At 36.4% G+C, this 72089-nt stretch overlaps 3 protein-coding genes across 3 annotated transcripts in view; 2 read left to right on the top strand and 1 right to left on the bottom strand.

Annotated features, from left to right (window-relative positions):
* The first annotated feature begins 14177 nt into the window (after positions 1 to 14177).
* tp53inp1 (tumor protein p53 inducible nuclear protein 1) lies at positions 14178 to 36317 on the top strand. Its single transcript, XM_059339405.1, is given in 5 exon segments — positions 14178 to 14722; positions 21438 to 21663; positions 21666 to 21849; positions 28378 to 28921; positions 29896 to 36317. Coding segments are annotated over 4 exon segments (1026 nt in total). The 5' UTR covers positions 14178 to 14722; positions 21438 to 21594; the 3' UTR covers positions 30125 to 36317.
* A 2769-nt stretch (positions 36318 to 39086) lies between these two features.
* ccne2 (cyclin E2) lies at positions 39087 to 52041 on the top strand. The gene is made up of 12 exons (XM_059338267.1): positions 39087 to 39532; positions 41042 to 41077; positions 42113 to 42194; positions 43153 to 43206; positions 44503 to 44648; positions 46041 to 46176; positions 46747 to 46893; positions 47139 to 47234; positions 47740 to 47874; positions 47971 to 48082; positions 48972 to 49129; positions 50781 to 52041. Exons 2-12 carry the CDS (start codon positions 41064 to 41066, stop codon positions 50889 to 50891), a joined length of 1191 nt encoding a protein of 396 aa, XP_059194250.1. The 5' UTR covers positions 39087 to 39532; positions 41042 to 41063; the 3' UTR covers positions 50892 to 52041.
* Positions 52042 to 61682: 9641 nt separating this feature from the next.
* The window catches only part of si:dkey-22o22.2 (neural-cadherin), a 96172-nt gene continuing 85765 nt past the window's right edge, over positions 61683 to 72089 (bottom strand). Inside the window, 9 exon segments of the mRNA XM_059339069.1 lie at positions 61683 to 62345; positions 64498 to 64646; positions 66530 to 66777; positions 67647 to 67827; positions 68730 to 68994; positions 69720 to 69886; positions 70028 to 70208; positions 71292 to 71403; positions 71999 to 72089. The exon segment at positions 71999 to 72089 is cut by the window's right edge and continues 37 nt beyond it. Coding sequence (XP_059195052.1) covers positions 61683 to 62345; positions 64498 to 64646; positions 66530 to 66777; positions 67647 to 67827; positions 68730 to 68994; positions 69720 to 69886; positions 70028 to 70208; positions 71292 to 71403; positions 71999 to 72089 — 2057 coding nt within the window.

Below are 72089 nucleotides of genomic sequence, written 5' to 3'. Positions count from 1 at the left end.
TAAAAATGTACAAAAAAGTCATATGTTTCAATCTCTTTATTAAAATTGAAAAAAGGCCCTAAAATACAAATGTGGATTTATAAAATAAAAGCCCCTGAAAAACATAAATACATTTGAAATATTTTTTTTTTCTAAAAATCATGAATTAAAAAAGTAAAAGTGAAATAATGAAATTAAATAAATAAATAAAAATGAGTCCTTTTGAAAGTCATTTTTTATTTATTTATTGAATTAATTATATTAATTGATTGATTTATTTATATATTTATTGCCTCATTTATTAATTTCAGGATTTTTTTCAGGATTCTTTACCTTTTTTCCATAGGAATATTTATAAATATATATATATATATATATATATATATATATATATATATATGTATATATATATGTATATATATAATATTAATAGTGACTTGAATAGAATTCCATTGTTGTGTGCCGCTGATTTATTTGTTAAATATCTTGTCTCATATTATTATTATTATTATTTTTATTATGATGATAAGCAGCTGGATGATGCTGTATCAGAGTTGAACTCTGCCTGACGACGACTTGTTGCCACGTCAACAGACGACCTTTGACCTCTCAAACCAACAGTTACTGATCCTGTTTCTGTCTGATCACTAGAGGATTTTATTTCCACTGAACTCGTCTGAATGTAAAATAATTTCTTAATGAGCTTCATGTGAAAACATTCATATCACATTTTTAAAGAAATGAAAGAAGCACAATTTTCTTCACGATGCCACAAATATTTTTTCTGTTTTTCTTCTCTGATGTTTAAAGTTTCTTACTGCTTATTGAAAAACAAAACAAATCTTTATAAAGTCAACAAGCTGCATTTCAATAAACGTGAATATAATATTCACTTTTCACCACTGAAACATGAAAATATCTCTGATTTGTCTCCGTTCACTGACTCCACTCGTACAAACTGATTTTATTTTATATTTATTTTATATTTTATATTATTTTATTTATTATTTTATATTTATATATATATATATATATATATCTTTATGAAATATGAGAAATTGTTACAATTGAAATAAAATCTATATATATACTTTTTTAAATAATAAAGAAATATATATTTAAATTACTTAAAACCATTAAAATAAGTAAATAAATCAAAACAATCAAAAAATATTTTAAGAAATATATTAATATAATGAAGACAAATAACAAAATTAAGTAATATATAATGTATAATGTAAAAAACTTTATTATTGATTTAATTAAAGAACCTAATATAAAATAAAAATATAGACAATTTAGGATATAGCAAATATATGTAAATTAATTAAATATTTTTTTAATTGAATTTTAATAAAAGGTTTTCATCATCGCAAAACAGAAAACAGGTTGGGGTTTTTTTTAATGACTTTTTAGAGATGTTTGGTTTCTCAGGACAGATTATTTATTTATATATTTTTAAAAGTTTTTGACATTTTGAGTTTAATATATTTGAAGAGTTATAGGTCAGCCTTTAAAACTTTTTGAATAATTTAAAGCTTTATTTATATATATATAATTCTGTGTCCTGTGAGAACCACACAGAGTTTATTTAAAGAGTTTTTTCAGCGTCAGTTTTCTTTTCTTCTCTCCGTCAGCAGCTTCACCTTTTAGTTTGGTGTCTGTTTTTGTGCCGAGTCATCTCGTCTCTCTGACCTGCAGGTCGCTGAAACCTTTCTAGTCCTTCAGGTCACTGGAGCGACCTGGTGACCTTTGACCTCCAGCCGGGCGCCGTGCTCCAACGAAAAACACACAAATGTTCTAGTTTCACCTTTCGGTTAAACCACTCAGTAAATGTTTTTGTTGTTTTAAACACTTCCTTTATTAGATATTCAAAAAATTAATAATGATATAAATATGCAAACATAAACAAGACACTTAAAATACTTTAATGAAATAATTTATATATAAAGAAATGACAGGAACAGTGACAGCAGCCAGAGGTGGACAGACTGGAATTTCTGGCCTCCAACAGAAAGCATTTTTGGCAAAACCATAATACCTATCATTGATCCGACTTCACTTTGAGCGTCCTGAGTTCTTCCTGAACGTCTACATAAAAAAACAGCTTTGTTAGAGCGATCTAAAAGAACTTTTACATCTACCTTTTTCAGAAATCTTCCTGCGTTTTTAATATGGGAGCCAATGAGGCTGTTGGTGGTGTTGGTGGATCATCTGTGCGTCCTACGCCCAAACTATAACTCTGACAGCTTTACCAGAGGATTGTGAGGGAGAAGACTAATTTTCCTACGTTTCTATGTATAAATTATTTCTGTAGAGTGGAATTTGCGGCCTGGAGCGCAGTTTTCAAATGTATTTTTTGACAGTTTTTTCTCTCCCTCTACACTCTGGTGATGACGTCACACACTGTGACACGAACATTCCGTGCAATACACACCCATTATAATCTCAGAATTTCTCCAAAAATGATCATGGTCATTGAACAGGGATTGATAAAAAACTGTATGACCTATCGAAACGTGGATTAATACACCGATACACAAGACTTGTGTCTACTGTTTAAAGTTTAAATGGAGTCTCTAGGTGAAATTATGCCGGAGAAGTAGACGTTTAAAAATCTACAAATATTGTTCTTTTTCGCTCATTTTTTTTCGGCCGTCCCATTCACTTCAATGCAAAATTTTTGTATTCTGTAGAGAAAAGTAATAGCACACCGATCCCGATCAAACCGCACGTTTTGATATATAATTTGTCCTGCAACTCTTCAAGTTGTAGGACTAGTAGAGGGACGAAATTGCGTCCGGAAGAGGAAGAAGAAGAAATCCACAGTATAACAGTAATGCAGCACTGGTCCCTACAGATATTGCTGTAGAGACCAGTGCTCGGTGAGATGGCCCCGAGGCCCTAATGACAAACATTAACAAGGCAACAAAAAAAAAAAATAGAAATAGAAAATGTTGCAGCAGGAAGTCTTTCTAGTAGTTTTGTTCAGTTTGTTTTACTTCCTGAGAGCTGCTGTTATTTTATTTTAATTATCAGGAAGGAAAAGAAGCAGAAGTTTGTTTCATCAGTTGGTGAATCGAGTTCCAGAGATCGGAAGAACTCACTCTGCAGGAACCAGACAGTTAATGAGACAGGCATGTGTGTGGGTGTGTGTGTGGGTGTGTGTGTGTGTGTCTGCAGGTGACACACTGCCTCTCTGTTAGCGTTAGCGTTAGCCCGCGGCGCTGCAGAATGTCTCCCGACAGGTTTTCTAACTCGTCTGCCTCTGTTTGACCTGCAGGACGATCCAGACCCTGAACGCCTCGCTGTGTGTGTTTACATGCTGCTGTCAGCCAGACGTGTCTGTGTGTGTGTGTGTGTGTGTGTGTGTGTTATCTATTACAGAACACACACAGACACACGTTTGGCGCCTGGAGGTTCGGTCGCCAACGCCTTTGTTAGTTTCTGTTCCTGTCACCTCAAACATCCTCCTCTGAACTCACAGAGCTTCATGTTCTACCTCCGATGGTTCACGTTCTACCTGCAGGGAGATACTTTAACCCTTTATCAGGCAAAGAACTATGTTTGGTAACTTCAAGTAATATTTCGAGAAAAAAGTAGCAAATTTACTAGATTAAAGTGGCAAATCTACAAGAAAAAAAGTCGCAGATTTAAGAGATTTAAAGTGGCAAATCTGCGTGAAAAAAGTCGCAGATTTACGAGAAAAAAGTGGGAAAAAAGCAACTTTTTTCTCCCAGATTCACCACTTTAACCCTTAATAGGACACTCATTGAAATACTTGCAAATTCAAAATTTCAACCCTAGAGAATATTGGAAGATATTACATACAGCCAGAATGTGTAAAAAAATAATATTTTGAGAAAAAAGTTTACGAAATTAAAGTGGCAAATCTACGAGAAAATATGTGCAGATTTATGAGATTTAAAGTGGTGAATCTGGGAGAAAAAAGTTTTTTTTTTTCCCACTTTTTTCTCGTAAATCTGCGACTTTTTTCGTGCAGATTTGCCACTTTAAATCTCTTAAATCTGCAACTTTTTTTCTCGTAGGTTTGCCACTTTAATCTAGTAAATTTGCAACTTTTTTCTCAAAATATTACCTGACTAACTACCTTTGCCTGATAAAGGGTTAAAGTATCTTGGCAGGGAGAAGAGTCCAAACTACAAAAACTTCCCACTGGGGTGCCTCAGGGATCAGTGCTAGGCCCCCCTTTTTTTCAATTTAAAGTTTGAAGTTATGAGACCAAACCGGTAAACGTCCTTTTTTATATCTATATAACGTTATATATAACTTTATCGACACGTTGCCGTGGATACGCATTGTTCTTCTTCTCTCCTGATGACGGCTCGCCTTGTTAGTGACCTGTCAATCAAAGGTAGCCCCGCCCCAAATCATACGATTCTTTATCTTCTATTTTCTTCTAAATGGGGCCATTATTAGAACTATTAACATCAGATTGTCTTGAAGAAGATGTTTTACTAGTGATTGAGACCATAGTGTTGTCCTAAAAAACATTTCTGAGCTAATAAATCAAGTGAGAAGTTTTCTCATTTCGTTTTGAAATGAATGGACCAAAATGCTTCTGCAGCCGTTAGCGCCCTGGAGCGGCTCGTTCATTTCATAGATGTTAGAGATTATATTACAGATTATGTGTCAGAGGAACGTGAGAGCTCGCAGCGACATTTCAAACATTTAACTCAGAGGGAATCTGACCTGAATGTGTCAATCACAAGAAACAAAACAAAGACAGAAGGAAACGTGACAAAAGTTTATTTATTCAGCTGATTTACATTAAAACAATAAAAGCACAAAAGCAGAGAAAATGCAAAAACAGCACATTATAAAGAGCCAGAAGGATAAGTATAAGTAAATACAATTAAAATACAAGTAAAAAATAGTATAGGAAAAATTATACACATTGTTTTATATTTAAAAATGTAAAACAATTGAATACAAAAAATGTAAAAAAAAAAAATGAATAAATAAATAGAAAAGTTTAAAAAAACTTTTAAAAATAAATGGGAATTTTTTATAATTATTATTAATAATAATAATAATAATATTAATTATTATTAATAATGATAATAATATCTATAATAATCACAACTATTTATTTGTATTCATTTTTTAAATAAATATATTTAAGTAACATTAATAATTATATAATTATACAAACTAGTTATAAAAAACACAAATCAAATTGAAATAAAAATATGTTAGAACAGAAATGGGAAAAATGTAGTAAATTAAATAAATGAATAAAGAATATTAATTTTAATAATAATAATATTTTTTTAACAAAAATATGTTATTTCTATTTTTATTTTTTTCCTATTTTGTTCATTACGCCTTTATTGAATCCTCAAGAATTAATTTTCAGTGGGTCAAGGGTCCAGTTACAACACACTAACCAGGAAACAAACAAATAAACAAAGGAACAAAAACAAAACAGTCAACAGCAGAGAAAAGTTAAAAACAGTTTCAGAGCCGAGAAATCTGTAATTATGGTTTTAAATTGAGCTGAAGGCAAAAATGTGTTGACTTTGAATTCTTTGTTTGGAAAAACTCAACAAAAAAAAACATTTCTTAGCAGCTGAACTTCTGCTGAAGAGTCACATATTAATAAATAAATGTAAATAAAGAGTGAAAATGCACCGTTAGATATAATATTTAATCATTATATTAAATGAAATATAATAATGAATCTCTTCTCTTTCAGTCAGCTGTGACTCACTTTGTTCCTCAACTTATTTTGACAGAAAAAAAAGAGAACAGGCTGTTTTATGACTTCACCGCTATTATTAACTGACTTTATGAGCTGCAGGCTGAGGGGGCGGGGCCAGATGACTGACAGCTCAGTGACAGCCAATCACAGGCTTGGTCCCGCCTCCCGGCCCAGCTGATGCAACTCAGCAGGAAAATGTCATAGCTGCAGGAAAAATGATCTGTTATATAAAATCTATAAATCTATAAATCTGCAGCTCAACCAGAACAACTCAAACATCTTAGAGAAGAATAACAGCACGACAGAAACCAGAAAAAAAAGATGAATTTCTTTGATAAATTATTACTTTTTGGGGATAAAATGGAATTTATATATAAACACTTTTCCCACAAGTGTCAATGAATGTTGTAAAAAAATAAAAGCACACAAAATGAACAAAAAAAGACACAAAATTCCCAAAAAATGATATAAAATGAACAAAAATGACAGTAAATGACCAAAAAACCCTCACACAATTTCCAAATAATGACAAAAAATGATCAAAAAGAGATGTAGAATGACAATGAAAACCCACTAAAGCAGCAAAAAAGTTACAAAAACGACATAATATGACACAAAAAAGACACAAATGACAAAAGAAACGACCAAAACAACCTCTCCTTCTGCTGCGTCTTTACATAATCTGACAAGTGTTTACTGTGTGTGTGTGTGTGTGTGTGTGTGTGTGTGTGTGTGACCTCACACCACAGAGGTCAGTGTGTTACTCGCCCACATTCCTCTCTGCATGTTTTCGTCCTGAGCGAAATTCTGACTGCAGCAACGACAGAAAACATGAAGCAGACAAAAACCTTCTGACGTTTAGTAGATTTGTGTGTTTTGTGCGATTGTGTGGCAGCACAAAATGACACAAAAGAGACACAAAATGACACAAAAAGATGTAAAAATGACAGAAAAGACATAAATATTACCCCAAAAGATGTAAAAATGTCCAGAAAAAAATACCAGAAAGAGACACAAAATTTACGAAGAGAGACTCAAAATGACAAAAAGAAGAATAAATTAACAAAAAAAGGCACAAAATGACAAAAAAGAAACAAATTGACATTAAAGACACAAAATTAATAAAAAAACAACACAATATTACCACAAGACACAAATTCCCAAAAGAGACACAATATTAACACAAAAAAGCCCACACAAAATTAACAAAAAAGACACAAAATGACACCGAGCTCAAGTTTCTCTCACTAACATCATCAACATGAAGAACTTTGGCTCACACACAAGAGGACACAATGACAAAAAAAGACACAAAATTAACAAAAATAAAGACACAAAATTAACAAAAAAAGACACAAAATTAACAAAAAAAGACACAAAATTAACAAAAATAAAGACACAAAATTAACAAAAAAAGACACAAAATTAACAAAAAAAGACACAAAATTAACAAAAAAAGACACAAAATTAACAAAAATAAAGACACAAAATTAACAAAAAAAGACACAAAATTAACAAAAATAAAGACACAAAATTAACAAAAAAAGACACAAAATTAACAAAAAAAGACACAAAATTAACAAAAATAAAGACACAAAATTAACAAAAATAAAGACACAAAATTAACAAAAAAATACAAAAAAATTAACAAAAAAAAGACACAAAATTAACAAAAAAAAGACACAAAATTAACAAAAATAAAGACACAAAATTAACAAAAGACACACAGTGAGGGAACTCGTGTGTGATCATAATCTATTCCTTAAATCTTCTAGTTTCTTGCGATATCAACATTCTCTGTTCTCTCGGGGAGGCTGTGGATCAGCTGGTAGAGCGGGTCGTCTTCTGATCGGAGGGTCGGTGGTTCGATCCCCGACCATGGCAGCTACATGTTGAAGTTTCCTTGAGCAACATACTGAACCCCAGATTGCTCCTGATGCTGCGTTCATCAGTGTGTGAATGAATTCCCAATGGTGGCAGGTGGCAGCGTTTAGCCTCTGCCACCAGGATGAATGTGTGTGTGAACGGGTGAATGAGTCAGTCTGTAGTGTAAAGAGCTTTGAGTGGTCGCAAAGTGAGTAGAAAAGCGCTATATAAGTGCAGGAACATTTACTGTTTTAGATCAGAATCTGCTACGAACCTCCGACAGAAAAACTAAACGACCAAATATGGAGTTGAACCTGAACCTGAGAAGTGACGACTCAGAGAAAATGACTCAATAAGTGTTCAGTGTCAACAACACGAGGTCGTTGACCGCCGTGGAGCTCAGAGGACACTGTTGTGTAACACACACACACACACACACACACACACGGTAAACATGAGTAGATTATGTAAAGACGCAGCAGAAGGAGCGGCAGATCGTTGTTGTGACGGAAGAATGTTACTGATCAGTTAGTGTGTTGGCAAACAGGACAATATGTTCATCACACACACACACACACACAGTACTGAACACTTTGTGTGCTTCATTAATGCTGTTATGATTGTTGAGTCAGATATGACTCATTTTATGTTAAAGAACATAAAAACTTTCTGCCAAAAATATATACTACTGTTAAGAAATTATAATAATAATAATAATGATTTTTGTTATTATTATTATTATTATAAATATTATTTTATTTATTCAATATTTTTTCTTAATGTATTATTATTTTTATTATTAATAATAATAGTATTTTTTTCCCCCTACATTTTAGAGAGCCAGAAGAACAAAAATAAAATCAAATACAAGTTAAAATAGAATAAAACGTGTGTGTGTGTGTGTGTGTGTGTGTGTGTGTGTGCGCGTGTGCACATTTGTAATACAAATTTGTTAAAAAATTTAATAGAAAAAGAAAAAAATACACTGGGAAATGTATTGGGAAAACATTGTAAATTAATTTGAACATATTTTATTTAACAAAAAGGTTTTATTTCTATGTTTTTGTTTTTTTCTTATTTTGTTCATTAAACTTTTATTTATTTTGGTTTAATTGACTGATTGATGGTTAATATTTTTATTCACCACGGTTTTCCTAAAAAGCAAAGAAAAAACTACAAAACTCCAAAAACTCCAACAGTCGACAGATAAAAGAACATATTGATGGTTTTAGATGCACGTTAGTGTCTGAAGATGTGACCTTTGACCCAGATTATGGATTAAATGGGGGGCAGGGCGGGGGTCCTGGTGGTCCTGGTGGTCCTGGAGGGTCCTGGAGGGTCCTGGTTCTCTAACCTCTCTGAGTGTTTTTGTGTTTCGGGTCTGTTAGTCCGTCTCTGACCCAGATATCTGCTTTTAGCTTCATAAACAGGCTGTTTGGAGCAGAAACCTGATGACATCATCCTCAACGTTCACCTGCAGCAGCTACAGAGAAACAGACAGAAAACAGGTTTTGAGGAGAGAAACACAGAAAGTTGTGTAATGTTACAACAGAGAGTCATAAAGTGTTTTAGTTAATAAAGTTAATTAGTAACAACTTGTTATAACATTACAACTTTATAGAATTGGGTTTGTAGGTAATATTAATCCATAAACATACATTAAAATGTACATTTAAAAGTACAGGATGCCCAGTTTCATCAAAATAAAATAAAAAATATATATATATTTTAAAGTGCATAAAGAGGGATTTTTAAGTTTATTGATGATGATAATGATAATAATAATAATAATAATAATAATAATAATTATTATTATTATTATTATTATTATAAATAAATAAAATAAAAATAATAATAATATTTGTTGTGCATAAATGCATGAAGACAGGGATTTATTAATTTGATTATTATTATTATTATTAATAATAATCATCATGATCATCATCATCATTTAGAAAAAATTAAAACTAAAAAAATATATATATATTTTTCAAAGGGCATAAAGAGAGGGCTTTTTAAATTAATAATAATAATAATAATAATAATAATAATAATAATAATAATAGTAATCAATATAAAATAAAAAATTAAATTAAATTAAATCAAAAATATTATTTCTTTGTAAAGTACATAAAGAGGGATTTTTCCGTTGGTTGAGTTATTCCAGGAAGCGTCCTGGTTATTTCTGTCACCTGTTGAGTTTCAGGACAAACTGAACCTTTGAATGTTTCCACATAACTGAACAGAAAAACTTCCATGTGTGAAACAAACAGAGAGAGAGAGAGAGAGAACGAGGACAGTGGGACAACATGTTGCTGGAGTTTTTCCATTCCCACAAAAACAAGGTCACACCTGTCCGCTGTGACATCACAACCCTGATAACGAGGCTCCGCCCCTCACTTCCTGTTTTCATCCAGAGTTACTTCACCAGCGCTGACCTTTGACCTGCTGCTGGAACTCTACAACTAAGACTGTTTTCTGCTCAACTAGAGAACCGCTGAACTGTAACGTTTATTATCTTCAGCAGGACAAAATGTTTCTGTATCAGCACTTTGAATGGATGAAACAATGATTTTTAATGCTGAACACATTAAACTGAAGGACGGAGCTGCTGGATAAGAAGCCGACTTTAAAAGTAAAAACAAAGTGTTAAAGTACGACAGAGTATCAGGGTCATATTTAGAATAAATAAATAAATTAATGACAAGATTACAGTCGTAAATATTGAATTAATTTTGAGAATAAAGTCATAGATATTACTCAAATATTTTCGTAATTAATTAATATAAAATAGTCAAGTAATATTTATGACTTTATTCTTGTAATTAATTAAATATTTTTGACTTAATTCTCGTAATGAGTTAATACAAAATATTTTAGTTATATTTACGACTTTATTCTCGTAATTATTTCAATATTTTCGACTTTTTTCTTGTAATAAATTAAATACTTTTGTATAATAATTGAAAAAATATTGAAATTAATTCATTAATATTTTTTTACTTTATTCTCGTAATAAATTTAATATTTTAGACTTTATTCTCATAATTAATTCAATATTTTTGACTTTATTCTTGTAAGTAATTAAATATATTTGAGTTTGTTCTTGTAAGTAATTAATACAAAATATTTCACTAATATTTTCAACTTTATTCTCATAATTAATGAAATATTTTCGACTTTATTGTCGTAATTAACTGATATTTCGACTCTATTCTTGTAATTAATTTAATATTTTTTACTTTATTCTCATAATTAATTCAATATTTTTTACTTGTAATAAATTAAATGTTTTCAACTTTATTCTCGTAATTAATTAATACAAAGTATTTAAGTAATATGAAGGACTTTATTCTTGTAATTACTTAAATATTTTTGCGTTTATTCTCGTAATAAATTAAATATTTTTGACTTCATTCTCGTAATTTATTAAATATTTTTGTACTTTTAACTCATATTTATTGTTTTATTTTTTTCTAAATGTGGCCCTAATACTCGGCCATACTAAAGTGCATTAAAAAAAGCATCAAAATAAAGTTTTTTTTATTTAAAAAGATTCTAATACTGAAACACATCAGGACAACTAACAGAATATCACGTGACAGGACATTAAATAAACCTAAAATAATTTGTTTTCTTCCATTCAAACTGTGTGATTGTGGAGTTTATGTGATTTATTGAACATGTGCATGTTGTGGTCTCACGGCAGAGAATGAGGACAGGAAATGTCGATAAAACAGGTGAGTTTATTAACTGACCCCAGGCAGCTTCTGTCTGCTCTTACATTCAACTGTTTCATAAGCATCTGAAGCAGCTGATTCACAGCGTTTTCCTCTCTGTGTGCTTTTATTTCACCTCAACAGATAAAATCTATAAATCTCTATAATCTCTATAAAGTCCTGCAGCTCAGTCAGAACAACTCAAACAGTCTTTGTGCAGAATAACACAGTTTGAATGACAGAAATCAGAAAAAAAGAACAAACAAAATATGAAGTTCTCTGATAAATATTTCTTTAAATTGTAATAAATCAGAATTTAAACATAAAAACTTTTCCAAGTGCCCATAAGTGTCCGAATGTTGTAAAAATAATAATAATAATTTTTTACCAGGACGTAACATTGTCAAAAAAGACACAAAATTTCCCAAAACGGTATAAAATAACCAAAAAATATGTAAAATGTCCATAAAAGCTACAAAAATAATCAAAGGAAGACACAAAAGTATAAAAAAGACACAAAATTACCAAAAAACTCTGTAATATGACACAAAAAAGACACAAAATGACAAAAGAAACGACCAAAACAGTTTTCTCTTCATATTCTCCATATTTAAGCCTCTCCTGTCCTCTCCTCTCTGCTCTGTGTAAACAGCCTCTCACCAAAAAAACACATGAAATTACCCAAAAAATGACATAAAATGACCAGAGAAAGACACAAAATTACCAAACAACAATGTAAAATAACCAAGAAACACTAAACTACCAGAAAAAACAACATAAAAGGACCCAAAATATATATTTAAAAAATCCAGTTTTCTCCACATATTGTAGTATTGTCATGTTTCCAGCCTCTCCTGTCCTCTCCTCTCAGCTCTGTGTAAACAGATTTTCAGTGAATAAACCATCAGGATGTTCTTCTAACTTCTTATCTAAAAGTGTAAAGATGCAGAATTAAACTTTATTCTTCATCCAAACACTTAAAACTTTTATTTGTTGTTTATGGTTTCACACTGTAAAACGAGTTTCAGATTAAAAGTTTCTTCCTGTAGCTGAACCTGCATCACCGTGGTGACGACAGACAGACAGACAGACAGACAGACAGGCATACAGGCATACAGGTCGTGTCTGCACGTTTCTGTCTCAGCTTGTTTTTAATGACGCAGACATTAAAACGTGACGCCTGAACGTTAAACTGTAACTCAGCAGGAATGTTTCATCATCACAGACACACAACAGTCTCAGTGGGAAGAAGAATCAGATATTTACTGCAGTAAAAGTATTAAAATCACAGTTTGAAAACACTTCACGACAATAAACGCCATGCAGTTAAAACCTGACTTATATAAAATGAATAAAGTCAAAGTCAAAATAATAATGTTAAAGTAGTCAAAGTGCATTAAAATGTCTGGGTTCGACTGTTTAAATAAAATAAAATAAATAAATAATTAAAAAAATAAAAAAATAATTAAAAACATCCTTTATAATAATCGTAAAAATAGCATGAAATAAATAATAAGATAAAAATAAAATACACAGAATGTATAACATAAGATGAAAATAAAACCCATTGAACATTATATATATATATATATAAATATATATATTATATATGTGTATATGTATATATGTGTGTGTATATATATGTATATATATATATATATATATATGGTGTATTATAAGGAAGTTACATGATATAAACATGTATAAAATGTACATAATAACATAAAAAGGTACATAGAATGCATCATAACATAAGATGAAAATTAAATCCACAGAATAATAATACAAACTCTCTGCTCAAATGTGTTTTTGTTGTTGTTTTTTTGCCTATGTTGTAACTATTTTTTGACTGTATGATGCAAACTTTCTAAAAGCGTTGACCTCATTTCAACACTTTTAGAAAGTTTGGGTGTGGGGATACTTATAAAAAACAGGAAACACTGCAGGAAATTATTATTATATATATATTTTTAGCACCTATTATAGGAGAAATTCAGCACAAAGGGGGTTATTATAAGGAAGTTGCATGGTATAAATATGCATGAAATGATACATAAATACATTAAAAAGCTATAGAAATTAGTCAAATAAATAAATAAATTTAAAAGACACGCTTATAGATAATAATAGTAAAAATAACTTAAATAATAAGATAAAAATAAAATACATAGAATGCATAACATAAAATAGCAAATAAGATCCAAAGAATAATTATACCAACTCTCTGGTCAAATGTGGGGGTTTTTTTTTTAAAGCTCCACTTGTTTTTTCTTATGTTGTAACTATTTTTTGACTGTATGATGCAAACTTTATAAAAGTGTTGACATCAGTCGGGTGTCAAGATACTTAAAAAAACAGGAAACACTGCAGCACATAATTATATATATATATATATATATATATATATATATATATATATGTATATATATATATATAGCACCTTTTCTATGAAAAATTCAGCACAAAGGGAGTTATTATAAGGAAGTTGATTGAAATAAATATGCATAAAATGATACATAAATAAATTAAAAAGCATAGTAGTAAAAATAAATGAATAAAACATATATACATAGTTATATATACACACACACATATAAACCCACATAATTATGTATGTATGTGTATGTATATATGTATGTGTATGTATGTGTGTATATATATATATATAGTTATATAGTTATATAGTCATATATAGTTATTTAGTTATACATATTTATGTGGGGGTTTTTCCACAAAAACCCCATAAAACCCACAGAATAAAAATAATACAATCTCTCTGGTCAAATGTGTTTTTTGGGTGTTTTTTTTTTTTAAAACTCTACTTATTTTTCTTATGTTTTCTTATGATGCAAACCTTATGAAAGCGTTGACTGAGCCGGTGTGGGGGGGATACTTAGAAAACAGGAAACGCTGCAGCAGCAGCAGCAGCAGCTACATGGAGATATTATGTAATGAGCTGTTTTTTTTTCCTTTTTTCCCGGTGAAGGCGGAGGAAGGCCCCTCGTGTTGTTCTGGGGCTACTCTGGCCTCAGCTCTGGCCTCAGCTCTATGCCCAGTCATGTCCGCTCTCTCTCTCTCTCTGGGGTCACGTGTGTTGGTGACAGCCCGAGCGGCCTCCTCTGATTGGCCGAGCCGAACAACAGGCCCGGCCCCTCCGATAGGCTGCCCTCGGTGACGTCACGCCGATCAGCTGTTGAGGCTCCACAACAACAACAAAAGAAGGAGCAGCCAGTCGGGAGGAAACGGAGTGAAAAAGCTGCACAGTGGACCCTTCTCCCGACCCGCAGGGCTACAAGTAACACTTTTATCTTTTATTTCTTCCGAGAAGAAACCCTCACTTTTTATATTGTCCTGAAAAAGCAACGTTTCTACCTCATTTTTCAAGGATTTAAAAAAAAAACCAACCGTTTACATCTCTTCTTGTCCGCCGCAGGTGAGTTTCTTTGTTTTCTTCTCGGGCTCTGGTGTCTCTTATTCTACCGCTAACAGCCATTTTTAACCACATAACACTAGATAAACTTCCCACTATAATAAAAAGACACATATTAAGAAGATACGACGCGTTATTGAACCTTTTTATGATGCTTTTTAATGCGGCTGCAGCGGTAGTTTAATCTAAGCTGCTGCTGTCGCTCTGCAGAACTCCGTGTTCTTTCTCGACTGATTTAAAGAAAATGCTTTGTGTGTTATGGAAAATATGCTCGCAGTATATTTAAGGAGATAAAAGTTTGAACAGACAGGCGGCGGTCCTGGCCAGCTGGTGTTCAGTTACAGCCTCCTCCCTCCTCTCCTGGAGCCAGACAACCGGCCAACACACAGGCTGCTGCCCCGGGTTGTTATGGGGCCAAATCGGCTTTTTTTGTCCCACAGATTAGTCGGTGAATTATATTAATACTGGAAAAGTTAGCCGAATAGTCTATTAATACCTGGAGTTAATAGAGATGTGATAATCATGTTGATAATTGGTCATTTATGGAGTAAAAATGTCGAACATTCACTAAATTCGGCATTTTTCTAATGAGGTTTCGCTACTTTTCTCGTGTCGCTTTTAAATTCAAAGTTTTTCAAGGGTTTTTTTTTTGGGTGTAAGTGGAATAAAACAATACATCTGAAATTTAATAAACCAAACTATCGATTAATTAACAAAACGAGACACAAGTTGCTGTCTTACATCTGGTTTTTTGTAACCAGCAAACAGGCTGCTGCCCCGGGTTGTTATGGGACCAGTTCGGCTTTATTGTCCCACAAATTAGTCGGTGAATCATATTAACAGTGGAAAAGTTAGCCGAATAGTCTATTAGTACCTGGAGTTTGTAGAGAGGTGATAATCATGTTGGTAATTGGTCATTTATGGGGTAAAAATGTCGAACATTCACTAAATTAGGCTTTTTTCTAATGAGGTTTCGCTGCTTTTCTCGTGTAGTTTTTCAAGGTTTTGGGGATTTTAGTGAATAAAAACAAGACATTTAGAGATGTAACATTATATTAGCACTGGAAAACTTAGCCGAGTAGTCTATTAGTACCTGGAGTTCATAGAGAAGTGATAATCATGTTGATAATTGGTCATTTATGGAGTAAAAATGTCGAACATTCACTAATTTCGGCTTTTTTTGAGTGAGGTTTTGCTGCTTTTCTCGGTTTTCAAGGTTTTTTTTATGTTAGAGGAACAAAACCAGAAATCTGAAGGTGTAACCGTGTTGTATTTGTCACTTGTCACAATAAATGTATTTCTAATAAACCAAACTATCGATTAGTTAACAAAACGAGACACAAGTTAGACAAACAAATGTCACTGTAGGTTAATTATTATCAGATTTTGGACTCTTGACAACAACATGACATTATATAAATGCATTCCGGACATTTTTATAGACTTTATAGACAATAAAATGTCAACAATGGAAATAATCGCTACCTTTACAGCCCAAAAAAGCCTGTAAAGTGAAGTTTTTTGTAACCAGCAAACCGGCCAACACACAGGCTGCTGACCCAGATTATTATGGGACCAGTTCGGCTTTATTGTCCCACAGATTAGTCGGTGAATTATATTAACACTGGAAAAGTTAGCCGAATAGTCTATTAGTACCTGGAGTTAATAGAGAATTGATAATCATGTTGATAATTGGGCATTTATGGAGTAAAAATGTCGAACATTCACTAATTTCAGCTTTTTTTGAGTGAGGTTTTGCAGCTTTTCTCGGTTTTCTGGATGTTAGAAAATTGTCAATTTTCGGCTTTTTAAACATTTTTTTAATAAACAAAAGTATTGATTAATTAACAAAGTAAGAGACACATATGATAATGCGATTAAAAGTTATTTCAAGTTAGCCAAACTAATGTTGTGAGATAGATAGATAGATAGATAGATAGATAGATAGATAGATAGATAGATAGATAGATAGATAGATAGATAGATAGATGTATTAATTAAAATTGCACTTGCAGCAGCACAACCCCAATACATTAAAAAAGAATAGAAAAAAGTTTAAAACTAGTATGAATGTGCAAAATTAGAGAATGCAATACAAATAATATAAAAGAAGAAATATTGTAATATATTGACATGAGAGTGTGCATAAACAGTGCAAAATTAGTGTTTTTTTATGCCATTGTTAGTTAATTATTATCAGATTTTGGACTCTTGACAACAACATGACATTATATAAATATATTCCTGACATTTTAATAGACTTTATAGACAATACAAATGTTGACAATGAAATAATCAGCCAGAAATAACCTGTAAATTGATATTAAATACGTTTTTTTTACTGTCTTGCACCTGTTTCTGCTTTAACACAGTTATAACTTCTTGTTTGCCGACTGGATTGCGTGTAAATGAGGTTTGGTGTAATCTCACAGTGTACTTACATCAGATTTTAAGAGTCTCTTTTTAATTGGTGGTGAATAAATAATGATGTAATTGGTGTATTAATGGCGGTGTGGTTCAGCCGTGACTCACTGACCTCGTTCACCACATTAATCTCCTGTTAAACACACCCAGAGGAGCTTTTCTCTTTGTGCTCGGCTTTTATTATCATCTGAGAATGTTTAGAGTTTATCCCAGAGAGGAGGAGCAGGAGGAGCAGGAGGAGCAGGAGGAGGAGGAGGAACAACAGGTGCAGGCAGCAGATTATCAGCCTGCTGTTGTTGTTGCTGTTAAACCTCCTCTGTGTTTCGGTGTTTACAGAGGAGGAGTTTCAGCTTTTGTTCCGCAGAAGAAGAAGAAAAAAACGCTTTTACATTTTTTTTCACCGCACACTTTGCATGTAATGAATACGACAACAGAGAAATACGAGCCGGCACGCGAGCATTTAAACGCATCACAGACGAGGATCGTGCGAACCGTGCGAACGCTTGGGATCTAGGGTGCGTTCAGGGGCTGGTGGAGAAAATCAGACATACGGGTTCAAGTTGTTAGGAACCCAAAACAAAGCAGAAAGACGCCGCCTAGTGATTGTTTTTTTTTTTTTTTTTTTTAAACAAACATCTTTCCGAAATATTAAAGGCACAATCTGTGTTGAAACGGTAACCATTAACATGAAAGTCACTCTCCAATTATATTTTTTATGTTTATTTTATGTCTATTTTTGTCATGTAATTTCCTTATTGTAAAGCCATTTAGTGCAGAATTTTTTCCACATAAAAACGGGCTAAACCAGAGAGTTTTTATTATAATTCTGTGGATTTTATTTTTCATCTTATGTAATGTATTCTATGTGGTTTTAAAAAAAATAGTATTATTTATTTTATGCTATTTTTGCTATTATAATCAAAGGTGTTTTTTTATTTATTAATATATTATCTTTATTATTATATTATGCTAAACAAAATAAGGATGTTTTATTTTTATAGAGAGTCATAAATTTGTTACAGCATTATTAAACACCAAGTGGAGCTTGGGTGAAGTACAAGTACTTTACTTGCATATTTTTTTTCTCTTATTATTTATTTTGAGTTATCTTCTTCTTCTTCTTCTTCTTCTTCTTCTTCTTCTTCTTCTTATTATTATTATTATTATTATTATTTTTAAACTAATTTTTACTATTTTTTTTATGTATTTATGTTCATTTTATGCATATTTATATCATGCAATTTCCTTATTGTAAAGCCCTTTGTGCTGAATTTCTCACATAAAAAGGTGCTAAAAATACACAATAAATAATATCATTATAATGTCTGCTTTTTTAGTACAACTATTATTATGAAAAGCTGTCTATTTATGTTTATAATATAAATAGACATTAAATAAACATAAAAAACACCCATGATAATAACCGTGAAAGCCTCATAAAAATAAATAATAAGATAGAAATATACTACAGAATGCATAAAAAATGAGGAAAAAATATACAAATTCAATTAAAATAATAATTAATAAAACAAAAAATAAAACTGTGTTTCACTTTGAGTGCACTCTTTTACAATCTGAATTATCAGTGCATTACAAATATGTAGATTTGATAATTAATTTCACAATAAAGGCGTTACAGTAGTTTTTTCAGCCCTGAATGCTGTCTGCAGACATTATTGTCTCCAGCCTGAGAGGCAAAACTCAGGACAAAAAGGCGACACAGACTCTGTTCTCTTGGCTGTGATCCAGTGATTTTGTGCCAAAAGGAGCCTCGTCCCTCACAGCAGCTGCAGCAGCGACTCCTTTTCTTTCTTTCTCTCCCTGAAAGACTGAACTGAGGGCAGCAGCGCGGCTGCCAGCCAGCTGTGTCCGAACACAGCAGATCTCTTTATTTACTGCTGAATGAAACGCAGCAGCAGCTCCTCTCTGCTGCTCCACCACGCCTCAATAACCAGGAAGCTGCAGCTGCTGCAGGAAATGAATCCTGCAGCCTGAGTGACAGAGACGATTCAGAGAGCTCGTACGGTTCATGAATGCAGCACGGACATGTGTTTGTGTTTGTCTGCAGGGCTAAAGTCCATTTTACACCATTTTACTCCTCTTTATCTGCTCTCACTGTCCGTTTAATAGATGCAACAGGTTTGTTTACAATCAGTCTTGATGTAAACAAACCATATAACAGTTATTTTTCATCATTAATCCTCATTTCTCAATGAATCCATCAATTGTTTGCTCTATAAAACGTCAAAAAATAGTGAAAAATCCCAATTTTAGTTTCTCAAAATCTGCAAATGTCTCGTTTTTTAAATGCAAAACTCAAAGATATTCAGTATAAAATGTGGAAAAGCAGGAAATCTCAACTCTCAAAAGGCATAAAACGGCATTGTTTTGCATGGAAATGTAATTTAATTTAATTATCTTTTGTGTTTGTCTGACATCAGTCTGCAGGGTTAAAGTCCATTTTACACCATTTTACACCTCCTTATCTGCTCTCACTGTCCATTTAAAAGATGTTTCAGGTTTGTTTACAATCAGTTGTGTTGTAAACAAACTATTAACTGTCATTTTTCATCAATAATTCTTCTGACGCCTCATTTCTCAATGAATCCATCTATTGTTTGCTCTATAAAACTCCCAAAAAATTTAATATTATATATAAGGGAGAAAAGCAGGAAATCTCAATTCTTGAAAGCCATAAAATTGCATTTTTTTGCATGGAAATGTAATTTACTTAACTGAAAATCATTATCCAGAAATTCAGCACAAAGGGCTCTACAATAAGGAACTTTCATGATATAAATAGACATAAAATAAACATAAAAAAATTATATAAAACTGTAAAACATAAAAAAGAAACACCCACAATAATAATAACAGTAAAATCAACATAAACATAAATAACAAGATAGAAATAAAATGCAGAACAGAAAAGGGGAAATAAACTTTTCAGACCACCGTTTGTGTCGAGGGGTCCAGAATATACAATATTTATATTTATTATGGGCGGATTGGGAAAAAGATCATGTAGAAATAATTGTTTTTAATTGTTTTCTGGAGAGCAAGTTTCATATGTTTTCACTTTGGGGCGAAGCATTTATATGGATATGTATCTGAAGAGACTTTATCCCGACAAACATGACACAAAAAAGGAGAAAAACATAAAAAACAAGACACATATTGCTGAGTTTAATGACCTGACACTCACCCAGAGTGTATTTACATTATGGAACTTGATAAGGTGACAGGAACCTAATAATTAGTTGGCAGCTGGTTTCCTGTCTGACCCATATTCTATTCTAAATCTGTATACGCTGCACATTCACTCCTCACTGTAAACAACACTGTAAACAACACTGTAAACATGGCGTGCCTGTACAGTATGTGTCACTTTAAGGTCAAAGAGTCAGACAACAACTTGACTGCTCTAATCGTCTCTCACCGCTCTCAAAACCACGTTTAAAAATAAATAAAAGCTGTAAAAAGTCACTGTAGACTTCCTGCTCAGCAGCAAACAGCAGACAGACAGCTAGAAACCATCTGTGCAACATTATTTCTCATTATTTAAACTTATTTAGCAGCTAAAGAGACTAATAATTACATTTTTTTAGGTGGAGGAGACCAAAAACAGAGCTAAAAGAAAGTGTTTTTTCTCTCCATTACTCTTAAAAAAAGAAAAAATCCTGTCCACATGAACTCTGTTAATAAAAAGCTCTGTGCACATGAAAGCGGCGTCAAAAACAAATGGTGACCCCAAAACTAAAACATTATTTTGGCGCCCACAATTGCACAAAATGAGTTGTGACGCCTCATGAAGGAGTTAGCGACGCCCGCTATGATGTAAACACTGAAAACCTTGTTGCTGACAATCTTCATCCTGCAGTCTTACAAAAGTTTTACATGCAGATGATTGTGTTTATGTGCACTTGGCCACACATTTTATAAGGTGAAAACATGTAAGCTGCTGTGTGGTTTTGCTGCCCCCAAGTGGCCAAATTCCAAAATTAGAAATTTGGACCAGAGCGAAGTATTGAAGTCTCCAGTTTGTAGAGAGAGAAATATTAGGGAAGAATTTCTTGAATTTCCCTCTCGATAAACAAAGTATATATCTATCTATCACAAATGTAAAAAAGACACTTTTATTTTAATTTTACATGAATTATTCATAATTTCTCCAAAAAATAAAGCCTCCCATCTATCTATCTATCAGCTTTGGAAAGTAAAATGTGTTGTAAATCTCTGTTTAAACTCTCGTTCAATCATTAAAGGATCTACTCTGTGTCTCTGCTCCTCTCAGGGCTCCTTTTCTCCTCCTTCACTCAGAGATCTCCTCCTCTCCGTTAAACGATGTCCAGCTTGTGTCTGCTGCCCCTCAGATGATCCAGGACCCAACCTTTATTGATGCACTTTAGCACCTTTCCGGAGCTTCCCGCCAGCCGCCAACCCCGCAGCTGATGACCAAAGTGTGCGCCACGCCTCCTCCCCGCCGTCGCCCCGAGCCACGCGCCTCCTCCTCCTCCTCCTCCCCCGGCCCCTCCCCCCTCAGCCTCAGGCCCCGCCCACACCGCGCCCCGCCATGTTCCAGAGGTTCGCCAGCGCTCTGTTCGGGGACGAGGTGGAGGAGCTGAGTCGATGCAGCAGACCCAGAGACGGCAAGGAGGAAGAGGAGGAGGAGGAGGAGGAGGACTGGATCCTGGTCAACTACCTGGGTGAGAACCAACACACTCACTGTTCTTTATGTTGTTGGTTTAAACTGGTGAAATCTGCAGTTCAAGCTGAAGGGAAACTGGAAAACATGGTCACAGTGTTAAATCTTCCACAAAATGTTCTTCACCAGGCTTCTTCCTATTTAGTATTCTGTTTCTTCCGTGTTCTTTTTGGGTCGACTCCTCCCAGATTTTTGGTCTCACAAACACTAAAAAGGTATCAAATCAACCGACTCGGCCATGACACGTGTGCTGTGACTTTTCTAAGGGTTTCGACAAACGGTTTTCAAATTATTCTGTAAAAACACAGCAAGAAAATCCCCCCAATGTCACCCTATGGAGAGGCTAGAGTGGAGAGGGAGAGAAAAATTTAGAGGCGGTTTACACAGAGCCGAGGGGAGAGGACAGGAGAGGCTGTTTACACAGAGCAGAGAGGAGAGGACAGGAGAGGCTGTTTACACAGAGCAGAGAGGAGAGGACAGGAGAGGCTGTTTACACAGAGCAGAGAGGAGAGGACAGGAGAGGCTGTTTACAAAGAGCAGAGAGGAGAGGACAGGAGAGGCTGTTTACACAGAGCAGAGAGGAGAGGACAGGAGAGGCTGTTTACACAGAGCAGAGGGGAGAGGACAGGAGAGGCTGTTTACACAGAGCAGAGAGGAGAGGACAGGAGAGGCTGTTTACACAGAGCAGAGAGGAGAGGACAGGAGAGGCTGTTTACACAGAGCAGAGAGGAGAGGACAGGAGAGGCTGTTTACACAGAGCAGAGGGGAGAGGACAGGAGAGGCTGTTTACACAGAGCAGAGAGGAGAGGACAGGAGAGGCTGTTTACACAGAGCAGAGAGGAGAGGACAGGAGAGGCTGTTTACACAGAGCAGAGAGGAGAGGACAGGAGAGGCTGTTTACACAGAGCTGAGAGGAGAGGACAGGAGAGGCTAGAAACATGACAAGACTGGTCATTTTATGTTGTTTCTTTTGTCATTTTGTTTATTTTTGTGTCATATTATGTTGTTTTTTGGTGATTTTGTGTCTTTTTTTAGTCATTTTGTGGGTTTTTATGATCATTTGACATCTTTCTTTTGGTCACTTTGTTGCCTTTGTGTTTTAATTGAGAAGTCTTTAAACACATACTTTATGTTTAACAAACTTTGGACCAAGAGTCGAGAAGAAATTGTGGCCGATAAAGACCACAAGACCAAGTTTAAAATAATCCTAACTCAACATCTGCTGACTAGCTTTCCTCAAACTAAAGAGAGAGAGAAAATAACTGGACAGGCTCCAGGTCACAGAGACAGATACTGTTTAACTTTAGCCTGTTTTAATAGCAGGTCAGAGTCCAGCCAAGTTTCCCTGAGCTGTCTGAGCTCCAAAAACAGATCCCCGTCAAAACATACAGCACACACACACACACACACACACACACACACACACACACACACACACACTGTACACAGAAACATGACACACTGCAGAGCCTTCCAGAAGGCTTCGTTCGGCCCTCCGTTCACCCGTCTTAACTCGACTTCGCCGGTTTCCGATTCCACAGCCGTGTGAATATTTCAGGCGGGGGGGCGGGGGAGGGGGGGCAGCAGGAGTTATCGGACGGTTTATGGTAGTCGACCTGTAAACACACCAAACAAAAGCTCCTGGAGGTATAAATAGAGCTGGCGGTCCCGTCCTGGGCCTGTGGAGGAGGACATGTATGGGCACAGAGCAGCCTGGGACGCTCCAACACCTGGACCAACCGTCTGGTTTCTCCCAGGTGAATCATGAACTCACTGACCAGGTCATGAGGTCTGCAGGCTGCCAAGAAGGAGTTTGAGGTTTTTTTGGACGGAAGCCGGAAGGTTTAAATATAACGAACGCTTCTCTCTGGTTTACAGAGAGTGAGTCTAATTTAAGAAGACTCCTAAATAAACACTTTATAGAAACATAATCACATCTTGTGCAGCAGGACGAAGCTCTGCACACAAACTCTTACTGTTATTTCTCAGTTTAACCAGCCTGCAACCACTCAGATTAAAGGGAAATTACTAAGAATGTAGTTTATTATATATAATGCATCCTGTGTATTAACAGCACAAACATCATGTACTTGATATATTTTCATTCCAGCGATAAAGAAAAGGATAAAAGCCAGAAAGGTCGGAGTTTAAAACCTCAGTTTTATCCCAGAATGTGTTTCCTGTTTACTTATTCTTAAATATTTGTTCTTTTAAATCTTTTTTATTGTTGCCAAGTCTTCCCACAAGTCTAAATAAGACAAAAAATGATCACAGACAGAAACTAAAATGTTTAAACATTTTGTTATTTCTCATCTGAATCCTGTGGGACGAACATTTCCATCAGAATAAAACGACCAAATCTGAGCTTAAAAGTCCATCGAGATCACTTTATTTTACATTAATTAGTTAAAAATGTCATCAAAAAATAAAGTGTTTGCATGAACCAGATCTTGTTAAAAACATTAAATTCTGCTCCTCAGTGCAACCGGGAAGCCGTGATTGATTTTGCTGAGATAAACGGTCATGTGACACTGAAAATCTGTTTACACAGAGCAGAGAGGAGAGGTCATGAGAGGCTGCTTACACAGAGCAGAGAAAACTTGTAATTTTGTATCATATTACGTAGTTTTTGGTAATTTTGTGTCGTTGTTGATAAAAGTGGGATTTCATTGTCATTTTAAAAAAATGTTTGGGGGGCGGGGGTTCTGTATTTATTGGTCATTGTATGTCTTTTTTTGTTGTTATCTGGTTATGTTGCGTCTCTTTGGTAATTTTGGTAGCTTTTATTGGTCATTTTACATTTTTCCAAGTGTGTTTATGGGGAAAAAAATAGTTTTTACCTCTTTTTGAAAGTGAGCTTTCGCAAGAACACCTTTTTAAAAATCAGATAATATTAACTGTGCACATCTGCTGACAGACGGCAAACCGGCTGCATCTTTTTTTTTATTTCCCTGAGGCCTGCAGGCAGACGGTCTTTTTATCTCTTGCAAACTGCAGATAGATTGCAACATGTTCATGCATGTTAGGAATATGGTGTTTGGTATGATTTGAGGAAACTATGTTGTTGATGCTGTAAATCTCAGCGTGCATGCTGCAGATTCAGTGAAGTGGCTGATTTGAGGCTTGAGTCTGGTTGAAGGTGAAGTCTGTCAGTTGGTTTCTAATCCTCTGTGACCTGGTTAACCCGTCACACGGCCTGCCAGCGTCTCCTAAACACACCTGAAGGTCCTGTCGGCCCTGCAGCCTCTGGAGCAGTAGTTCTCAACCTTTTTGAGTCGCGACCCCCAATTTAACATGCATGTTGTCCGTGACCCCCACTCACTGAACAGAATCACGCACAGTTAAGATCACCCAAAATAGAAACAAAATGACCAAAAAAAAGGAAACAAAATGACCAAAAAAGACACGAATGGACCACAAAATGATCAAAAAAGACACGAATGGACCACAAAATGATCAAAAAAGACACAAATTGAGCAGAAAAGACACAAAATGACCAAAAAAAGACACAAAATGACCAAAGAAAAGACACAAATTGACCAAAAAAGACACAAAATGACCAAAAAAGACAAATTGACCACAAAATGATCAAAAAAAGACACAAAATGACCAAAAAAAAGACACAAAAATGACCAAAAAAGACACAAAATGACCAAAAAAAACCCCCACAATGACCAATAAAAGACATTAAGTGACCAAAAAGACTAAAACACATGAACACTTTAACACAGTGGAGACAGAGCTGACTTCCAAAATGATTTGGCGACCCCCAGAAATCATCTTGCGACCCCAGTTGGGGTCCCGACCCCAAGGTTGAGAATAGCTGCTCTGGAGGAGGAAGAGATCAGCTGCTGCTGCTCAGAGGATAAAGAGAGCCGATCAGCTGGCTGGCGCTGACTCAGCACTCTCAGGTTGCCTGTTGTCAGTAAACAAGGATTCCTGTGTGAAGTCCTGAGAGTCTGAGTCACGTGTGGGAGCGAGCTCCAAACACACGGCAACAAACCGAGTGAACGGCTGCGCGGTGTGAAGAGGGAGAGGTCAGTGGACGAGCCAACGGGTTCACTCTATCTCCACCACAACTCTCCCCGGGTTTAAAGAATCACAATAACACCCCTTATTTATTTACAGCCTGGAGGAAAAATACAGCAGCAGGCCCTTAAAGAGAACTGAAATCAAACGTCTGCTTAGTCGACGGGTTATTTTTAGTGTCCGGCAGTGCCAGCGGTGAGATCATGTTTCCTTTATAACTTCCTGCGTCTCTTTGAATCATTAGGAGCAAAACAAGAGACGACTCACAGATTTCTGATCCCACATGGAGGAGAGGCTGTTTACACAGTTTGTGTCTTTTTTTAGTCATTTTAAGGGTTTCGGCAAACGTTTTTTTCAAATAATTCGGTAAAAAACACAGCAAAAAAATCCCCCCAATGTTACCCTATGGAGAGGCTAGAGTGGATGACATCATCGCTAGAGTGCAGAGGGAGAGAAAAATTTAGAAGGTGTTTACACAGAGCAGAGAGGAGAGGACAGGAGAGGAGAGGCTGTTTACATAGAGCTGAGAGGAGAGGACAGGAGAGGCTGTTTACACAGAGCTGAGAGGAGAGGACAGGAGAGGCTGGAAACATGATAATACTTAAATATGTACAATATTTTGAGAAAACTGGTTCTGTTGTTTTATGTAGATTCTTTTGTCATTTTGGGTATTTATTGTGTCACATTACATACATTTTTTGGTAATTTATTGAGTTTTTATTGTCATTTTACATCTTTTTTTGGTCATTTTATGTCGTTATTTGGAAGTTTTGTGTCATTTCATATCTTTTTACACAGGCTGTTTGCACAGAGCAGAGAGGAGAGGACAGGAGAAGCTGGAAACATGTCAATAGTATAATATTGTTGCCAATTCTTGTTTGGCTGCATTGTGTTTTGACAAAACAACATTTTAGAGATTTTCTGCTTCTTTGTTCAACTTTATTTAATTTCCAAGTGTGTTATTGGAAAAAAATCTTGAGCTTTCACATGAACACTAAGATGAAAATCTATCAAATGAATCCGGCCTTGTATATAAGAGTTCCTGCAGGTCCTTGCAGAGCTGCATTGGGAGGACCTGATCAGCTCTGTGACACTGAGGCGGTTTATCAGACGTGTTTGCTAACAGTAAGCTGCGTGGCGGCTGCGGTCTGTTGGACATGTGATGCTGAGCTGTCAGCCTGCAGACAGACAAGATGATTGTTTTCATCTGGCAGACAGATCACAGTGCCCCCTGCTGGCTCACTGGAGATGCTGCAGTGGAGCTGCAGTGGAAAGATTTAAGGAAGGAAAAAACCTGTTAAAAAGACATTTAACAATCGGGATTTCCCATCAGGGATTAATAATCTCCTGAAGTTAAAGCGGTATTTCACCTACATTACAAAAAACACATATTTTGGGTTCATTTCACCTGGTTTCTGAGAATAGAAGTGAAGGAATTTAATTTAGTTTGAGCTACTCAATGGAAAAAATGGTTAGTTTTGCTTTAAAAAACAGACAATACAGTTGTATGTGGGATGTTTGCATGTATGTATCTTAAAGGAAAAATCTTAATTAGACCAATTATATCAGCCAGAAACTAAAAGATTTTAAAATTCCTGTTATTTCCTGTCTGAATCCTGTGTGTTGAACACTTCCATCAGAAGAAAATGAGGAGAGGACAGGAGAGGCTGTTTACACAGAGCAGAGAGGAGAGGACAGGAGAGGCTGAAAACTGAGAAAACTGGTTTGGTTGTTTTATGTAGATTCTTTTGTCATTTCGGGTATTTATTGTGTCATATTACATAATTTTTTGGTAATTTATTGAGTTTTTATTGTCATTTTACATCTTTTTTTGGTCATTTTATGTCGTTATTTGGAAGTTTTGTGTCATTTCATATCTTTTTAAACATGCTGTTTACACAGAGCAGAGAGGAGAGGACAGGAGAGGCTGTTTACACAGAGCTGAGAGGAGAGGACAGGAGAATCTGACTTTAATAGTCTGATATTCCATCAAGATCACAGGAGAGGCTGTTTACACAGAGCAGAGCACTTTATTTAACATTAATTATTTATAATTTCTCCAAAAAATAAACCATTTGCTCTATTAAGATGCTGTAAATAACATTAAATTCTGCTCTCATCACCGCAACAAGAAGACATGACTGACTTGGCTGAGAAAAACTATCACGTGACAAAAATTCTGTGAAACTTTTGAAGCATGTGTAGTGGAAATCAACTTGCATTTTTTTTCATGATATATGGCATTATAATGGCTACTAAAGCTGTTTACTACTTTTTTTGCAGTGAACCTGAGAATTAAATTTAAAATAAGTCTTAAAGTGCTCTGGAAAGTTTTCATGATGTGAATATACCTTAAAAGAGGTCCAGATGATCATGTGACTCAGATCTGGTTCCATCCTAACAGAACGTTTCTGAAGAACCATACTTCCTGTTAATGTGGTTAATAAAGCGTCTGTAGTGGATCCTGCTGTAACTGTGAATCTGTTCTGTGTCTCTGCAGCTGAAGCCTGCTCCTCCCAGTGTGGAGACGGCCTCTCTGGATCTGCTGCCGCTCCCCAGGAGGAGGAGGAGGAGGAGGAGGAGGAGGACCTGGTGATGATCCCGTCCCCCATGGCCAGCCCCCCGCTCCGCTACGCCTCCTGCACCTCCCTCAACTCCACCGCCGACACCGACCCGGACGGCGGGGCGGAGGAAGAGGAGGAGGAGGAGGAGGAGGACACCGAGGAGGAGGAGGAGAGCGGGTTCCTCCGGCTGGACGCCTGCTCCCTGGAGGAGAGCTGGTTCGTGACGCCGCCGCCGTGCTTCACGGGGGGGCGTGGCCTCCAGCCGGTGCTCCTGGAGACCAGCCCCCTGGAGAACCTGCTGATCGAACACCCCAGCATGTCGGTCTACGCCCACCACAGCCCCCCCCGGCTGACCCTTGACCCCCGGCCCCGCTCCCTCGACCTGGAGCTGGAGCTGGAGCTGGGCCTCCTGCCGGGGAGCGCCGCGCCCTCCGCCGGCAAGGAGAAGGGCCGCCGCACGCTGGACGGGCCTCGCCACAGGTACAGAATGGGCGTTTTATTCAGGTTTTTATGAGAGATTCACTGTTTTTAAGGAAGCTGTCTCCCTTATGGTGTCTTTATTCCTCCTGTAAAGATGTCTTTGGGTCTTTTTGAGACATTTTAAGTGGAAAATGTTACATTAAGGTACTTATTATACCGCTAATGCATTTCCTGAATAACTTCTGCAGATAATAATTGACTTTGAATGATTAATTAATAAGCTTTAAGGGGGTCATCTTTGGACTTTCCATAATATGGTGTTTTCCCGCTATTTTTGGACAAAATATACTACCACATGTATTCACAGTATAATTGGGCAATTTTAAGCCTTTTTAGGCATTTTCAAAATTTGACCATTTTTGACAAAAATCGACGTGCTATAGTATGACTTTTTTTCTTTTTCTTTCTCAAAATATGGTGGTTTTTTTGTTGCTATTTCTGTAAAAGCCCCCCTACTACATGTATCAACAGACTATAATAAGACCATTTTGAGTATTGGGGCATTTACATTTTTTATGACTTTTTAACGAAAAATATCAACATGCTATAGTATGACTTTTTTATATCAAATTTTGGAAATCTCATATCACTGCCTTTTCTGTCATTTTTGGACATATTATACTCTCATTTTATACTTTCTACTACATGTATCTACAGAGTGTAATTGGGCCATTTTTAGCATTTCTAGTCATTTCAAAATTTGACCATTTTTGACAATAAATGACATATTATAGTATAACTTTTTAGTTTTTATCCAAATTTTGGACGTCCTAGTTTATGGTGTTTTTCTGTAATTTCTGGCCATATTATGCTCTAATATGTATCAACAGACTAAAATTTGCCCATTTCAAGCATTTTTAGCCATGTTAAAATTTGACAATTTTTGACCAAAAATCGTCATGTTTAGCACCAAACATGTTCCCAGTGATCCGTCTAACCGCCCTCTCTCCTCGTGTCTGTGTCGCCCACTGCAGGCCGGAGGTGGCGGTCGTCCAGCGCCGCTCCAGCCTCCACTCGGCCTGCTACGCCGCGGCGCTCTCCGCCCGCGCCGGCCTCCTGCAGCAGCGCGCGGGTGGCGGCGGCGCCCAGCGCGCCCAGCCGCTGTCCCGTAACGCCCTGCGCCGCATCAACCTGCTGCGCCCGCCCAAGGCCAGCAGCACCGTGCACCTGCACCAGCCCAGCCAGAGACACCTCAACTTCTGAGGCGTCCATCATCATCATCATCATCCTCCTCCTCCATCCGACCCTGGCCGCCTCCAGAAACCAACACCAGCAACAAGTCGCCAGCCAGCAGTGACACCGATCCATCCGACGGTGAAACAGGGAAAGTGGCTGGTGGCTTTTATTATTTTATCCTCTCAGGTGGCCAGTTGGGGAGAAGTTTCTCCTCTTCCTCTTCCTCCTTTCCCATCCATCCATCCATCCATCCATCCATCCGTCCATCCTTCATTTACTGAGAAAAGAAAAGGTCATCATGAGTCCCCAACCCCCCATCCACTGGACCAGTTTGTGTCCAATCAAACCTTCTCTCTCTCTTTTCTTCTTCTTCTTCTTCTTCTTCTTCTTCTTCTTCTTCTTTATGGACAACTTAATGTGTAGAATCAATGCTGTAGGTCACTTTACTCGGCGGCAGGTTCACAGCGGTGCAGGATGTCCTGGTGATGTCACAGTTGTTGTGCTTTTTCTGGTGGCAACACTTATTTTTTTTGTGCAACGTGACAATAGGACACATTCGGGAATATTTCATATCCCGAATCAGGTTTAATCAGTGCAGGAGAGCTGTGAGAGCTGCACAAACAAAAAAAGTTTCCGGCAGTGACGAGAGAGTTCTGAAACGATGAGCTTTAAAGGAAAAATCCCCTCAGATTAACTGGCAAATTCCTACATTTCCCAGAATGCTGTTTTGACGTCCACCACAAGAAAACAAGTCAATTAAAGGGACGTTCGTCTAAAATGACCAGTTAAAGTCATCAAGGGCTCATTATGAGACTCACAGTTGTTTGATAAACTGTGTGAGACAAGATTGTCCTGTTGCATTATGGGAAATGTAGGCTCCTTTTTGTGGTCTTGGCTGCAATATCGGCCGCTTTGTCTTCATTTGTCTGATGTCAGTCCTTTCTTTTAGTACCGGTTTAAATATAAAATATTCAAATCTTTTAACTGCAACAGTTTACAACAAGACATTTACTCCACATCCATTTAAATGTAAAGGTTTTGTAAAGTTCTGAAACTAAGAGCTTTAAAGGAAAAATCCCCTCAAATGAGTTCCTACATTTCCCAGAATGCTTTTTTGACTTCCACCACAAGAAAACAAGTCAATTAAAGGGACGTTCATCTAAAATGACCACTTAAAGTCATCAAGGGCTCGCTATGAGACTCACAGTTGTTTGATTGAGGCTCTAGTGAAAAGAGTATGTCCAGGTGCATTGTGGGAAATGTAGGCTCCTTTTTTGGAGTTTGACGTGACTGAAACTTCAGGATATCTGGCGGCCGATTTGTCTTCACCTGTCTGATGTCGGTCCTTTCTTTTTGTACCTGTTTGAATATAAAGATTCAAAGCTTTTAGCAGAAACAAGACATTTACTCCACATCCATTTACATGTAAAGGTTTTGTAACGTGGCGTGAAAATGCCACTTTCACAGAGTTTCTCTGTGAAACTGGAGGGTGTAGAGACTGGAAACTGAGAGAGTTTCATGAGTCAAACCCTTCCTGTCCTGTAGCTGCTGCTTATTTCTGCTTCTGTGGGTTTAGACGTTCATTTCTAGTTGCTTTCAATCCCTAATTCTGAAGGAATTCACCTTGTGATGTAGGGCTGGGCAATATATCGGTATAACGAGTTATACCCATGTATTCTAGAAAGAGATATGTAGTTGGGACATACCGATATATAATATCTTTTGATTTTTCCTGAACTTATGACCGCTTTTTGTTGCAGCCATTTGCTCTTTCGGATTGCATAAAGAGCAACATGACGTTGTTTCCAAATCGCTTCAAAAGGTGGAAGGTTTAGAACCTGATAAGGTCTTTAAATAAAACAGGTTGGTGATAATTACTGGTGGCGTTGAGTTAAAACCAAACACTTTGCACATTTTGTTTAAAATACCAATATACTGTCTATCTTATATCACCATTTGGCCCTAAAAAATACTGGGATATGAGTTTTCATCCATATCGCCCAGCCCTATCATGACTTCATGATGTCCTTGTTGAGTTTTGATGGGATTTTCCTTCCTTGCAGTGTTTGAACAAAAGGTGTAAGGTTTTGAACACATTTTAGCTTTAAAATGGTTTTAAAATACCATTATATATCGCCTTTCGGCCTAAAAATACCGGAATATGACTTTTCGTCCATATCGCCCAGCCCTATTATGACTATCCTTGTGTTGCTGGATATCCTTGAGTTTTGATTGGATTTTTCATTAATTTTTATGACAGATTCAGTGTTTTTAAGAAAGCAGTGATTCTTTAAGATACTAGAGTTCTGGTACCCAACCTGGACCCAACCGGTCCCAACACAGTGTTGGTGTTAAGTATAAAACTTTGGGCTTGGGTTGAGTTAAAGATGTCTTTGGGTCTTTTTGAGACATTTTAACTGGGAAAAGTTAATATATATATAGTAAATATATATATATAGTATATCGCCCAGCCCTATTGTGACGTAATTTTGTGTTGCTGGATGTCCATGTTGAGTTTTGATGGGATTTTTCCTTCTTTTTGTGTTTAAACTCTCTAAAGTCTCGTCGTTTTTAAAAACTGGTCCTGCGCCGCCGGCCGAACCTGCCTCTGACTCTGTAATTCAGTACTTTTCACAATATTTTTTTTTTGTTTGAAAACAAGAAAGAAAAAAAAACAGAAAAGAAAAAAAAAGACGGTAAAAATTACTGGGTTAAATATCACTAAATGCCTTGTTTTAACGGTAGCTTTGAGATGAATAGAAATGTAAGAGAAAAAAACAAAAATGTATTTAAAGGAAAAAAAAACTTCCAAAATATTTTTTTTTAAAAAGAAAAAAACAGATTACATATCAGTATGAAGTTGGTATATCTGGTTGTGTGCTGACGTTGTGTTGCATGGTTGTAGAGTTGTGTTGTTGGAAAACTAGAAAATGGAAAAAGAATTTTTTTTATTATTATTATTATTATTATTTGTTTGTTCTTAAATGAATCTGCAGTCTACTTCTCAGGGTCACAACCAATCACCTTTACTCTTTAGGAAAAATGCAGATTTACTTGACGTGTGCTCGGACTTTTTCCAGCTCTGTCCCGGCGAGCTTTCCCTCGTGAAAATGTTTGTGAGAAAAACTTTTATCTTCTTGGTCCCAGGACTGTGAAAAAAAAAAAGACTGTTGGAAATCCATCAAAATGGAGAGAAACTGTTGGGCTTTTTTTCAGCGATGTTTATATTTGACCTAATCATGTATGACTTTATGCTTTTTAACTGTTTTTTTTCCATGTTAACTTAGTTACATTTTGTTCAAATATTTAAACCAAAAAAGTAGCAATGATCTTTTAACCTTTCACTAGTTTATAATACTGATTTTTTTGGGTTGTTTTTGTTGTTTAACTTTGACATGTTTGTTAAGAAGCGCTCGGCGTCGGAGCTCTGAAGCAGCAGACTGCTTTATAATGTTTGATGCGTCTGCTGCTGGTGGGAGAGACGAGCCCGAGCCGAGACGCCACGATGTCCGTCACAGAGACACCGAGACACATTTCTGTCAGGAACAACATCAACATGAACTGTCGGGACTTAGGAAAATAAAAGCATGCAGAGTGAGTAAAAAAAAACAGACGAAAAGACAAAATTATCACCGTTTAAAGCCTAAATAATCAGATCCTCATTCCAAGAAATGAACATGGGATCATCAATACCAGAAATTAAAGATATTGTGATACATTTCAGGATTATTTCTACGACATTCAAACAATTTTTAGCTGGATTGGATATCCGTTATTAAATATTTACCGTTATATATATATATATATATATTTATATATATAAAGTAGAGCTTCGTCTGCGTAAGATATGATCTCATTTTCACATTTACAGTCATGGAAAAAATGAATAGACCACCCTTGTTTTCTTCAATTTCTTGTTCATTTTAATGCCTGGTTCAACTAAAGGTTCATTTGTTTGGACAAATATAATGGTAACAACAAAAATAGCTCATAAGAGTTTAATTTTAGAGCTGATATCTCGACATTTGACATGGTTTTCTTCAGAATGATTTTGGTTATTATCCAGAAAACCATGGAAAATCTTCCAGCTGTGCTCATGCTCAGGTGTTTTAATGATCAATCAGCCTTTCAACACTATAAACGTGGATTAACACAATGTGCCACTGGAACACAGGACAATATATAATAGATATTTCATAAGAAAATCAGCCGTTTCCAGCTTTTATAGTCATTTACCGTTTCTCTACACTGTATGTCTGTTATTTTCGTTTTTAAAAAATTCTGCTTTTCTTTCAAAAACATGGACATTTTGAAGTGCCCCTTAACTTTTGAGCGGTAAAATCCATAAAATCTGACCTTTTTATCTCGTGATTTTGACCTGTGTCAAACTACAGTTTTTACTTACTAATTCATCATTCAAATTTGAACTAATGCAGCCAATTTTTCAGCAAAAAAAAAGTCTTAATTTTGAGTTATTGAGGCAGATTACCTCTTTAACTTTGACTCACTGTGAGAACTTTTGGATGATTCCTGACTTCATCATGTTTGCTTGTGTTCCTGACAGAAGTGGAGACTTCCACAGAGAATCTTAACTCTTTCTGATGATCTCAAAACGTGCGAAAAAGGCCAAAAAGAGCTTCACGTTTTGTTGATTTATCCGAGAATAAAGAATTGAACCTCAGTGACTTTAAACACACACAGTAACAGTGAATGACTGAAATAGGTTTAAGTCGTTGTAGAGGTTCAGGGAGCGGAGAGCAGTATAAACACAGAGGGGAAAAAAATAGATTTTACCGCTCAGTGAAGATTTGTGATGGATGTTTTTTTTACACCTGACGTCAGTTTGTCTCTGTGATGTTTGTTGACGCGACGTTAGCATTATTAATTAAGAAAAGCACTAACAAACGTTTGTTAGGCGTCTGTACGGTTGGCTGTAAATAATCCTGTAGTTGAGTGATTCTCTCTGGTGTATTTAAGCTTTTATCTGATTTGTAGAATCTCGCTCTCTCACTCTCGCGCTCTCTCTCGCGCTCTCTCTCGCAATCTCACTCGAGCTCTCACTCTGTCTCTCTCACTCTCTTGCGATCTCACTCGCTCTCTCTCTCTCACACTAATTCTTTCACTCGCGCTCTCATTCGAGCGCTCTCACTCTGTCTCTCTCTCTCGAGCTCTCACTCTGTCTCTCTCACTCTCTTGCGATCTCACTCACTCTCTCTCTCACACTAATTCTTTCACTCGCGCTCTCATTCGAGCGCTCTCACTCTGTCTCTCTCTATCTCGAGCTCTCACTCTGTCTCTCTCACTCTCTTGCGATCTCACTCGCTCTCTCTCTCTCACACTAATTCTTTCACTCGCGCTCCCATTCGAGCGCTCTCACTCTGTCTCTCTCTCTGCTATCGAGCTTTGCAATCACGGACGATGTTATTGTGTTGTTTTTTTTAAAAAGGCGAACTTAAAGACAGAAGGGATGGGACAGTGATGATCTGTCTCCTCCTGCTGTCAGGAGCCTTTTGTTTCTTTTTATTCTTCTTCTTATTTTTCATATTTAGTTCTCAGTTCATCTCTCCATCATCAGACTAACAGGGATTTGTAATGTTTTTGTTCAATGCCTTGAAATTTGTGGATCTCGTGCCTTCCAGGTTAAAATGTTGTAATGACAATGCATCAATGAAGAACTTGAACTCCCTTTATTTTTGTTTGTTTTACGTCCCGAGTGGACGTAATGACTAAAAAACACACAAACGGACATCAGAAACCAACTATGCACCACTCGGAGGAGGCGTGTCGCCCACTCACACACCCAGCTTTTTATAATGACTCAACAAACCAGACAGAATGATGTAGCAAAACCTCTTTTCTCCTTGTTTTATTTTTAAAAAAAATATGTGTGTGAAGAATATTTGTGGCATTTTTATTTTTCACCAAGTGTTAGACATTTATTTGCTTTATTTTTTTGTTTGTGTAGTTTACTGGAATAATACAGCACTTTGCCAAAAAGGAAAAAAAAGGTGTAGGAATTTTAGGGTTAACTTTTTATTTATCAACATAACTGGTCTCCATCTTTGTATTTTGGTTGTATGACAGATCAATTCACTCTGTTCTGATGTTAAAAAAAAGAAGAGAAAAGCTAATTGAAAAGTGGGGTCATCTGTTTTCGAACTGTAATAGTTAATACATGTGATCTCTCATTAGCCTATAATAAATGTTTTCATACGCAAAGCTCTGGTCTCTGTTTGTTCTTGTCTCCGTCTGCAGCGATTCAATGAGAATAGTGGAAATCAGCATCATTGGTGAAAGAAACTTAGCATCAAAATGTGGGAATTAAACTTGTTGATTTGTTGTGATTGTCTGCTCCACAACATTGAAAATCAGGATTTGCCCTCAATGATTTTTTGAAATAAAAAAAAGTTAAATAAGTACATCAAAATTGTTCTTATTACAGCTAAATGTAACTTTTACTAGTTAACTTGTGCCACTGGAAAGTGTTTATGTATAGTTCCACTGTCTTATTAAATATAAGAAGTTGTTTAAGGTCAGATCAGTCCTCTAAACCATCATCTAACTACAAAAATGTATCTGCTACTGGTGTCCAAATAGCTCAAAAAACGTCGGAGTTGAAGGCAAAAGAGTTTGAACCTGAGCCGGTTCTGGTTGTGAAAACAGAGCTCTAGTTTTAATAATCCTAATTTTCCTACTGTCTGGTGAATCTCCATCTGTTTTTCCAAAAACGATCAATACTGGAGTCTGAAGATTCTCCTTTGAACCAGTTCAGGGTTTTGGCCAGTTTGAAATCTGGAACCTGGAGTCCCTTGTCGAGCTGCTCCTGACAAAAATATTGTTTAATACCTTCAGGGTTTCATGTTATTGCACACTTTTTTAGGCTTGTGTTATTACAGTAAGTATTGCAGAGTAAATGTACTTAGTTACATGTCACCACTGGTATTGTAAAACACAAACCAGGACGGAGAGATTCAATAGATCTTTTGCTCCTACAGCCATCAGATTGTCTAATTCTTCAAGAGTTAAAAGACGAACTGAGTTTCTAGGTGATAAATAAAGTAATTTTGATTTAATTAAATAAACTAGTTACAGTTACAGTTAATTGTAATGAGAACAATTTCGAGGTACTTTTTTTTAAACCTTTATTTAGTATTGATAATGCATTTTGTGGTTTGATGGAGGAAGAGAACAAGTGGAGAAGTGTTTGTTTAATGCACATTTATTCCATCTGATGTCAGACTCATCTCTGCCATGCTGACAGAAGAAAAATCAATTGTGACAAAGACTGTACACTTATATATGGTTGCCATGGCACAGTGCCAGCTATTTTGTAACATTGCAGGTTGCTGAACATTGTACGTACACTACCGGTCAAAAGTTTTAGAACACCCCAATTTTTCCAGTTTTTTATTGAAATTCAAGCAGTTCAAGTCAAATGAACAGCTTGAAAGGGTCCAAAGGTAAGTGGTGAACTGCCAGAGGTAAATAAAAAAAGGTAAGCTTAACCAAAACTGAAAAATAATGTACATTTCAGAATTATACAAGTAGGCCTTTTTCAGGGAACAAGAAATGGGTTAACAACTTAACTCTATGGAGTCTTGGGCTACTTTGTCCATTTTTGAATTCTTTTCATGTCTTTGTAAGTCATTTTGTGTCTTTATTTGGTCATTTTGTGTTTTTTTTTTTAGTCCTTTAGTCCAATATAAAATGTGATTTTGAATCTTTTTTTTTTACTTCCAAAACACTATCATGCTCAATAAAGAATTTTAAATGTTGCAAATGTGCATTAATTTCAGAGTACACTGAGACATTAAACTGCATCATTTTCAATTAAATTCTGGAAAAGTTGGTGTGTTCTAAAACTTTTGACCAGTAGTGTAAATAGTCAACGTGTCATACAGATGAAACATATATATGTCAGGTGTAGTCAAACAGGTCAGACTGACCACAGCTAATATGGTCAGAGTGTCATAGGTGAATGAAGTGGTCAGTGCGTGTTCAGCATATCAATATCTTACACAAATGTACAGTAGACACAAAGTCTGTTCCTCAAAATACACACATACCTAAGTATGAGTTTACACTGAGCTTATGAATACATGCTGTGCAGAATTACTAAGAAATGCATCAGGGCTGCAACTACCGATTATTTTCATTATCGATTAATCTGTCGATTATTTAAACGATTAATCGATTAGTTGTTTGGTCAATAAAATGTATAAAAATATCAATCAGTGTTTCCCAAACCACAAGATGACGTCCTCAAATCTCTTGTTTTGTCCACAAACCAAAGAGATATTCAGTTTATTGTCCTAAAGGAACAAAGAAACCAGAAATATTCACATTGAAGAAGCTGAAATCAGAGAATTTGGACTTATTGTCGTGAAAAAAACTGCTCAAACCAATTATTGGATTATCAAAATAGTTGAAGATTAATTTAATAGTAATAATAGTAATATTATTGTTTGATTAATCGAGTAATTGTTACCTCTCAAATGCATACTAACAAATATTATATATATGTATATATATATATACACACACACACACACACACACATATGTATAATATATATATAATATATTATACATATATACATACATATACATATGTATATTTATATTTCATATGTATATACATATTTATATATACATATATATATATATATATATATATACATATATATATATATATATATATATATATATATATATATATATATATATATATATATAGTAGTATAAATGTAGTATAAAATATTACAAGTATCACAAATTACATTTCCCATAGAAATGGCAACAAAGTCCCAGTTAATAACATATAAACAGCCACATGTCAGATCAGTGTTCCTCCATCAGCTGTTTGACAGCAGCACCACGTGGTCTCTCTGTTTACATTCTGCAGCGGGAGCACGCGCTCACAGCTGCTCGCTCTCTCATTGGCCTGACGTCACGTAGACCACGCTTCCGGGGGCGGGGCTGTCACGCGGAAGCTTGTTCTGTGCCGCGAAAAAGAAGCTGAATAACTCCTCAAAGTGCGAATATCGCCGCAAGTTTCCGTTAAAACGTGACAACGGAGCTCCCACGGAGCCGGTAGACTTTAACCGGAACGACCGGAAAGCCGTTAAACTTCACAAAAACCTTCCCGCGGCGCGCTGTCCGTGAGAAACCAACGGAGGCTCCGGAGAAACTCGGTAAAAACAACGATTAGCGGCGTTTAAACGCTTCTAAAAGAGCCGCGAGGAGTAAACAAACCGGCGTTTAACGGTTTTTGACACTTCGGGGATGTTCGCGTGTTAGAATCTGCGCCGAGGTTTGAACATTTAGCGCGTTTCTGTGAACCGGGAACGCGCATGCGCAGTGCGGCGCGGCAGGCGGATATAAGGATTGGCGCCGGCGCCACAGCTGATGCATTCATTCACTGACCACCGAGGAGGTAAGACCCCCGAAAACCCCGAGACCCGAGCCGGAGGGCACATTTAACCTCATTTATCTACTTTATTAACATTTTATTACCTCTGATGTCACTTTAGAGCTCACATGAAGAGTTTCTACCTTAAATTTGTACTTTTTTCGGTGTAGTTTGGTGCTTGGCGACTTTTAAATCAGGACAAGGAGGGAAACTGCAACCACGTCTCAGCTCTGGAGTTATATTTAAAGATATATCCTGTGCTACTTTCAGCTAGCATGACTTGTTTAACTATTGCATGTTTCTCCAGAGGAGTTTAGAGATAAATGTAGGTTTTAAGTGTTGTTTAGTTGTACAAACACAGAGACTGCTTTAAAAAATGGTCATTTTTAGATCAGATCTGTCTTTCTGATGCCTGTCGTCCCATATAAAGCAAATGTTAAGATGTCTGCATGTAAAAGCAGCTTTCAGCAGTAATTCGTCATATCTGAGCTGGCTGGTTATTGTTGACCTAGTTAGCAGTCACCCGGCTAAGTTTGCTAATTACTGTAGCTCCCCCCAGCACAACCTAGCCTCGTTGTGGGCGACTTTAATGGCGCTTAGTGGACTTTTTTAAAGGTTTGTGTTGATATAATGTGCTTGTTGAGAGTTTATTCTAGTAGCTGAGATTAGTTTAGAGCCGATCTGGTTGGTATTTGGGGGTCATTTTGGCTGGTTCCCCCCTTCAGGACTTGGAGCAGCTTCAAGCGGAGGCTGGGCTCAAATCCTCCCGCTTTTGAGCTTCGGAAATTGGCGCGTCTTTGAGTTTCAACTCTGAAATAAAGTGCTTTTAAACGCGTTTTTGAGCATTAAACTTGCCACACTGTCGCCTGAGATGTTTGTTTAGTGGCTGCAGGTGTTAAAGTTTGGTTCGATTGCAGCATTTTTGAGCTTTTTTTGTTTGAAATCGAGGGAGATGGCAGCCCCCCTCCCTTTCACCACACTAGCTTCACAGAGCTCTGCTGGCTAGTCTGGCTCTTTATTACCTCATTATAGTCTCTGATTAACCTGTTTTTAATATGTTATTATGCTCATCATGATCCTCACATGTGGGGCTTCAGGCTCCTGAGTCCACATTGATGTTTTTGGAGCCTTTTTGCCTCCATTTCCTGCAGCTAAGCTGTTCTAGAAGCTAGCTGACACCAGGTTCAACCTGTAAAATGTGTCCTGCAGCATGTTGGGCCCCTGAGGTCTCCAGGACCTTATGTTTCTCCTCCAGGACTTTCCAGGAGCCAGTTAGACTCTTTATATTAATATTGAAGTCGTTTTTCTTGGTCCTGGCCTGTTACAAGCTTATAAAGCCTCATAGGAGCAGCTCAGCAGTGACCTCAACATGGTGATTATTGGCTCCCCAACATGGCCTCAGGACCCTCAGACATTATGAAATGAGTCCAGGAGATCTGGGATAATTTGATTAAATACATCTATTACATGCTTATTCCATGTGCCTTTATATGTGCATTTAAATCTCATATATTCTCTTTTTCCCCTCTGTAGCGGAGCCATAAATCCAGTCATAATGTCCAGACGCAGGTAAGCAGCTTTAACTACAGTTGGACTATCTGGAATTAACACATAATAACTGCATTTTTATTCAAGATATCTATAACATCATTATTAATGTTGACTAGAGTTCCCTTTGCCATTCATGTGTGTGGTGACTTAATGTTGAATTATTCAGTTTAAGTTGCGTATTTCTTCACATAACTCCAGTTTGAGATATCTGAAACATCATAATGACTTAAGATATCTAGAATAGACAATGTAGATATATTGGGCTATGAACCTTGAATTAAGTTGCAAATATAGTCATAATTCAGATTCACATCACGAATATCTGCAACTGAATTGTAAAAAAAAAAAATGTAAAAAGCTGATATCTAGACATTTTCCATGGTTTGCTTGACAATGATTTTGGTTATTATCTATAAAACCATGTTAAATGTCCAGATATCAGCACTTAAATTAAACTCTTATGAGCTATTTTTGTAGTTATGATTACATTTGTCCAAACAAATGCAAAACAAAGGTGATCTAATTATTTTTTCTATGACTGTACATGTAAAAATGAGATCATACTTGGAATAATAACCTTTGATCACTAACTAAACTAAATGATTTCACTAAATTTTTATAATATTCAGTCGTGTTAAAACCCTTTAACTGTGACCTGACACTTGTAGGATTAGAGGAACTTTAGAACATCAACAGACACGACTGTTAAATAATGATATCAGAAGTCAGACTGTATATACAAATAGATTTAGTATAAAATGATAGAACTGGATGGAACCCTCTTATATCTTCTATTTGCAACATTTAAAAATCTTTATTGAGCATGATAGTGTTGTGAAAGTAAAAAATGGATTCAAAATCACATTTTATGTTGGACTGAAAGACTAAAAAAGACACAAAATGAGCAAAAAAGACACAAAATTACTAAAAAAAAAAGACCCAGACTAGATAAAGTGGTGAATAAAACAGTCCGTCTTGACTCCTGCGGGTCCGGTTTGACTCGACTGTTTTCCTCATTTCGTGTCTGAACTCGTTCTTTGTTTTTTGTCTCAGCGGTCGCATCACTCTGCAGGCGAGAGATTCAAACACACTGGAGCCCACCGCCAGAGTCCCTCTGAAGAGAAGGAAATCAGAGGTATTAATACTTATGTTTTTATTTCCACAGTATTTTATATACAGCTGCATCTCAATATTTTAAAATATGATAAAGTCAATTTCCAGTAGTTCAAGTCAAACAGCCCCAACCAAGTATTGAGGCCAACATTTCCATGTTAAACATACTTTTTAATATTTGTCTTTTGTAATATTACATTTTTTAAACACTGAATTCTAGGTCTTCATTAAATGTAAACCATCATCATTATAATTAGAAATTATTATTATTATTACAGCTCTTGTTATATTTTGGTCAACAACCTGATACATTTCTGCCTTTTCAAACAACATCAAGAGATAAAATCCAGACAGCTGAGTCTTAAAAAAATAGAAGACCTGAAAAAGAATTGGGGTTTCTTCTACTTTTAACCCTCTGAACCCCAACAAGCCTTTTCAGGCCTTTTATGTCACTGCTAAATGACCCAAAAATATGTAAAATGGCCTATTAAAGCTACAAAAATGACCAAAGATGCACAGAATGATCACACAACCACTTAAATTAAATAAATTAAGACATGAAATGTTTAATTCTGTTTGTATTGGATCTATATCCGGGGTCTCAAACCTGGGGACCGCTGGAGGCAGTGTCAATATGACCAAAAAAATACACAAAATTACTAAAATAAGACACAAAATGACAAAAAAAGGACACAAAATGACCCAAAAAAATAAAAAAATTACCAAAAAAATACACATTTAATAAAAAAATACCACTAAATTACTTTAAAAAAGGCACAAAATGACTGATTGATACACACAATTACTATAAAACACACAATTACAAAAAAAAGTAAATCTTATTTCCACTTTTTGAATTGGATTACTGCCATAAATAAACGTTTCTATCATATTCTAATGTATTGAGATGCAGCTGTAGATGTGAAGCTCTTTAATAGATTATTTGTTACTGACTCTCCTCTTTATTTTTAAATCTTCAGCCCTCCAAGAAAAAGCTCCAACCTGCTGCCAAGAAACAGAACTATGAGATCCAGGTTAGTGTGTCTCCGTGTCACCAATTGTGTGTTTGTGACTGATAAGAGTTTAGGTGTGTGTGTGTGTGTGTGTTATCAGTGTCTCCTCCCTTCTAGTGCAGCCCGTTAGCCCTGTTAGAAACTCCTCATTTTATTATTAATGTGCATTATTTTCACCATGTAACTGTCAGTAAAACCTTTCCGACCTTATTCCTCCAGCTGTAGTTTCCCAAACTGAAAGCATCCATTTATTCATATCAACAGTTCATACGGATGCTTGAAATCCTTGAAAATGCTTGAATTTTAATGTTGTATTTTCAAGGTTTGAAAAGTGGTTGGATTTTGGATAAAGTGCTTGAAATTCTTCTTCTAGATACTCATCTAAAACATGCAACTTACAACTGCTGTAAGGTCCTGGAAAAGCTTGAAAATGGACCTGGAAAGTCCTTGAAAAATGCTTGAATTTGACCACTCAAAGTATAAAATCACCTCATATTTGTAGATATCTTTGTTTATTTTATGCTTTTTGGCTCCATATTATACCCACACATTAAACAAAGCACCAAACATTAAATAATTATGTTATATTTACCTTGATATAGAGCAGTTAGTCAGGTTAAAGGTGTAGGTGCAGTTCCGTCTTTTCACCACTAGGTGTCACCAGCTCACCTGACTTAAGTTTACAGCAGCAAGAAACTCATGTAACCCTCTGAACACCAATGAGATGTTTTAGGGTGTTTTTTTTTTTTTTACATTCTCTTCTGTCCTTGTATTTAGCTGCAATAAATAAAATCTCTATAAATCTCTAAGTCCTGCAGCTCTTTGTGCAGAATCACACGGTTAGAATGACAGAAATCAGAAACAAAGAAATGCAAGTTGAATTTCTCTGAGAAATTTTTTTTTTTTTTAAATTGTAATAAATCAGAATTTATATATAAACACTTCTCCAAGTGCCCACAAGTGTCTAAAAAACAACAATGCAATATCACCAAGACGTAACATCGGCAAAAAAGATACAAAATGAAGAGAAAAATATGTAAATTGTAATGATAAATAAATAAGAAAAATGATGCTTGAAGTATACTGTAAATAAGCATTTTTCTGAATTTTGAGAGACAAATTTGACACTTTTTTTAGAGAATTGAGTCTTTTTCCAGTCAAATATTGAAATTTAAGCTCATATCTTACCATCAAAAGTTTAAATTTTCACCATAAATTGTTATTTAATCTCCACAACTGCATGTAAACTAAATATTTCTAGTTAAAATGAAACCAAACTCTTGCTGATTGTGGTGCATGGTGTGTTTGTGTGTGTAGAAGTGTTGGTCTGAGGACGGAGCGAGCCCCTGCGTCCTCATCGAGACGCCTCACAAAGAGCTGCAGCCTGCAGACCCGTCCAGCTTCAAGCAGCAGTTCATCTTCAAGAACGTCTTCATCAAGGCCTCGCCCATCCCCCGCCTCAGGTAACACACACACACACACACACATGTCTTTGTGTAGTTGTGAGGACCACCACTTCCCCTAGCCCAACACACACATTTCAGGGTTTACCATCTCTGTTAGGACCGTCCCTGAAATTCATACAGATGATTAATTAAGGCCTTTAGAGGCTATCCTAGCATTTTCTTTGTGAGGACTGGAAAAAATGTCCTCACAATGTTGGTATTCTGCCATGGGTTGGTCCTCACAACTATATGAAGACAGACACACACACACTGAGTGTCTCCGCCCGACGCTCCATTTAAAGCCTCGTTCACAGAGCTTTCTTCTTTAGTCGACACGTTGAAAATGAGCTGTGAACTGAGACAGTTTCAGTCTTTTATCAAAGTTTCAATATCATTTTAACTTAATCAGCTTCACTACCTGATAGGTTTTCACGTTTTGTTAATCTGCTTTGGTGTTTGGTGCAAAAGTTAAACATGCTAGAGCAGAAAAATATACTATTTAAAGTGAAAGTAAAACCAGAAAGAGGAACTAGAAGTAGCTTCAAGTCTTGTTATGTTTTGATCAACAACTTGATACATTTCCGCCTTTTCAAACCACATCAAGAGACAAAATCCAGACTGCTGAGTAAGTTTTAAATAAACCAGGACGATAAAAAAAATTTGAGGTTTCTTCTCCTTTTAACCCTCTGAACCTCAACAAGCCTTTTCAAGATGTTTTTTTTTTACTCACTGTGGCCTTGTATTTCACTGCAAATTACCAAAAAACATATTTAAAATTACCAATAAAAGCTACAAAAATGACCAAAGAGACACAAAATTACCACATAACAAAATAAAATGACCAAAAAACTACTTTAAAAGACAAAAAATTTCCAAATAACGACATAAAATGAGCAAATAACTACGTACAGTGCCCAATAATTCAAGAAAAGATGTAAAATGACAATTAAAAACCCACAATTACTAAAAAAAAAAAAAAAAAAAAAGAGATAAAATTACCAATAAATACAGAAAATTACCCACAGTAACTCACGGTTACCAAATAACGACACAAAATGACCGAAAAAAGCTGTAAAATGACAATAAAAACCCACAATTACCGTAAAAAAACTACTTAATATGACACAAAATGACAAAAGTTTTCATATACACATATTCTACATATTCTCTGTTTCAAGCCTCTCCTGTCCTCTCCTCTCGGGTCTGTGTAAACAGATTTTCAGTGAATATTTGTCACAAATGTTTTTAACAGGACCTAGATTCATATAAAGTGATTTTAAGCTTCGTTTTGGTCACTTTTTCTAATGGAAACATCCGTAACCGTTTGATACATTCAAGGACCATCGGAAAGGTCAAATTTCAACGATAAAGCCTGTTTTTACAGCTTCTCTCTCTCTCTGTCTCCTCCAGTTGGGCGAGCTCAGACGACGTGTGGATCAAAATGCTGAACAAGGAGCTGAAGTACGTCCACGACAAGAGTTACCTGCAGAGACACCCCAAGCTGCAGCCCAAGATGAGGGCCATCCTGCTGGACTGGCTCTTCGAGGTGAGGACCCAAACTAGATCAGCTGCACATATTTAACCCTCTGAACCCAGAGCAGCTTCACAGCGTTTTAATAACAATATAGAAGTCCAAATGTGTTAAATGCAGAGGTGGAGAATCTCCTCTTTATTGGACTAATAAGGGAATCTCTTAATCAACTCTGTTCAAATGTCTGTTGTGCAGAACACCAGTTCTATAGACGACAAATTACCCTAGAGCACTTGATTTGATCATTTTATTTTGCAAAAATTCCAAGTGATCAAGTGTTACAAATATATGCGTACATATTTAAGTAATTTCATTTTTGCAACCTCTGCTCTACCCCACATAATGACTAAAAAAATACATAAATGACTGAAAAAATATTTAAAAAACCCCCAAATAACAAACTTAAAGACACACAATCGGCAAAAGACTGCATTACTGAATTTCCCCTTGTGGATAAAGTAATTTTGAATTAAATGACAAGTTGTTACATGGTGTTATTTTTGTATTTTACTGCAAAATGACCCAAAAAAATGCATACATTGTGAAGTGATCAGCTGGTTGCTAACTGTGTGTGTGTGTGTGTAGGTGTGTGAGGTGTACTCGCTCCACCGGCAGACCGCCTACCTCGCTCAGGATTTCTTCGACCGCTTCATGCTGACTCAGGAGAACGTCAACAAGGATTACCTGCAGCTCATCGGGATCACAGCGCTCTTCATCGCCTCCAAGATAGAGGTCAGCTCCTCCTCCTCTTCCTCACACACAATTTTACAACTAAAATAAATGTGCAAAAGGTTTAAAAAAGGTGCAAAAAAACTGTCCGCGGTAAAATGACTGATGCATCTGCAGTTTTTTACCCCAGTGAAGAAATAAAACTAAGAAATGAAGTAAAAGCTCCATCATCTAGAAGGTTGAGCTCCAGCTGCCCCGTTAGTTTTCTGGTTCTTGTGTTGACTAACGTTGTTTTCTCTCCTCTGCAGGAAATCTACCCTCCAAAGATCTTAGACTTCGCCTACGTGACGGACGGAGCCTGTGATGTTTGGGACATCCAGCGCACAGAGCTGCACATCCTCAAGGTACGGCTCAAACACACACACAATGTTTCTGAATGAAACATAAAAAAGACTAACTTTGCAACGTTATTTCTACAACGTCACGATATCCTGACTCACATAATTTCACGTCTTTTTGGTCATTTCGTGTAATTTTTAGTCCTTTTTTCTTGTGTTATTTTAGGGTTTTTTGACAAAAAAAATTCTCACAAAATACCCATTGTGTCTTTTTCACGATATCCTGATGCACATGGTGCCTATAGATTCCTTTAGATCTTGTAGTTTCATATGATACCAGGATCTCCACTATATTCATAAAAGTGAGCCCACTACAGCCTCCAGATAAAGGAAAAAAAAAGTCAAATACTGATGCGGTCGGAACATTAAATATCGATACTTGTCGGTCATGAATCGATACAACCAATACACAGAGGTGGGGGAGAAACAAACGATGCAACATAGTATCGCAATATTTTGTGTGGCAATATTGTGTGTGTGCTGACGTGTTGTCTCGTTGTTGTCCCTGCAGGCGTTGAACTGGAGCCTGTGTCCCGAGACGCCGATCTCCTGGCTGAAGCTTTATTCTCAGGTTGAAGCTCAGACAGAAGGAGAAAACTTCCTGGTGCCTCAGTTCTCCCAGGAGACCTACATCCAGATCACACAGGTACAACACCGCTGCACCACCTGCACTAACCTCATGTTGCTGTTAAAGCCCGCCTCATGCTGACCTTTGACCCCTGTCTGTGTGTGTGTGTTGCAGCTGCTGGACCTGTGCATGCTGGACATCCACTCGTTGGACTACAGCTACAGCGTTCTGGCTGCAGCAGCTTTCTGCCACTTCTCCTCGTTTGATGTCGTCCATAAAGTCTCAGGTACGTTTATTTTCCCTCCTGCTGTCTGTAGGTTATTACAGCTGAAGCTAATGGAGCAATAAACTGCTTTAAATCAACCCATATGATAAAAAGAATTTAGGTTTTTCTACTTTTAACCCTCTGAACCTAAACAAGCGGCTACAGGATGATTTTTTTTTTTTACTCACTGTGGCCTTGTTATCCACTGCAAAATGACCAAATGCTACAAAAATGACCCAAAAAATTTAAAAATACCATTAAATTCAGAAAATGACCCCAAAAAAAGATGTAAAATGACCAAAAAATAAACTATACCATTACCAAATGACCAATAAAGGCTACAAAAATTACCAAAGAGACACAAAATGAGCACAGAACAACATAAAATGACCTAAAGAAAACTACGAAAATGAACAATAAATATAGAAAATTACCAATAAGACGTAAAGATGACAAAGAAAACACACACTTTAAAAAAGTAACGACACAAAATAACCCAAAAAAGATGTAAAATCTCAATAAAAAAAAAAACAATGACACTCCTGTCCTCTCCTCTCTGATCTGTGTAAACAATTTTCAGTGAATATTTGTCACATATCAGATTTTAACAGGATCTAGTTATAAAAGCTTTATTCTACATGTCTCATTAAAAGTGATTTTAAGCTTCGTCTGGTCAGTTTTTTGTAACGGAAACTTTCGTAACCTTTTGATACATTCAAGGACCGTCGGAAAGTTCAAATTTAAATGATCATGCCCGTTTTTACAACTTCTTTCTACCATAAACTGTATTTTTGATTCAGAGGGTTAACAGGCTTCATCCTCATCATATTTTAACTTATCTTTTTAAAATTATTGTTGGAGGTGAAATGTTTTCTTTACCTCCCGGTCCTAACCTGATTGTGTCCCTCAGGTCTGACGTGGGACGGCGTGGCGCCCTGCGTCCGGTGGATGAATCCCTTCATGGACACGTTACGATCTCAACCAACACCTCAACTCAAGAACTTCTCCAAAGTGAAAGCTGACGCCCGACACAACATCCAGACTCACGTGGCCTACCTGGAGCTGCTGGTGAGACACCACAGATACATGCACTTTATTTAGACTTTATCAAAAAGGGCTTTTCAACCAAAGACGGTTCCTGGCGGGTGGCCGATTGCAAAGACAAACTGTTATGTCAGGGGCTGGGGGGGCGGAGCTATCTGACCAATGAGAACAACTCTGTGCCTTTGAGAGAGACCAACTAAAACTAACCATTCATTGGCTCGCTGTATCATTCATTGGATTTGTTTTACTTCAATGTGATTGATAAGGACCAACACCGGCGTGCAATAACCTATGGCTAAGCCCCGCCCCCTCCACTCACTCTGACAAACAGTCAACATTGGGTGACAGGCGCTATGGCAACCATCACAGTAGGAGACATCTCACAGGAGGCAGTTGATCATTTTTGGAGACAGATTATATATCATCTCAAAGTCACCAAAGGGCCATAACTATGTATTGTATTATATTAGTATTTACATCAATCATTCAGCACAACATTGCTAACATTTGTTATCTCGGTTATTTACAGATAACTTGGAGCTTAGCTTCATTAACTTAACGTTAGTTAAGTTAAGCTAACGTTAGAGATGTTGCAGATAACTTTACCATCTCTACACTGCAAAAAAAGCCGACTTGTATTTTTTGGCCTAAAACAGTGATTTAAGTTGGTAAACTTGGAAATATAAATTATTGACATTTAGGGCAATAATGTAAGTTAGCACAACAAAGGAAGCCAGTTGTCTGCTCAAAAACAAGTTGGTGAGTTGTTGTTACTTATATCTTTAAGTTGGGGTTCACAACAAGGGACAATAGTTCTGATAACTCTTATTTCTTTGTTGGGAAAGTGGTGAAATTTGGTCATTAGCGAAAGCTAGCGGCTAACTGATGCTAGCGGCTAACTGATGCTAGCGGCTAACTGATGCTAGCGGCGCTGCTTGTTACAGCTACAAGAGTAGCCATTAGCGTATCAATGCTAACTCAGAATTGTGGTCGCAACATTAGCTGACATTTCACAGCAGCGTTACAATCGTGCCAATTCAGCACATTGCAGAAGTTAGCAGAAGTAAGGATTAAAAGTTATTACAATGTGAAATTATAAGTTCAAAAATCTGAAGGCAGAGTTGAGCAAACTCAAAAACAAAACTTAAAATATTTAGTTTAATTGTCCAACTTAAAATTTTATCGAAGTTTGTTGTTGAGTTCACCCAACTTTTCTTTTTTTTGCAGTGTAACATCTAAACTTCTCTATCAGAGTGACAACATGTTGCCTCCAATGCGTTGTTGACTTCCCTTAGAACAGATGTAGACATCCTTAATTTAAACCACGTTTAGTTGGTGTTGTGGTCCACCATAACTTTATCCAGAGCAGACGCTGATCTGGGTTGAGATGTGGCTTGGGAAAGGTGTTGGAGTTATATGTACCCCATGAACACCGTTTGATCATTTTAAACTTAAAATCTCAAGAAAAAACATATAAAAACGAATGAAAACTGACATTCTCTGCTTCCATGTCCATTAAAATGCATTGAAGTTAGTTAGAGTGTATTGGTTTAGCTATGCACACTGTGATTGGCTCATCACGTTTGGGGGCGGGGCTTAGCCATAGGTCAGTTGTTCTTGAGAAGCTGCAGTTTAATCGTCACTAAAAACTCACTTTGCATTTGTTTTGTTGCAGAGGAAATCTCAGGACCAGCAGCTGGAAACGCTCGACTGCCAGCTGTCGCCGGTTGCCGTGGGAGCCATCCTGACTCCGCCCAGCAGCACAGAGAAACCAGCCAATCACTGAGCAGGACACGCTACCTCTCCTCCAATCAGAACGCAGCGACTCCACCGGACACCAAGACATTTTAACACACAGACAAACTTCATGTAGCACGTTTTTATTTTCATTTTAAACACTACATCTGATTCCTGTCGCTTCTATTTTTTTGGTTTTATTTGGTTTTTATTAAACTCGTCAGGGATCTTTTAGTCGGAGTTTCGCTCTGCAAACGTCTGGTTGTTCTTTTAGTTTTTTAAATAAACCGTCAGGTTTGAGAAGAAACGGAAGTTTTTGCGGTATTATCTGGGAGTTTTACTGGTGCTATTCTTGACAAACGGAGGCTTTAAATGCTTCCAGATGCAGCTTCAGTCAGATTCTCAGGGAACATGAACTGTTTTACTACATTTCATCCCACTCTGAATTAGCTTAGTTAAAATTATTAATTATTCTCCCCAAAAATCCCCTGAAATTGTGTGCAAACTTGCAGATTCATGCTAGTTATCGTACTGTGTGTGTATCTGTTTTTGCTCTGAGCCATAAAAACAGTCGGACACTTTATTAGCTGTGTAACATCCTGGAACCTGCAGGTGTACTTGAACGCACCACGCCTGTTCCCGTGGCTCAATAATTCCCTTTTTTTAAAATTAATTATTAACGTTGCAACCTGGTTGCACGTGCTTGTTACATTCCTGGGAAACTTGACTTGCAAAGGAAATCTGCATACGAATTGTGCAAATTATTTTTCATTTTTAAGTGCTTGTATTTATTGATAAGCCTTTAGTGTGTAAAAAGTGTCTGTTTATATGTAAAAAAAAAAAACAATCTTCAGTGATGAATGAGCTGTTTGATCGCTGCCAAAGGCAAAAGCTATTTATGATTTAGCTCTTTGTTGATGAATTCCAGTTCCTGATGACATGTTGTACACTAGCCTGAACTTTCTTCTTCTTCGTGCCTTTTATATTATTAAAATGAACTTATGAACTTACGCTGCAGCGAGCCAGAAGCTTGTTGAACAAACCTGTGACTGTAAAGCTGAAACCTCCACGGAACAAAACAAACCACCACGTCGACTGTATGTAGATGGTAAAGAATGTATGTTTTTGTAAATAGAGCAATTCAGAAATGTGTAATTTTTTTATATTACAGTGGTTTAAATAAATGAAGTGAAATAAGATCATGGTTGGTGTTTTGTTTTATTTTATATCTGCATGAACAGTGTGTTATAGTTATTACATTGACTTGAGTTTATTCATGATAAATACACAACTGGAAAAATACTTTCAACACCATATTATAGATGACAAATTAAATAAATAGTATGTCGATTTTTGCTGAATTTTAAAATGTCTAAAAATGGCCCATTTATACTCTGTAGATACTCGTAGTATAGTTTGTCCGAAAATGACAGAAAAACATCATATTATGAGATGTCCAAAATTTGAAGGAAGAGGAAAAAGTCATACTATAGCATGTCGATTTTTGTCAAAAGTGGTCAAATTTTAAAATGCTTAGAAACACTAAAAATGGCCCAATTATAGTCTGTAGATACATGTAGTAGTATAGTTTTCCCAAAAACGACAGTAAAACACCATATTATGAGATGCCCAAAATTTGAAGACAAACAAAAAGTCTTAGCATGTCGATATTTGTCAAAAATGGTAAAATTTTAAAATGCCTAAAAATGTTAAAAATTGCACAATTGTACACTCAAGACACATGTGGTAGTAAAGTTTGTCTGAAAATGACAGAAAAACACCATATCATGAGATGTCCAAAATTTGAAATATGAAAAAAAGTCATGTCGACTTTTGTCAAAAATGGTCGAATTATAAAATGTCTAAAAATGCTTGAAATGGCCCAATTATACTTTGTTGATATACTTCGTAGCATCGTTTGTTAAAAAATTACAGAAAAACACCATATTTTGAGATGTCCAAAATTTGAAGAAAAAGAAAAAAGTCGATGTCGATTTTTGTCAAAAATTTTAAAATTTTAAAATACCTAAAAATGGCCCAACTATACTCTGTAGATACATGTAGTAGTATAGTTGGACCAAAAATGACAGAGAAACCACTCATTTTGAGTTGTCCAAAATTTTAAAAAAAAAGTCATACTATAGCATGTTGATATTTGTCAAAAATGGTCAAATGGTCAAAATGCCGAAAAATGCTTAAAATGCTTAAAATGGCCCAATTACAACAACTCTGTTGATGCTCATGTTAGTAAAGTTTGTCCAAAAACAGTAAAAAGCAACAAAAAACATCACATTATGGGATGTCCAAAAATGACCCCCTCAAGAAAAAGATGTCCAAATTTTGAAATTTGTAAAAAAAAAATAAAAAGAAGTCATACTAAATTGTCAAATTTTGAAATGCCTAAAAATGCTCAAAATTGCCCAATTATACTCTGTAGATACATGTAGTCATATAGTTTGTCCAAAAATGACAGAAAAACACCAGATTTTGAGAAAAAATCATATGATAGCATGTCGAATTTTGTCAAAAATGGCAAGAATTTTAAAATACCTGAAAATGCAGAAAAGCCGAATGTCAAAAAATTTGAAAAAAAAAGTCATATGGTCAAATGGTCTTATTATAGTCTGTTGATACATGTAGTAGAGGGGCTTTTGCAGAAATAATGACCATCATTTGTTCAAAAATGACAGAAAAACACCATATTATGAGATGTTCAAAATCTGAATTATGAAAAAGAAAAAGAAAGTCAGCTGCATGTCGAAATTTTTCGTGAAAAAGTCATAAAATTTTTAAAAGCCACGATACTCTCAAAATGGTCTTATTATAGTCTGTTGATACATGTAGTAGAGTGGCTTTTTCAGAAATAACAGAAAAACATCATATTATGAGATGTCCAAAAATTGAAGAAAAAGAAAAAAATCATACTATAGCATGTACATTTTTGTCAAAAATGGTCAAATTTTAAAATGCCGAAAAATGTTAAAAATTGCACAATTATACACTCATGATATGGTGTTTTTCTGTCATTTTCGGACAAACTTTACCACCACATGTGTCTTGAGATGTCCAAAATTTGAAATTTAAAAAGAAAAGTCACACGATAGCATGTCGACATTTTAGTGAAAAAGTCAGACATTTTTTGAATGCCCCGATACTCAAAATGGTCTTTTTATAGTCTGTAGATACATGTAGTAGTAGTAGTTTGTCCAAAAATGACAGAAAAACACCATATTGTGAGATATGAGTGTTTTAAAAATAATTTGTTTCATGTTTTTATGTTAAATCTCCATGTTATTATTATTATATGTTCACAAGTAAAGAAGCTGAAGAGTTAAAATCAGACCTGATGGAGTCACTTCAGTCTGAAGCTTCACTTCATCAGCACACGTGAAGAAAAACACTCTGGTGTTAATGAGACACACACACACACACACACACACACACACACACACATTCTTGTACTTCTATCTTTGTGAGGACCCTCATTGGAACAGTGAATTCCCTTGCAAGGTTATAATAGTTTTGGATTTTTCATTAGTTTTATTTTTAATTTTGTTGTGAATTTTTGTTTTCAAATTCAGTTAGTTTTAATGAGTTTTTGGAGTGAGTTTGCTAGTTTTAGTTTAGTATTTATTAGTTGTAGTGTTTTGTAATGGGGTATTTGTTGGGTGGGAGATTAAAAGAGGTCACAGTAAATTTTGCCTTTATTTCCTTTGTCTGATCCATCTTCATTATGTGTGAAAAAAAGTTGACAAAGAGGAAAACGAAGGACATCTTCACTATAATTTTAGTTAGTTTTGTAACCACACAATACAGTTTCAGTTAATTATCATTATCATGTAACCTTTAACCCTTAAAACAAAGTCTGAAATATCAAAAAAGCCTTTAAAGAAAGTGAGGACCGGCCGAAATGTCCTCACTTTGCAAAAATGTCCTCACTATGTTGGTTAAAAACGTGTTCTGGTCCTCACTATGTAGGAAGAACAAGAACACACACAAACACACACACACACACACACACACACACACGTTCAGGAATGCCACCAGAGGAGCGTTTGCCACAGCCACCATTTGACCTTTTTTATGTGTGTGTGTGTGTGTGTGTGTGTGTGTGTGTGTGTGTGTGTGTGTCATATATAGGATAATCGTGGGGACCAGAGGCCTCCCTTCATATACATGCTCCCCCCCGTGGAGTGAGTGTATTGTGCCGGCCTGGGAAAGCCTCAACACACACACACACACACACACACACACACATATATATATGAATATCATCAGCTATGAAAAGTTTCTGTTATAAAAAAGTGACCAAAACTTGTTAAAACGTGTTAAAATGTTATTGATATTAGTGTCAGAATCTGTTTACACAGAGCAGAGAGGAGAGGACAGGAGAGGCTGTTTACACAGAGCTGAGAGGAGAGGACAGGAGAGTCTTTTTTTGTCACTTTGTGTCATTTTTTAAAAATCTTTTTTTGGCCATTTCGTGTAATTTTGTCATTTTTGCATCTTTTTTGTCATTTTACATTTTTTCGCTGACATTATGTCTATATTTTTGTTATTATTATTATTTTTACAACATCTATGAATCTTGTGGGAACTTGAAAAAGTGTTCATACATAAATTCCATTTAATTCCAAATTAAAAAATTAATTAAAACATAATTTATCAGAGAAATTCAACTCATGATTATGATTTCTGTGTATTATAACTGTGTTATAACAGTTTCTCTGTCTGGTTGGTCCTGAAGACGCCTGCTGAGGACCGTCCCTGTTATACAGGTCAAAGACAATAAAGAACAACAGACACAAGCTGCTGCAACCCCCAACACACACACACACACACACACACACACACACACACACACACTGACATAGAAGTATCAGTCTAAAACAAACGGAGCGTCATCAGAGCATGATGATCTATTCAGCTTGTAACTGTGAATCTGCTGCATGTCAACTCAATGTTGTCTCTGCATGTGAGTGGGGGGAGGGGGGGGGGGGAGGGGTCAGAGGTCATATTCCCAGCAAACACTGACTCACTAATATGAAGTTTAACCCTTTATCAGGCAAATAACTATATTTAGTAACTTCAGGTAATATTTCGAGAAAAAAGTTGCAAATTTACTAGAAAAAAAGTCGCAGATTTACGAGATTTAAAGTGGCAAATCTGCGTGAAAAAAGTCGCAGATTTACGAGAAAAAAGTGGAAAAAAAGCAACTTTTTTCCCCCAGATTCACCACTTTAACCCTTAATAGGACACTCATTGAAATACTTGCAAATTACAAATTTCAACCCTGGAGAATATTGGAGGATATTACAGACTGCTAGAATTTGTAAAAAAAACAAAAAAACATCCGAATATAATATTTTGAGAAAAAAGTTTACAAGATTAAAGTGGCAAATCTAGAAAATCTAGAAAGAAATGCGTAGATTTATGAGATTTAAAGTGGTGAATCTATGAGAAAAAAGTTGCTTTTTTCTCGTAAATCTGCGACTTTTTTCGCGCAGATTTGCCACTTTAAATCTCTAAAATCTGTGACTTTTTTTCTTGTAGATTTGCCACTTTAATCTAATAAATTTGCAACTTTTTTCTCGAAATATTACCTGAAGTTACCAAATATAGTTCTTTGCCTGATAAAGGGTTAATGAAACTTCAGTCTGCAGCTCTGAATGATTCTGGAGATTAAACAGACAGATTAGTGTTTATTTTTTACATTTTAAACTCAAAATCCTGCACCTGCTTCAAAATAGACAAAAAAATGTAATAAGGGCTGAAAAAGTCACAAAATGTCACTGTTATAAAAAGTTATGCCATTAAATGTCATAAAAAAGATTCATGTCAAAAAATATTATCGGACTAAAGACTGTCATAGTGGGCTATAGTCAATATAATGTCAAAAAACATAAAATGGCATAAAAAGTCATAGTATTATATTATACTACGCCATTTTTTTTGTTTTCCTGACACAATATATGTATGTATATATATAGTTTTTTTTAAGAATAGTTTTTTTAAAGAATCAAAGAAAGTTAGTGAAGTGCCACAAAATGTCATAAAAAGTTTAGTGCTTTAGTGTGTGAATAAAAAGTGTTATAGTCTGTCACAAAAAAATTAATCAATAAAATATTAGTTGAAAAAAGTATAAAATACCTTAAAAAATGTCGAAGTCATAAAAGTCATGATGTAAATATATAACCTGCTGTAATATCCCAGTTGACCACACGGGGGCAGTGTTGCCTCATGAAGAAATATGAAACTTCAACTTATGAATGAGTCATTCCAAGTTAAATAACTATTAATGTACATTATGCACCATAAACCTATTATCATTAATACTCTACAAACTAGGAATTATAGAAATACATGAAGCTTCAGACCTAATAAATATTTCAGCAAAGATTTAACGCTCTGAACCCCAACGAGACGTTTCAGGGTGTTCAGGAGCTCTTGTTACATTTTACTGTATATTTCATTACAATATATAAAATCTATATAAATCATAAAGTGCTGCAGCTCTATAGAATCAGCTCAATCATGGCTAGAAGTGGGAACACATTTTAGTAAATTTTTAAATGAAATGAGTACATTTTAATGTGGTTCTGTGCTGATAATTAAAAGAGAAAACTTTCTCATAATTATGAATAAATAAATGAATAAATAAATAAATAAATAAATAAATAAATAAATAAATAAATAAATAAATAAATAAATAAATATTTTAATTTGATACCGGGCTGATACTTCAGAAGAAAATGTCTTGAAAATAAAAAATAAATCAAGTAAATTCAGCTTTTTATAAGCTCAACCTGAACTTCAACAGTAAAATAAAATCCTGCTTTTTACATTAATGCCTGAGTAATAATAATAATAATAATAATAACAATAATAATTATAATAATAACAATAACACTAACACTAATAATAATAATAATAATGATGATAATAATAATAATATATTAATGTTGGAACATTCACAGGCTGCAGGATGTGTTATACTTAATATTAATAATATTAATAATTATAATAACTTTTTCTAAATTAAAAACGTTCAGCTGTCTCAGTGTGATGCAGAAAAACAATCTGAGAGAAATTAAAGAAAACAAACAGATCAAACTGCTTTTTGGGGAAAAATTCATTTTTATTAAAAGTCATATACAAAAGGAATATTCCATGTTGGGTCGCTATAAAACGTTCATATGTACATTATATCATACAGATCCACACACACACACACACACACACACACACACACACACACACACACACAACTATAAAACATGTACAGAAACATAGACAGATGTGTGTTTAACATCTGGAGCTTCACATTAAAAAAGACACCTGTGTTTTTCCTTTTGGATGCATAGCTTTGACAACAATTCTTATTTTCTTATTCTTTTTATTCTTATTTATTTAAATTCAGGAACCAGAAGAGAAATAAAACTGACTGAGTGACTCTGACAGCTTTATTTATTTCATCAGGACATTATTTTGGATTTTTGGCATCACAGAAACTTTTCCTCACTGCGTCTAAAATCTCACACAACCGTCCAAACTCGAGTTTTTACCAAAAATAACTGTGACGAACGGCAGCAGCACAAAAAAAAAAATAATAATAATAATTAATTAATCCTGCCTGGATGATTATTGGCCAGCTTGCTGATTTTAATTTCATTTTCTAAATTTATTTTAATTTATTTTTAATGAAATAAGTCAATTTTTATTGTGTTCAGAGCTGATAATTGAAAAAAAAATGTTTTCCCAAAATTAAAAAAATAACTGAGAGGCAAATGTAAAAAAAAAAAAAAAATAAATAGATACATTTTATTTTATATTGGGGGATCAATTGGGAAGAAAATGTCCTGAATAATAATAAAAAATGAATCAAATTCATATATTTTAATTTTTAAATTGGCCGATTATTGAGAAAGTAAGAGAGTAAATTAATCTTTTTTTTATTTTAAAGAGAATTCACTGTAATTTACCAGCAACAACAGAAACAGTCAGACAGTGAACACGCTACGGGAACTTTTTCTACAAGGGAATATAAAAATAATCTGTCATCTGAAAACTATCAAATCTTATTTTACATGCTGGAAACACTGAGGGGTTCAAACGTGTTTCACCTGGTGAGAAGCCTGAGCTACAAAAATCATGTGAAATGATCACAAATTTTCACGGAGAATTTTTGTGAAATGGCAGATTGTTCTAAAATACAAACACGTACGTAAAAAAAGCTGAAGTTTCTGTGAATTTAGGCGACAAAAGCACTTTATGAGCTGGGTTTAGAGCAGAAAACGTCCTGGTTCGATGTTATAAACAGTAAATAAATGTACGTAAATGTTGTGTAATAGTTACGAGGGTGAAATGAAGTTACGTAACAATGTTAGTTACATTAAAAAAACATAATTCTCAAACCGTGAACCACGTAAATAACATAAGTTACGTAAACAGCGTAGGTTACATAAACTTAAGTTACGTAAATGAAAGTAACATGAACAATGTAAGTTAAGCAAACAATGCAAGTTACGTAAAGAACGTAAAGTAACATGAACAACGTAAGTTATGTAAACATGTTACACAAACAATTTAAGTTACGTGAAAAAAATAAGTTACGCAAACAACAGGTTACATAGGTTACATAAACATATGTTAACAACATAAGTTATGTAAAAAACATAATTCACAGATTGTGAGCCACAGAAGTTACGTAAATAACATAAGTTACGTAAACAGTGTAAGCTACATAAACATATGTTACGTAAATGTAAGTTACGTAAAAACGTAAGTTGCGTAAAATTGTAAGTTATGTATAAAAACGTAATTCACAAACTGTGAGCCACAGAAGTTATGTAAACAACGTAAATTACACAATCCACGCAAGTGACGCAAACACGTAAGTTATTTAAAAAAACGTAAATTACACAAACAACGTAAATTATGTAAAAAACGTAATTTACAGATTGTGAGCCACAGAAGTTACGTAAACAGCATAAGTTACATGAACGTAAGTTACGTAAATATAAGTTACGTAAATGTAAGTTACAAAAAAACGTAAATTGCATTAAAACTAAAGTTGTGTTAAAATGTAAGTTGCGTTAAAACGTAAGTTATGTAAAAAAAAATCGTAATTCACAAACTGTGCCACATTAGTGACTGTGAGCTACAGAAGTTACATAAATGTTGTTTACTTTGGTTTTTCACGCGACATGAACCTCGTTCTCTGGTGAAAGTTTCACACAGGATTTTAGGCGTTAAGACGTCGTTTCGTGATCGTTTCACGTGTTTTTGTGAGATCGGGCTGTTTAAACTCACGAGGCTTTTTTTGTGTCCTCAGTGCTGTCTGAGACTCTGAGTCATCCTCTAGTGCAACAGGAAGGTAGAAAAGACAAAATAAAAGCTGGAAACATGTTCCTCCAAAGAAAGAAAGAAGTGGAAGAAAAGTTTGTCCTCGGGAGGTTTTGTTCTCTGAGTTTTTATCCGTCTGGTTTAGGGTTCAGAGTGCAGAAAAAGGTTAAAATGCTACATTATAAACTGCCCTGAAAGAAGAACTCTGTTGGTGTTCAATGAAGCAGAATCTTAATTCTCACATTTCTGCCACAGTTTGATGTTAATGTTCCTCCAGAAAACATTAAAAAACTGCCAACTTTTACTCTGAAAGGACACGTTTTCCAGAAGAAAAGCCGGCGACCCGCAAACAGCAGACAGATTAAATAAGTCCGGCACACTGGAGCTAAAATAAATAAAGATGTTGCTTCTTTAAGTCCAGGCCACTGGATCAGACCTCGTTTCTACATGAAGAAACAAAGCGGATCACTGGATGAACCTGCAGCCCTCAAAGTGTCGCTGATTTCACGCCACAAACAACATTTGTTGTTTAACACAAACAGGAAGAGCTGCAGGATTTAAAGTCCTTGTTTTGTGCAGAATTCTTCGAATTATTTGGCAAATAATCAACAGAAAAGTAACAAAAAACTTAAAAAATAGGTAATTTTTCAAGCAGAAATCCCTCTTAACCCTCCTGTTAAATCGACCCTTTTCAAAGTTAAAAAATTAAAGAGGAAGTCAGGTTTTCAAAGTAAAATAAGAGCCTGACAGTGTCTGAATGTACATGGTGCACATATATAAATATAAATATATATAAGGGCTGCACAATTCATTTAAATTGTATTAAAAGATGGAGCAGTTTAATTTCCTTGCAGAATAAGTCTCAACTGGATCATTTTAATCTATATTAATTTAAATATCATGACATTTTTGACCGAATTCTTTTATGTTTTCAAAAAATATTGATATTTTTTTCATTTTTGAGTAATTTTTATGTCTTTTTTGACCTTTTTACGTCTATTTTTGCTTATTTCGCTCATTTTGTGCGTTTTTCATATCATTTTTACATCATTATTACATATTTTGTAATTTTGTCAGTAATTTTGAAGATTTTTTGATAAATAATCAGCAATAGTGTGGACAAAATGACATGAAAATGACATATCACGATATTGTGCGACTCCAAAATAGTTTCAATTTGACGCCTTCGTTAAATCGTGCAGCTCTAATATACTAAACATGAATAAAGTTTGTGTTTAGAAAAATTAGATACAATTTTCGGGGTAAATCTGGCCTTCACAATAAAGCTCAGTGATTGTATTTATAAAAGTCTTCCATCCAAATATTGATTAAATTGAGAACAAAGTGTTCCTTTTAACTGAATATGAAATAAAATCTTAAAACATCATCAAAATATGAGTTTTAACATCAATCTGTAGAACTCGTTCTGTGTTTATTTGGTTTCTCTGATTGTCTGTGAACGCAGCACTGACTCTGTGTGTGTGTGTGGCGCCCCCTAGTGGTGCTGTGGCAGCGGTTGGTGGCTCCTCTGGTCCCTGTAGCTCGCGGCGTCCCGGTAGCAGAGCGCCATCGGGGGCCGGTCGTACATCTCGCTCAGCGTCTGGAACTTTGGCCCCCAGCGGGCCAGCGTGTCGTAGACGAACCCTTCGTCCTCTTCGTCGTCTTCGTCCTCGTCTCCGGGGGCGACCACGACGTTCCGGCGCGACGCGGCCGAGCCCAGCGAGCTGAGGCTCCCCGCCGCCGACCCCGCGCCCTCCACGCTCCACACGTGGAAGCTGTCCGGCGGCAGCGCCTCGCCGTCGTTGTCCGCCTCCCAGATGATTCTCGCCACGTAGCTTTTAAAGTCCACGTGGGAGCGCGAGCCCGCCTCCGCCTCCGAGGGGGCGCCGGTGAAGTTGGCGTAGGTGGCGTCGGCGGCGTAGCTGCTGGTGGCGGTGGCGTGCTGGTAGTGCAGGAGGTGCTGCTGCTGCTGCTGCTGCTGGTGGAGGAGGTGCGGGATGCTGAGGTAAGGAGCTCCGGAGCTGCAGGAGGAGCCTGACGGGTGCACCTCCTCCTGGGAGCCCGGAGACGACTTGATGAGCGGCGCCGTGGTGCAGGACGAGGACTGGGACAGACTGGAGCACAGCGGGCGCTTCAGCTCCGTGATGTCATAGCCGTTCTACAGGAGAGAGAGACGGGTAGACAGACAGACGGGCGGGTCAGTTTGATAAATGACATTAATAAAATAAATAAAATGACCAAAAAAATATGTTAAAAGGCTAAAAAGACACAAAAAAGATACAAAATGACCTAAAAAGATACAAAATGTTGGGATCTTGCCACAGGTTAATCTTGGGCTCATTTGTGGACTTTAACCCTCTGAGGTCTGAGACTATTTTGGCCGTTTTTGAAAACTTTTGATTTTCATGTATAACATAAAAATGTTTACTATACTCATATTTAGTATCCATTTTTTCTTCACCTATATGATCTGACAGTTATTTTCTCACTTTAACCTACTTGATCAACATATTAAGCCCAAAAATCATGAAATCCGAGTTGAAAAATGAAACTATTTACTGCATTAAAAACCACAAATATGCTCAATGAACTGTTTCAGAACTTGAAAATGTAAACATAGGATACAAATATGAACATATACATTGATAGGCTATTTTTCCTTGTTAGCTGCAACTCTTCAAAACAAACTATGTGTGAAATTGAAATGTGAAAGAGCTCCACCAACGCTCAAATATTTCTGTACTATCAAATTAAAACTATCATATCTTTGGTTTTACATGAGCTAGGAATGTCAAACAAAAACTGGGAGAAAGTTTCAAGTCTGTACTTTGGAGTGAAGTTGATAGCAGCGCTCCATGTGACCTCGTTTTTTTGTTAAACGTCACATGATCTGATCAGGACGCCACCATTGAATTGATTGAACTAAAAGCAGCAACACCTCCATTTCCTTCAGGAGGGGACACAGATGCCTGAATTCTGCTGAGATGAGGCCTTCTCCTCTTCTATAAGTAACACTTTTCCTCTCTTTTATAAGCCTACATTAGATTAGACTTTGTAGACCTCTATATTCTATAGAAGTGTGCTTTTATTTGCTTTTACTTGTTTATTTAGAATAAATACCTTTTTGGAATATACATGTTGTCCATTTAATGTTGTACACTGTGAACGATATGTCAACCTCTTCTATGAAAATAATTCACAATTCCTTTAACCAAAATATAAATATGGAAATTTGATTCTAATTATTTTCATAATTATTAATCAGGCTGTTCAGTTCACTAACAGAATGTGAGATGTATTTGTACCCCCCACAAAAAATACAAAATTACCCAAAATTATGTAAAAATGACCAAAAAGACACAAAAATTACCAAATGACCGAAAAGTATTAAAAACAACAGAAAAAAATGACCAGATATATTCATATAAAAATGTATATTTAACATATTCTTGATTCTTTTTATTGTAAAATGTTCTATTTTCTATTTATGACTCATGAGTTTCTGAATGTTTTTCAATAAAATGCTCCGATTTCACACTGAAGACAGCGAGCAGAAAAAGTGGAGCTTTGTGTGTGTGTGTGTGTTCTTGTACTTCCTACATAGTGAGGGCCGGGACACGTTTTTAACCAACAGAGTGAGGACATTTTTGCAAAGTGAGGACATTTCGGCCGGTCCTCACTTCTTTAAAGGCTTTTTTGAGATTTCAGACTTTGTTTTAAAGGTTCAGGTTACAATAAGGTTTATGTTTAAAAAAGGTTAATAATTGACTACCTGAAACTGTATCGTGTGGTTACAAAACTAACTAAAATTATAGTGAAAATGTCCTTCGTTTTCGTCTTTGTCAACTTTTTTCATACATAATGAAGATGGATCAGACAAAGGAAATAAAGGCAAAATTTACTGTGACCTCTTTTAATCTCCCACCCAACAAATACCCCATTACAAAAAACTACAACTGATAAAAACTAAACTAAAACTAAAGCATTTCAAAAACTAAAAAATAAACTAAAACGAGCAAACTCACTCTAAAAACTCACTTAAACTAACTGAATTTGAAAACAAAAATTCACAACAGAATTAAAACTCAAACTAATGAAAAATCCAAAACTATTATAACCTTGCTAGGGAATTCACTGTTACAATGAGGGTCCTCACAAAGATAGAAGTACAAGAATGTGTGTGTGTGTGTGTGTGTGTACCTGGTCCTGCTCCCCCCCCCCCCTCCTCGTTGTGTGTGTGTGTGTGTGTACCTGGTCCTGCTCCCCCCCCCTCGTTGTGTGTGTGTGTGTGTGTGTGTACCTGGTCCTGCTCCCCCCCCCCCCTCCTCGTTGTAGTTCAGGATGTTCTCCCTGATGTCCTCCCAGCTCTCGTGCTCTGCAGGGATGTGGTAAACTCCTCGCTTCCTGAACTTGTTACGGCTTCCTTTCTGGTTCCACACCGTCACCGCCACCAGCACGGCTACACACACACACACACACACACACACACACACACACACACACACACACACACACACACACACACAGAGAGTCAGAGAGGAGAGTATTAATTTGTGTTTCTGCTCCTCTGGGTTCAGGGTTTTATTTCCTTCCTGAACATTTGAAGCTGATTAAAGCTGCTGCAGCTCGACGTGTTCACATGTTACTGTAAAACTGACTAATGAGAGATAATCGGTCACATTTAGAGGGAAACAAGCGGACAAAATCTGCTACAAAACCTCATGATGAGGAAAAAAATAATAATGATGATTAAAAGAAGACCAAAAAAATTACCACGAAAGATGTAAAAATGACAGAAAGACACAAAATGACCAAAAAGACAATAAACTAATAAAAACGACATAAAATAACTAAGACACAATATGACCAAAAATAAAGACACAAAATTACTAGAAAATAGGTAGAAAAGGCCAAAAAATGACCAAAAGAAAACAAAATGACCAAAAAATATGTAAAAAAGGCCAAAAAATGAACAAAAACTAAACAAAAAGCACAAAAAATTATAAAAAAAGACATAAAATAACTAAAAAAAGATACAAAATGACTAAAAAGTAAACAAAATGACCAAAAAAAGTAATAAAAAATACATAAAATAACTAAGAAAGACACAAAATGACCAAGAAATATGTAAAAAAAAGGCCAAAAAATGAACAAAAAACGAAACAAAAAGCACAAAAAATTATAAAAAAGACATAAAATAACTAAAAAAAGATACAGAATGACTAAAAAGTAAACAAAATGACCAAAAAAAGAAAAAAAAAAGTAATAAAAAATTCATAAAATAACTAAGAAAGACACATAATGACCATGAAATATGTAAAAATTACGGAAAATAAAACGTCTCAAACGTCTGAAATGACGTCTTGTTGTTGGAGAACCATCATCATTATTAATTAATCACATATTGACGTTTTAAAGGACTCGTTGTTCTGTGAACCGTCAGTCAGTGGAATGTTTCTGTAGGTTCCTGATCGATGAGTCTGATGGAAACTAATCGATCTGAACAAAGAGTCACAGGAGAACAGATCAAAAGGTCTTTAGAGGAAATGAACAGATACAGATCATCACACTTCATTCACTCTCAACCTGTTTCAGAGCTCTGTGTCCTCACTGCAACACATAAAATAATCTATCCAGAACAATCTATAATCTCTGAGTCCTGCAGCTCAATCAGAACAACTCAAACAGTCTTTGTGCAGAATAACACAGTTAGAATGACAGAAATCAGTAAAAAAATGTTGAATTTCTCTGAATAATTATTTTTGAAAAATTGGAATTAAATGGAATTAATATATAAACACTTTTCCAAGTGTCCACAAGTGTAAAAAATGTTGTAAAAAACACATAAAATGACCAAAAAAGATAAAAAATGGCCAAATAACAAAATAACATGACGACAAAAGACACAAAATCACCAAATTAGACACAAAATCACCAAAAAAGACACAAAATTAACAAAAAAAAACACAGAAAATTACCAACAAAATGACTAAAATGATCAAAAAAAAGGCACAAAAGACCAAAAACTACACAAAAATACCAAACAACTGTAAAATAACCAAAAACTAAACTACCGGAAAAAAACAAATATTTAATCTCCTGTCCTCTCCCCTCTGCTCTGTGTAAACAGCCTCTCCTGTCCTCTCCTCTCTGCTCTGTGTAAACAGATTTGTCACTTTTTACAACAGGAACTTTTGAAAACCTGTGATATGTTCAAGGACTGTGGGAAATTTCAAAACTCTGATGAAGTGATGAACCTGTTTTTAGGTTTTCTGGCAGTATTGTAGGATATTTTTTTTAAAATCTTAGTGAATTAAAGCTTTAATTAATTCTCTCTCTCACCGAAGAAGACGAGCAGACACATGCTGATGGCGAGGATGGAGCTGGGGCTGAGGGCGGCCAGCCGGTGACCTTTGACCTGGCCCAGCTCGCAGCGCTGGCCCCTGAAGCCGTCCTGACAGCGGCAGCGGAAGCTGTCGGCCGTCAGCGGCAGACAGACGCCGCCGTTACGGCAGGACGCCGCTCCGCACGGAGACGCCACGCAGCGGGGACCAGACTCGTCCGTCACCGTCACCTGACCGCCGGGGCACCTGGGAAAAAAAGACGGGGTGATGACATCAGAGGGAGGACGCCATGTAGGAACAGGTGTGTGTGTGTGTGTGTGTGTCTGTGTGTGTGTGTGTGTAGAATAAAGAGAGGGATTGGTGAATGGGACTTTCACCAGGAGACGTAAAAAAAGACATAAAATGACCAAAAAATGTGTATAAATGAGCATAAAAAGATTTTACATAAAATGGAAAAAAAACGTTAAAAAGCCAAAAAGACAAAATTACTAATAAAAGTCACAAAATTACCAAAAAGGACACAAAATCACAAAAAAAAGATGTAAATATGACATAGAAAAGTCACACAAAATGATCAAAAAAATTACACTAGAAGGCCAAAAAGACACAAAATTACCTTTTTTTTTTGTAAAAATGACATAAAAAGACACACAAAGTGCACAAAGTGCCCCAAAAAGGACACAAATGATAAAAAAGACATTAAAAGGCCAAAAAGACACAAAACAACAAAAAAGACACAAAATTACCAAAAAAGACGTAAACAAGACAGAAAAAGACATGAAACGACAGAAATGACATTAAAAAAAGACACAAAATGACAAAAAAAAGACGTAGAAGGGCCAAAAAGACACAAAATGACAAAAAATATGTAAACAAGACAGAAAGAGACACAAAATGACAAAAAAAGGACACGAAATGACAAAAAAAGATATAAAAATGACATAAAAAATATAAAAATTGACGAACATAAGACATAAAAAGGCCAAAATGACCAAAAAAATGTTAAAAAACTACAGCAAAATTACCAAACAGAAGACATGAAAGGACCCAAAAGACACATAATGACCAAAGCCGTCGTAGAGACAGGAGACGAAACCAAAGCTGGCTCGTCTTACTTGCACTGGTGTTTCCTCCAGAGGTCGGTGCAGCGCAGCGGGCTGCGGCACGGCGAGCTGCTGCAGGCGTTGCTATAGCAACCAGAGGAGACGCCGCGGCGCTCCAGCACCGTCACCAGGTCCTGACTCCGCCCGTCCAGAGGGAGCGCCTGGCCGTTAAAACGAACGTCCCGCAGACAGCCTGAGGGAGACACATCACTTACTATTTATATATATATTTATATTTATTTATACTTTACATCCATAAACAGGCTTTTTAAGGAGAGTTAGTATGTTAATGATGCTGCTGAGTGTTTTTTGTTGGAAAAGCTCCTGTGGGTCGTACAAACACAGAACTTTCTCCAACCTACGTTCAAATAAAACACGTTTAAACTTGAATGCAGACGCCAAAATCCCATTTTGCGTCCATATGATACTCTGGCGCCCTCTAGTGGCCGCGAGGCAAAGTATAAAACACAAAGTGTGAGTTACAGTGGGAGGGAGGGGAGGTGGACAGGTCACACAAACCAGGACCAGGAGAGGGGAAATAATGACACAAAATTACCAAAAAAGATGTAAAAATTATAGAAAGAAGACACAAAATTACCAGAAAAAATGATAAAAAAGAAACAAAATTCCCTAAAAGATATAAAAATGATAAAAGACACAAAATCCCCAGAAAAAAATGACAAAAAAGTACCAAAAAAGATGTAAAAATGATTTTAAAAAAGACAGAAAAAGACAAAAAAGACACAAAATTACCAAAAAAAGATTAAACAGTTACAAAAGAGACAAGACACAAAAGACATGAAATTGCTAAAAATAAATAAATAAACAAAACTACCAAAAAGATATAAAAATGATTGAAGGGACACAAAATTACTAAAAGATTCAAAATTCCCCGAGAATATATAAAAAATTATTTTAAAAAAAGACACAAAATTACCAAAAAGATATAAAAATTATAGAAAAACTACGCAAAAAATAAACAAAGCTACCAAATAAGTTGTAAAAATGATTTTTAAAAAGACACAAAATTACCAAAAAAGATGTAAAACTGACATTAAAAAGTCACTAAATGTCCAGATCCGATCCGGTTCTCACCCTGGAAGTGGGTCTGGTCTCCGGGCGTCGGCCCGTTGCCGACCATCAGGCTGGCCGGGTGGACCACCAGCTCCCGCCGGCTCCCCAGCCGGGCCCGGACCTCCCGCGAGCCGCCCCCGCGCTCCAGCCGGAGGGAGAACAGGTTGTCCTGGCGGCTGAGGGCCACCTCCACCCACTGACCCACGTCCAGGCGGTGGCCGGGCAGACGCAGCGCGTGGGCGCCGTCTCCGAGGTTAGCCCGCACCGAGAGGAGACCCTCCGCCATCTGAAGGAGAATATAAAGCAATGATTTACACAGATCAGAGGGGAGAGGACAGGAGAGGAGACCCTCCATGATCTGAAATATGTTTTCTTTCAGAAATCGACATAAGTCTGAAGAAAGAAGCTGTAAAAAAACAAAAAAACAGGCATTGTCGTCCAAATTTAAACTTTCTGATTATAAGTTATGTTTCTATTATAAAAAGTTTTTGGGTAATGTTGTGTCTTTTTTTGTAATTTTGTGTATTTTTGGTAACTTTTATCTGTTTTTTTATTTTTTTATTTTACGTCCTTTTTGTTATTTTTACATCTTATTTGGTAATTCTGTTTTGTTTTTTTTATGTGTTTTTCGGGAATTTTGTGGGGTTTTTTTATTTTTATTTTGCGTCTCTTTTTGGTCATTTATGTTTTTTTGTGTAATTTTGTTTCTATTATTTTTTGGTAATTCTGTGTCTTTTTTTGTAATTTTGTGTTTTTTTCCTAACATTCATGGCACTGAAAAGTGTTTATATATAAATTCCATTTTATTTCCAATTAAAAAAAAAAATCAGGGAAATTCAACTTCTTTTTCCTGGTTTCTGTCGTTCTGTTATTCTGCACAAAGACTCTTGGAGTTGTTGTGATTGAGCTGCAGGACTCAGAGATTACAGAGATTTATATAAATTAATACAGATTTATAGAGAATAATACAGATTTCATATAGATTATATAGATTTCTATGGGTGGACCGACCTCCAGGACGATGTACTCGTTGGCCTCCCGGGACGTGAAGGAGAGCAGGGTCCCGGAGGAGGCGCGGGTCCGGAGGAGCAGCTGGATGTTGGTGCGCCGAGCGCTGCCGCCTCCTCTCAGCTGGTAACGGACCACGCTGGAGGAGTCGAAGGAGAACTCTGGGACGGCTGAGGAGACAGGAGACGAGGAGACAAGGAGATAAGGAGACAAGATTCAGTCTGAGGAAGCTCAGAACTCTGTTTTAGTTTCCAGCTGCAGAGGAGCAGGAGTTAGCAGGAGTTAGCATTATCTCCGTTTCTCCTCCTCACCTTTGTCACACTTGTGTCCGGTGAAGCCGGGCTGGCACCAGCAGCTGAAGGAGCCCCAGTCCGCCAGGCAGGAGGCGCGGAGGCCACAGGAAGGAGCAGACGCCGTCACACACACACCATCAGTCAGCCGGCAGCCCGCCACGCTGTCCACGCTCTCACCAGGAGACGCCAGGTCATACACCTGAGGACACGTTTTAACATGTTTAACCATCATCATCTGCAGTAGAAACACTCACAGCACACTGTGACATCACTCCACTACTGATTAAAGTCCAAAAACTACACATATTTTCCAACGGGCATGCCCCATTTTTAAGTAAAATGCAATGATCTTGTGCATTGCATATTTTAATTAATTATTGTAAAGGAGAATAAAGGTTCTTTCATGTTTTATTTAAGGCGTCTTATTTTGACAGTCTTCTTCTAAATTCTGTGGTGGATTCTGTTAACACACTGCGCTCTTACTTTGAAAGCAGCAATACAGAACAGACGAGAACTGTAAAGGCACAACCATGTAGAGACAGAAATGACATGCCGTTGTGTAAAAAGGATAAATAGCAGAACCCTTTTTAGTTTGTTAAATAAAAGAACAAGATATAAAGGAAAGGTGAGCTTAAATGACTTATGTTGTCATCTGGCGCTCTATAAAATAAAAGGAACTTGATCGCCAAGGGGGGCGGGGGGTGCAGCCCCCCTAATATAATGGTAGAGGAAACACTGCAATGATTCAGATCAGTGTACATGATGGAATAGTGGCATTACAATGTGTGAGAGGCACCAAATTTGGGCTTTTATGGAAAAATAAATTCTGACCCTCCTAGCAGCTAACAGCAGCAACATAACAAGTAGATAACAAAGATTCTCTATCATGATATCTGCTCAGTGAAGATGTTCTCTGAGCTGTTTGCTCTCATTCAGCTCTCAAAGAGCTCCAGATTGATGCATTTACTTAGAAATGTACAAAAACACTGGAGTTTTGGTAGGAGGAGGAGCAGCAACTCATTTAGTTCCAGGAGGTTCTTTTCATTTATATTAGATTCACACACACACACACACACACACACACACACACACACACACACACACACACACAAACACACACACACACACACACACACACACACACACACACACAAACACACACACACACACACACACAAACACACACACACACACACACACACACACACACACAAACACACACACACACACACACACACACACACACACACACACACACACACACACACACACCCTCAGTTACCTGGCTGTCCACCTGCAGGTTGCGGATGCAGCCGGTGAAACTACGATAACGACGATGAGGAGACGATTCTTTGACTCCTCCTAACTGGAGAGGCTGGAAGACGTTCAGGTACCTGAGGAGGAGCAGGAGGAGGAGGAGGAGGAGCAGGAGGGGGAGCAGGAGGAAGAGAGAGAGGAGGAGGAAGAGGATGAGGAGGATGAGGTGAAAGAGAAGGAGTGAGCAGAGGTGAGGAGGAAGATGGAAGAAGAGGAGGAGGAGTAGAAGAGAGGAAGGAGGAGAGATGAAGGAGGAGGAGGAGGAGAAGATCGTGGAGGAGGAGAAGAGAGGAAGGTGGAGAAGATTGAGGAGAAGGAGGAGTAGAAGGTGCAGGGAGAGAAGGAGGAAAAGGAGGGAGAGGAGGAGGAGGAGGAGGATGAGGAGGAGGAGGAGACGAAGAGCAGGAGGAGGAGGAGGAAATTCGGAGAGAAGAGGGAGTGCAGGAGAAGGAGGAAGAAAGGAGGGGAGGAGGAGGAGAGGGAGAGGGGCGCGGGGCGTGGGAGACAAAAACAGGAGAAGGAGGAAGACAGGAGGGGAGGAGGAGGTGAAAGAGAAAGAGGATGGAGAAGAAGGAGGAAGAGGAGAATGAGGAGGAGGAGTTTTTCCGTTAAAGTTTTTGTATTTAATCTGAATATTGTGTAGAGGAGGTGTTATAGTCGTGTCCTCCTCACCTCTGGTGTCCTGGCGTCTCTCCTGCAGCTCTGCAGCTGGACTCGTCCGTCTCCTGGTCGTCCCCGGTAACGCCCTCCACCTCGCTAAGCA

Source organism: Centropristis striata, chromosome 8, assembly GCF_030273125.1.
Source record: "Centropristis striata isolate RG_2023a ecotype Rhode Island chromosome 8, C.striata_1.0, whole genome shotgun sequence".
Lineage (NCBI taxonomy): Eukaryota > Metazoa > Chordata > Actinopteri > Perciformes > Serranidae > Centropristis > Centropristis striata.
Note: the sequence above shows the minus strand (reverse complement) of the source record. Positions and strands in the feature narration are given on the sequence as shown.

What these genes read in the sequence shown, in the direction of transcription:
- ccne2 (XM_059338267.1), top strand. An exon ending in TGAAGAGAAGGAAATCAGAG is followed by an intron (nt 42,195 to 43,152) that starts GTATTAATACTT and finishes TTAAATCTTCAG; the next exon opens with CCCTCCAAGAAAAAGCTCCA. An exon ending in CCTACATCCAGATCACACAG is followed by an intron (nt 47,875 to 47,970) that starts GTACAACACCGC and finishes TGTGTGTTGCAG; the next exon opens with CTGCTGGACCTGTGCATGCT.